The following is a 72,089-nucleotide window of genomic DNA, read 5'->3' as shown; positions in this document are numbered from 1 at the left end:
TTTCCTCTCGCAATGTAGGTCAGCTTCTCCAGTGCCAGGTTGTTAGACATTAGTTTGATCCACTGGTTTATCTTTGGTCTTTTTGTGTTCTTCCAGTTCAGAGCGATTACATGTTTAGCCTGCAATAAGCAGAAACTAACAAGATCCCTCTTTTTTGTAGTCCCTTTAGGAAAGATGTGCAGCAAGAAGAGTTTACCGTCCATTGGCATGTTGCATTCAGTCAAACGGGAAATAAATGTAGTAACCTCTATCTACACCACATTTTACACAAACATCATGAATATTAGAATTAAAATGGTGAAGTTTTACAGGAGTAATGTAGGTTCTAAATAACCATTTGTACTGCAGCAATCTAAACCTGGTGTTAATAGTTTGTGTCTGTGCCAGCAAGCAAGAATTTTTCCACTTATCGTCTGAAATTTCTGTTTGTAAATCAGTTTTCCAAGCTTGCAAATACGAAAGGCTACTTTCTTTTGAGGAAAGTAGTAAACTGTTGTAAAATTTGGAAAGCAGGCCTCTACTCTGATGGTGGTTAACGGCTGTGTTCTCTATAGTGGTAAGTGGGGGTTTCACAGTAGACTTTAGTTGGGTAGTGATGAAACTTCTAACCTGTAGGTAGGACTGCACAATTAATCAAATTTTAATCGAGATCACGATTTGGGCTTCCCACGATCAAATTTGAGTGATTGTGCGATTAAAATTAGTCATTCCGTTTATAGAACACTCCGTTCATTTTTTTGCAAAGCGAAATATCTATTCTTTAACGGTCTATGGCCGTTAAAAAAACTTAACAGATATAGCGTTATGACCGACTGCTATATTGATTAAAAAATTTCTAACGTAGTAGAGGGCGAGGCTGAGGGGCTTGTCCCGAGAATTGGATCGTCATCTATTGTTTGGAATCATTTCGGATTCAAGGCAAGTGACACAAAACAAGAACAGATCATATGCAAAGAGTGCCGTACAGTTGTGTTGGCGCCACAAAGCAACACAACGAACCTCTTTAACCATTTTAAAAAATACCATAAAGTTAAATACGATGAATGTGTGAGGGCCAAGAAATACGTTTCAAAGACTAATCATCCCACTCAGGTTCAGGCATCCATTGAAGCGAGCCTGTTGAGCGCATCACCGTACCCATCCGCTTCCCAAAGACACGGTGAAATAACGAATGCAATCGCATTTCATTTGGCCAAAGACATGTGCCCAATAAACACGGTGACAAATAAAGGCTTCAAATTCATGGTCAAAACTCTGGATAAACGATACGTGATCCCCTAGCGCAATTATTTTTCCAAGGTGGCACTACCTGTCATGTACAGAAAACGCATAGGGGAAATAGAGAATGATCTTGCCAACATAAAGCACTTTGCAACTACAACGGATCTGTGGTCAAGCAGGACAATGGATCCGTACATGAGTTTGTTGTGACAGTTCATTACATCGATGAGGATTTTGCAATGCAGAGTCGATGCTTGCAAACCTTTTTTCCCGCAAGATCACACGGGAGAGTCGATTTTCCAAGGCCTGAGGGAGGCGATGGCCTCTTGGAGCCTGCAGGAGGAGAGGCTTGTCTGCATGCTAATGTGGTGAAGGCAGCTTCTCTAAATAAGTGGACTAGGCTCCAGTGCTTTGGCCACAGACTCCATCTTGCAATAGGTGAGTAAATGTTATACTACAAAATTAATTAAAATAATTGTATATTAATTTAATAAATATATATATATATATATATATATATATATATATATATATACTATTATGCTTTTTGTAATAATTAATTGTAGTTGATGTGTGTGAATATATTACTGATAGTATACCCTAATATAACAACTGTTATTTCTGCTAGTGTTGAGAAACCAGATTGAACTAATATGTTAAATAATATGACTGTGGTTGTTGTTTATCAACTTTGTAGTTTTATTTAACATATGATTTGTTCATGTTCTTTTGTAGAGTATGCCAGGAGAGATCCTCGGATTGACAGAACAGTGGGTCTCTACAAAAAGCTAGTAAGCAGCTTCTCTTACAGCTGGCAACGTAAAAAACAGCTAACAAAGGCACAAAGAGAACTGAAGCTTCCAGAACATACACTGAAAACCAAGTGTCCCACAAGGTGGGGATCAAGGCAGGCAATGATTGCACGAGTCCTGGAGCAGCAGAGGGCGATTTCTTAGGTCTTGTCTGATGACAGAAAAGCCCGACACCTCATCCCTACCTGGCAGGACACAGACGTCCTCTAGGCCATCAACAAATCCCTCAACCCTCTCTCGGAATTTACTGATGCGCTTTCCAGTGAGAAATACGTCAGCGTTTCCTTTGGGAAACCAGTCCTTCACCTTTTCAGATCCTCCGTCTTGAAAGTGAACGATGATGAGACAGACCTAACCTGCTCCATCAAGACAAAAATCCTGAGCTATCTGGAGGAAAAATACAATGACCCTCTGATACAAGAATTGCTTGATATGGCTTCTGCACTTGATCCACGGTTCAAGCTGAACTACATCAGTGAGGACAATGTTGCACCAATTCATGCCAGACTGACTTCTGAAATGGCAAGGACTGCACCTGCTGCAGCCATGGCTGTAAGTAATTATATTTATGTTAGATAGATACACAGAATGTATGATAAATGATTTTAAGTGTATTAAAATGATATGAAACCCAGTGGTGTGTAATCTGGAGATGAGTCTTGAATACGTTTATATTTTAAGGCCTATTCATTATTCATATCTTATTTGCTACTGTCTTCAAGGACATGGGCCCAACTGACCCCTGTGGTGAGACTGCTGTGGATGCACCACATTCAAAAAAGAAAAAGACCTTGGGGAGTTTCTTCAAGGCTGCACAGGGAGCCACAGAAAGACTCAGCCCTCTCCAAGATCAACAAGCCATAGCTTCTGAGCTTCAGTCGTACCTACAATCAGGTAACCTAGACAGTGAGGAGGACCCGCTTGACTCCACGTCTCTCAAAACTGGCGAAGAAGTACTTATGTATCCCGGCTACAAGTTCTCCCTCTGAGAGGGTGTTCAGCACAGGGGGCAATGTGGTGACCTGCCTTCGGTCATCCCTCAAGCCAGAAAATCTTGACAGGCTAATGTTTCTTTCAAAAAACTTGTAAACTAGTCTTTTCTGCATAGTTCTGCCTTGAAATGTTCTCAATTTTAAGTTAATATTTTGTTTCCTAAAATTTATTTACTCAATAAAAAATAGTGCCCTGCTGATACATTTTCTTTATTGTAGTATTTATTTTTATTTATTCTTTAAGGAGATGCACTGGATTTTGGTGAATAAGAGGACCTATTTTATTTTGATGTACATTTGTGTACATTAGCAGGAATGTAGCACAATATGGATGTGAAAACAGTTATGATTATGTGTTAATAAAAGTAGTTTTGGTTAATCCCCTGAACTCTAAGGTAACTTTTACAGTTCATTGTCCGTCTGGATTTATTTTACAAAAAAGCTTGTAAAACATCAACCCTGTTGTCTACAGTCAAGATATGAACGTCATTTTTTTTCAGGACAAACTGGGTTATTAGAATATTTGGGCTGCAGTGAGGTCACTTGAATGTTAAAAATGGTTGTAGGGCCTTACAGAGTAACACGAGGAAATGCAGTCGGTTATACGTCGGTCTCGAGGTTTACTAGTTTACCAGTTATTGCATAATTTCGTCCCGACTGTTTTTCAGACGACAGGAGTGACCAGTGCTAGTCAGTGCTAGTAGCGTCTGTTAGCTGTTAGCTCCTCTAGGAAGCACCGGTGCTAACGTCCTCGCATCCGTTGCAATGCTGTTTATATGGATATGGTTTAATTTTGCGTTACGTGACCCATTTCGTCTGTAAAGCCGTGCCTGTGTTGGATCTCTCCTCGACTCCCTCTCCTCTTACTCTCCGCGCAGCCCCGCCACACAGCGCCGGTCTACACTAGGCTACTGACAGTTGTCTACAGTTTAAATTTTTTTATTAACACAGCTGTATATTGTTACATATGAGGGGCAAACTTGTATTTGGACCAGTGTTTCCGCGGTAACTCTGCTATCGCGGCCGCCACGGCGAAGAACACAGAAGAAGTCATTGAATGCAACTAACTTCAGTTGGTAGAGTAACAGCGTGAGACGGAGCTGCTGGATCTGGACCTGGGCCAGAGATGTGACCCATGGCCAGAATATCATAGTTAATAAAAATGCAGCGTAGTTAAGATACAGACGCCGTGTTTATCCGCCCTTCGACCCGTGCTGGACCCGTTCATAATGATCAGCCGTCTCTCTGTAAGGAGCGTCCATCACACTACCTCTCGCAGTTATTAATAGCCTATGTGACAATAAAGTTAGTTTTGGTTAAAATCAACAAATAATCGTGAGAATAATCGCGATCAAAATTTTGATCAAAATAATCGCGATTATAATTTTGGCCATAATCGTGCAGCCCTACCTGTAGGTACTTAAAAAAGTGTTTTTTGGGCAAACCATATTTATTTACCAATTACTCAAAAAACATCAACACTCCTTCACTAAATATGTCCCCGATTTTACTCAAGCCATTATTCAGCCAAATTCTAAACCCTGTCTGCTCTTCCTGGTTTAAATGTATAATTTCCCCAAATTGGCGACAAACATGAGAGCTTAGATACCTCCGATATTGTATTTTTGAGAAAAGGATTTTTCGTGTTTTTTACTAATTGTTTGATTTTGGCTGCATAAAGATAATTTGTCAAAGGTAGCTTCAATGTATTGTTCTCAGTGTATATCCAAGATGGTGTATCCGTGGTAGAAAAATAATAAGTAGCAGCGCATAATCGAGCTGCCCAATAGTACAACTTAACATTAGGCAACCTAAGCCCCCCTCGGTCATAGGGCAGATATAGAAGGGAGAGACGCAGCCTGGGGCGTGTACTGTTCCATATAAATTTGGTAAAGGTTTTATTCAAGGAGGAAAAGAAGGAGGTTGGAATGTGTAAGGGGATGGACTGAAAAAGATATAAGAATTTTGGGAGAATGGACATTTTAATAATATTAATGCGACCTATCATAAAGATTGGCATCCCATCCCATCTTTCTAAGGAATCTAATACATTTTTTACTAAGGGATCATGTGACAGGGCACGTGGCAACTGTCACCGTAGCGTGGCGCTACTTAAACCTTCGGACTGGAACATTGACTTTTTAAGACTCTTATTGTGATATGCTAGTGTATGTGACGTGTTTTTGTTTCCTTTTGTCGTAGTTAAATGCACCCATTAATCCATCCATTTCCATCGCCTTACAATAGTCACGTAGTTTACGAGTGCGCACATTTTAACATCTGAAAGCTACGGTAATATACATGTTTAGGCCAAATACATTACTGTCTTTCTGTCTAAAACCTTATATTTCATTAACATTCCTTAGTTACAATAACCACACAACAATCCGTTCTTGGTCAATTTAACATCTGTTGTCATGATGATGATGTCAGACGTAATGATGTCAGACGTAAGTCTGTAGGGATAGTTTTTTTTTTATATTTCTGTATTTTGTATTTTGCCGTGTGGCCTTGCTTTGGGATAAATAAAAATTATCCCATCTTCATCATAACTGCATCCCTGACTCCTCATTCCTGGTACTCATCCTTGCTGCAACCAACTGGCAACATCTACCCACAACATTTGGTGGCAGTGGTGGGATCTCCAGTGTCCGGGCAGCATGGTGTGAGACCAGATGGATGATCAGGATGGAGCTGCAGCAACCAGTGAAGGTTCGGTTTCGGGTGCCAAGCCAAAGTCGACAATGGCATCCCGTTTGCCCTCCCCTGGCAAGGATGAGACGACCGACCGACTTGAGGAAGTGGTGCGAACAATGGTGGAGTCACAGCGCCGTCAGCAGGACCAGATGGAAGCGGAGGCACTCAGGAGCAGAGATGGAAAGGAGTGGAGCACCACTTTAAGCAACTACAGCAGCTGGTGAGAGACGAGTCGACAGCAACGTCAGCTATGGGCTTGCCGCAGAGGGACACGCTCAATTACCACCCTTCAGCAGCCTCCGATCCACTCCATAACCTGCCCTTTTTAGATGTGCCTACTCCTCAGCCACAGCCGGGACCACACTCAGCTCCCGGCTTGCAGAACTCACTCAACTCCACAACTCTAGGCATGTCTGTTCCTCAACATCTCCAGCAGGGTTGGAAACCCCCAAGGATGTCCCCCTATGAAGAGGACGAAGATATAGAGAACTATTTGACCACTTTTGAAAGACTCGCAGCAGCAAGTCAGTGTCCCCCTGAGACGTGGGCACTGTACCTCGTGCCTTTGTTACGAGGTAAAGCCAGAACTGCCTACGTAGCCATGAGTTTTACAGACAGTCAAAATTACATGAAAGTGAAGCAAGCCATTCTTGACAAGTTTAACATCAGTACAGAGACCTACCGCCAACGTTTCCGGTCCAAGACCATCATGGAGGGAGAGACGGCAAAAGAATTACAAGTCCGGTTGAAGGACTTGATGGGGAAGTGGCTAGATCCAGAGTTGCTGACCAAGGAGGAGGTGTGTGACCGAATCGTGTTGGAACAGTTCCTGGGCATGCTGCACCCCGAGCTTCAGGTGTGGGTGAAAGAGCGCACCCCTGCCACGTCGGCGCAAGCTGCAAATCTGGTGGAGACCTTCATGGCCGCCAGGCAAACCGGCAGAGGCTATCGTCTTGGCCTTCAACAGCAGGACGTGAGAAAGACTGACTCAGCACTCCAGCGAGATCCGGAGAAGACATCCACTGGTAAGTCTGCAGGTGGTAGTGGTCGTGTGTTTAAGCCCTCCTATGTCCCCAGAACACCCACTGTTCACCCTTCCACAGAATTAGTACCCAGGGTAATAATATGTCATGGTTGTGGCCAGCCAGGTCACATTAGGCCCAATTGCCCAGTGAAGCAAATGTCAAATGCAAGAATATGTTATATTCCTGGCCATAGTAAGTACCTATCTGTAACCTCTGATGTTACCGTCCCTGTAAAGATACAAGGAAAGACAGTGCAGGTTTTAGTAGACTCAGGCAGTAGTCAGTCTTTTGTTCGTAAGTCTTGTTTGAAGTCTTTTCAGCCAGTGGGGAAAGTGGTAGTCCGCTGTATACATGGTGATGAGTCTGAACACCAGACCAGCGAGGTTCTAGTGGAGATTAAGGGCCAAAAGTACTTGTTAACTGTAGGGATTTTAGATAAATGCCCGTATCCAGTTATTTTAGGCCAAGATGTCCCCATACTTGCAGAGCTTTTACAAAGTGTTAACACAGTTGACGCTTTTGTGACTACTAGAGCACAGGCTAAAAATGCTGCAGACTCTGTTTGGCCTGAGTTGCCATTTGAGAGTTGCCCTGGCGGTAAACCCAGAAAAACTAGAGCGGAAAAGCGTAGAGCTAAGGTGACGGGTACTGTGATAGAGGAAGATCTATCCTCCCCACATTTGGAGGACACTGACATTCTTTGTGTTGACTCCCTGAAACTTCAGCAGACAGACCCCACTCTTGGCACTTGCTTTTCCTCTGCCAAGACTCCTGATGAGGCTAGTGAAGTCCTGAGGGAGGGAGATACATGCTTTATTGTCAACAATGAGAAACTGTACAGAGTGAGCACAGATACTGAGCAGTTAGTTGTTCCTGAGGCTCTCAGGGCCAAGGTGTTGCACTTAGGTCATAGTATTCCATGGTCAGGTCACCTGGGAAGGGAGAAGACAAAGCAGAGAATCCTGCGAAGATTCTATTGGCCAGGTTTCAGCAAAGACATAGCAGAGTACAGTAGGTCTTGCCCAGAGTGTCAATTATCTGCTCGCTCCAAGAGAGGCTTGAAAGCTCCCCTCATTAGTCTCCCTATTATGGATACACCTTTTAGTCGCATTGCGATGGATGTAGTTGGGCCCTTAGAGAGGAGCAGGACCGGGCACCGCTACATTTTAGTAATTTGTGATTATGCAACACGTTACCCAGAGGTTTTCCCCCTCAGAAACACTAAGGCTAGACAGATAGCTAATAGCTTGCTACAGCTGTTTTCTCGTGTAGGGGTCCCCAAAGAAGTTTTAACCGATCAGGGAACTAACTTCGTCGGTAAAACGATGAAGCAGGTGTACTCCTTGTTAGGGATTCGGGGCATTAAAACCACACCCTACCATCCGCAGACCGATGGCATGGTTGAAAGATTCAACCAGACCTTGAAGTCCATGCTGCGGAAATTTGTGTCAGAGTCAGGTGCTGACTGGGACGAGTGGCTTCCTTACCTGATGTTTGCTTATCGAGAAGTCCCGCCATCCACTGGGTTCTCTCCTTTCAAACTCTTGTTTGGACGAGAGGTGAGAGGCCCACTTGACATCCTTTGCGACAGTTGGGAGGGGGACCTCATCAACCAACTAACATCGTGAGTTATGTCCTGAAGATGCGGGAGAAGCTGGACCAGTTGAGCTCCAAGGCTCGCCAACACCTGACCCAGTCACAGGAGAGACAAAAGACGTGGTATGATCGGACAGCACGCAGGCGTACCTTTGTGTCCGGACAGGACGTGCTGCTGTTGTTGCCGTCATCTGAGAGCAGTCTGCTGGCGAAGTGGCAAGGCCCCTTTAAGGTTCTTCGCAAGGTCAGAGAGGTCACCTATGAGATTGCAACGCCGGGTCGACGCCGCTCCAAGCAGATCTTCCACGTGAACCTCCTAAAACAATGGCATGAAGACATTCTTCTATCAAAGACCAGATGTGGGCACAGATTGTGGAGGAGGAAGAGGAACCGTCGGAGCAGTACTTCCCTACTGCGGGCGGCAAATCAACCTACCCCTCTGTTGACCACTTGACGAGTGAACAGCAGAAGGATCTGCTGTGTATCATCCCCAGAGGCCTGTTCAGGGATCAGCCAGGGCGTACGGACATCATCACCCACGACATTCGGCTGACTTCTCCAGGTCCTGTCCGGCAGACCTCTATCAGAGTACCGGCGCGACTGATCCCCGCGCTGAAACAAGAGGTGGCGGCGATGCTGAAGATGGGGGTGATTGTGAGTTCGTGCAGCGAGTGGTGCAGTCCAGTGGTCTTGGTGCCGAAGGACGGTGGGCTCCGCTTCTGTGTTGACTTCTCAAGGCTGAATTCCATATCGGCTTTTGATCCTTATCCCATGCCACGAGTGGATGAACTGGTGGAGCGCCTAGGGAAGGCAAAGTTCCTCAGCACCTTGGATTTGTGTAAAGGGTACTGGCAGGTACCGCTTTCGCCCCAAGCCCAGGAGCTGACTGCCTTCAAAGCACCCTCCGGTTTGTACCAGTTCAGGGTTATGCCCTTCGGTCTGCATGGCGCCGCAGCAACTTTCCAGCGTCTCATGGACAAAGTGTTGAGAGGCGCTGAGGACTACGCCGCGGCATATATTGATGACGTCATCATCTACAGTTCATCGTGGGACGAACATCTTCGTCACCTGAGTGATATCTTCCGCCGGATTCATCGTGCCGGGTTGGTGGTGAACTCCAGCAAATGCCAGCTTGCCCGGTCTGAAGTGTGCTACCTGGGATATGTCCTAGGAGGTGGCACCATTCGTCCTCAGGTCGGCAAGGTGGACGCCATCCGCTGTTCCCAGCCTCCCTCAACCAAGAAGGGTGTGAGATCACTTCTGGGGTTGGTCGGCTGGTATCGACGCTTTATCCCAGACTTTTCCAGCCGTGCAGTTCCCCTGTCCAACCTCACCCGCAAGACCAGTCCCAACAAGGTGGTCTGGACTGCAGCCTGTGAGGAAGCCTTTCATGACCTCAAGGAGAGCTTGTGTCATGATCCTGTGTTGCAGAGTCCTGAATTCGCCTTGCCTTTCGTTGTGCAAACTGACGCTTCCGGCATTGGCCTGGGAGCAGTGTTGTTGCAGGGAGAGGGTGAGGACAGAACGCCCATACAGTTTGTGAGTCGCAAACTGTTTCCCCGCGAGACGCGGTACTCCACCATTGAGAAGGAGTGCCTTGCCATCAAGTGGGCGTTGGACACTCTGAAGTATTACCTTATTGGCAAAGAGTTTGTCTTGGAGACAGCCCACAGGCCATTGCAGTGGCTACATCGGATGCGTGATACCAATTCCAGAATCACGCGCTGGCACCTCTCCTTACAGCCGTATCGTTTTACGGTGAGGTACAGGGCTGGCAAGGACAATGTTGTTGCTGACTTTCTCTCGCGTCCTGTGATGGACCGGGACGCTCTCTCTTAAGGAGGGGGGTGTGTGACAGGGCGCGTGGCAACCGTCACCATAGCGTGGCGCTACTTAAACCTTCGGACTGGAACATTGACTTTTTAAGACTCTTATTGTGATATGCTAGTGTATGTGACGTGTTTTTGTTACCTTTTGTCGTAGTTAAATGCACCCATTAATCCATCCATTTCCATCGCCTTACAATAGTCACGTAGTTTACGAGTGCGCACATTTTAACATCTGAAAGCTACGGTGATATACATGTTTAGGCCAAATACATTACTGTCTTTCTGTCTAAAACCTTATATTTCATTAACATTCCTTAGTTACAATAACCACACAACAATCCGTTCTTGGTCAATTTAACATCTGTTTATATAACTTAAAGGTAATTACAGTCATTAACTAGCGTTATGTGTCTTCTTACCGGCGTCTTCGGATGCGAGTGTTAAAGGGTGTTTGTTGTGTACACCGGGGATTTTAAAGGCGGGCGGACTTCCGGGGTTAACGGAAGCGACCCAGAATTAATTAATATATTATAAATGTTGTACACTGTGTTAAAACTGTAGTGAGGTTAAGCGGGTTTTGTGCCATTTATATTTCTGTATGTTCAATTACGTAGACTAATGTCTTGGCTGTTTTTAAAAGCCTTTTGGATGATTCCCGCCGGAGCCCCCCTCTAGAATGTGAGTAAATGGTTTGATCCAGTTCAGGGGTAACGCTATTTAAGGGGGATATTTCAGTTGCTCGAGAGACCTGCATGATGTCAGACGTAAGTCTGTAGGAATCCTTTGACGTTGTCAATAACAGTCAATTTATATACAGCTGTATTTTTGTATTCAGTTTGTTATTGTACCTTTTTGACTCTTGAGTCTATTTCTTTTCTGTTTGGAAAGTCTTTGATTTTCATTAGTTTTTTTTTTATATTTCTGTATTATGTATTTTGCCGTGTGGCCTTGCTTTGGGATAAATAAAAATTATCCCATCTTCATCATAACTGCATCCCTGACTCCTCATTCCTAGTACTCATCCTTGCTGCAACCAACTGGCAACATCTACCCACAACAGATCATAATTAATTGAAACAATTTCAGGATTTATTTTAATTCCCAGGTAAGTGAAGCCTTCATAGGTACATGTAAATTGCGTCTGTATTGTAGGATTATTTTTGTTCAGCATTAACAGGGAGCTTTTCTTTTGGTTAATTTTATACCCTGAGAATTAACCAAACCTCTTCAGAATTTGGCCAACAGCCTGGACAGACCTCTCTATATCAGTTAAGAACAAAACGACGTCATCTGCAAAAAGAGACAAGCAATGTTCTGTTCCCCTAATTTGAATACCAGTAATATCAGGGGAATTACGTATTGCCATAGCGAGTGGCTCGATTGCAAACAAGAAAAGAAGGGGCAGTAATGGGCATCCTTGCCGTGTCGATCTACATATGCTAAAAGGACTTGATAACTGGCTGTTTGTTACAACTTTGGCTATGGGCTCTGTACCCAGGCCAAATCTTTTGAGTGTCCTGTGGGAAAATAATACAATGACTGAGGTGGTGATGAACAGGGCACTCAGGAACGGCCACGTAAAAGCTGGCTTAAAGTATATACTGAATTAACCAAAGACTAAATAAGAGTGTGTGTATGTGTGACATATTATACATTATGCTTTGCAGCTGGGTTACAGCTAGGAGGGAGAGAACAGACAGGGCTATCTTAGTCAGATAAGCTACAGTGAGCACGGGAAGAGGAGATGGTGAGGCCAAGGACACTGAAGTTCGAGGACGGTCTGATAACTCAGAGAACAGGACGTACAAAACCAAGAAGGGAGTGAACATAGCTGTCTTGTGAAGTAAATGATAACTGAAAATAATAGACAGGCAAGAAGAAAGAGGGAAGAGAAAGAGCAGGGAGTGTAACCCAGCAACAGTATAGCTGACCAATCAGGCCCCACAAGGGGAACCAATATAACCCTGAGCACACTATTGTTTAAGTGCCTTTTTGGGAACCTCTGTACTAGACAAGTTTCCATCAGGTCCGTGCACGTAAAACTGCTCGGAAACGCATTTCATCTGTTGACCACAAGAATAAACGCTGTGTTAATTCATCATGGAGTCAGTTGTCAGTTTATAGAAGGATTTCTCCAACAAATTTGGTGACCCCCGACGTGATAACGTAATTGGACAGGAGAATCCAACTGGACCTTGGCATTGTGTCCACGGTCCGGTTCAGCTCAGCCACCGGACTGACATCCCGCAGCCCGTGAAGGGGACTGAGCGGCGATACTGCGATTCGTTGGTGTGATCACTGAGAGCTCTCAACAAAAAAGGTAAGCAGAAGCCTGTTTAAAATCAAAATTCTGTTATTGGCTGAAAACTAAATTGATGTGATCACATTTCAACTGTCGTAAGTGTTGTTTTAAGCGAAATGTATTGATTGAATGTGCTGTAATTAAAGGGATATAAACAGATGAAATGTTGGGGCATGTGATGTGATTAAACAGAGAAAAACAACTAGAGAGTTGTAAGAGAATTGTTGAATAATACGGGTGGCGGTAGGAGAGGAAAAGGGACAAATAGTCAGAGGAAAATACGTCCAGATGGTTGACGAGGTAGGAGACTGCTAAGGACAGATAGTTCAGATGAGTGATTGTGAATTGCCACCCTTGGTTCTGTGTGAACATCCTGAAAAAGAGTTGCAGTTAACAGATTGTCATTGTAATATTACGAGTCCACCGCGAGTGTATTTGTGCGAAGGAGTGAGAGGTCACTTTTTAAGTTGTAAAGATTATAGAGATGTACATAAAAAGGCTCTAGATGGAGTCTTAATGAAAAAGTTGTTCGTTGTTGCATGTGTGATTTTTGTTGTGGTTTGGCTTGTTGGATTTTTTCTCACTGCTTATTTGTTGTAAAATGACGACCCCTTATGGTAAAGTGTTAGTAGGGGCAGTGAAAAAGTATGGCAGTAAAGGAGAGGAGAAAGTAGCAAAAGAGATTGTGAAAGAATGGGAGAGAGGAGGATGGATTGAGGGAGAAGGGGCGCCGTCCCCGGAGAAAGTGAATGAAATAGTGAAGTATGAAAAAAGTAAGTTGGAGTATGCGGAAAGGCAGGCAGAGGAGGAAAAGAAAAGAAAATGGTTTAAATTGACTAAACCAAAGCAGAAGGAGTATGAAGCGCAGAAAGAGAAATATGGGGTGGGGTTGAAAATGACAAATGCAATACAGAAACAATTGGGATTGACAAAACAAGATGACAAAAGTTCACCAAAAACTGAGACAGAAGCTGAACAGAATAAAACCGTTAGCGCAGAGAAAACCCCGCTGCCCGCTGAGGCGCCCCCGCCAACAAACCCTTTTTATCCAGATATAAGAAACCTAAGAATTTCCGCTCCACCGCCGCCGTATACAGGTCCAACGGCATCAAAACCCACAGTCCAAGCCCCAGTGGTAACTGCCCATTTACAGCCAAATGCATTACAAATAGACGTACCACAGGACCCATTGATACCGGCATTAGAGGGCCGCGTACAGGATTTAGAATGTTATCTAAATTTAATGGTACAGTCAGCGCCAGGGGGAGCAGCAGCGGCTCCACCACAACCAGCGGCTACAGTCCCAGCCGGCCCAAGCAAAGCTAGTACCCCATATTCAGCGTCTTTTTGCCAACAAAATCCAGAGCATTTTCACATGTCAGTAAAAGGACCCAGTCCACCTCACCATAGTACCCCACAAGACTCAGGAAGTAAGGAAGATAGCGAACAGTCAGACAGCAGCAGGGAAAGTGAGCAAACAGACAGAAGCTCCAGCTCTAGGGAAAGGACTAAAAAACGACATAAACGCAGGCCCAGATCTAGATCACAAAGTCCTCAAGACGTTTTTGTAGCAGGCACATTTAAAGGTAAATTTACCAACGAGGACCCTGACGAAGTTATGCTGCGAAGATCAACTAGAATAAGGGAAAAACTTAACAAAGAGTTCAGAGAGATAAAAAAGCAGCAAGAGCAGCTGCGTCTAACAGTAAATGAGCTCAGTGAGGGAGAGCAGACGCGCCACACACCAGAGGCGGGGCTACAATGCCCACTCCGCCCAGTAGGAGGAGGAGGAGGACTGTTGATGTACACCCCTTACAGTTTTGGTGACTTAGATTCTCTGTGTGCAAAACTCCCCTCCCTGACAGGAGGGGCTGAGCATTTCCTCACAGCTTTCAATAGTCTTACAGCAGGAGTGCAGCTGTGTTTGGGAGATCTCAGAGCAGTATTGGGTAGAGTAATGGGAGCAGATGAAGCTAGTGCTGCCCTCACCAGAGGGGGAGCTGGACCCACTGTTCCCGCATCAGTGCCTGCATCAGCAGTAACCCCTGGCATTTGGGCTGAGCTGCACCGCATGTATCCCACAGTTGGGGATCATGCAGCATGGCATGATTTAAAAAGACTAAGTGATGAAAATTTTGATGCCTATGCAGATAGAGCAAAAAAGATTTGGCAGCGTGCTATGAGGGAACCGTGGGACCAGTCCGCCGCCACAGTGGCGCTGTTCCGCCATGGGGTACTAGGGGGATTACCCACAGCAGTTCAGACACAGTTAGGAGGAGTAGTAGGCCTGCAAACAATGACCGATGCAACATGGGGCGAGAATGTGCGTCATTTCCTGTCAAAACACCAAAAAGGAGCAGAGCAACAAGAAGATGAATTAAAAAGACTACAAACTCAATTGTTAAAGAAACAACTGGAAGAATTAAACAAGCCCAAGCCCAGCAAAGCTAAACAAATGACAGTCTCACAGAACCCCCAACAGTCAGAAGCCCCTCACAGTTGCAGACATGCTGTCTTTTCTGGGCCTCACAGGATACAGCCGCTCACATATCCCTGACTATACCAACAGAACTCATCGCTGTCTCACCGCCCCCTCCTATGGACAACAGAGGCCGAGGCCGCCTTCTCTGACCTCAAAAGTGCCCTAGCAAGGGCAGAGACACTCACCTCCCCAGACTACTCACTCCCATTTCATATGGATGTTTCTGAAAACAATGGCTTTCTCAATGCCATTTTATTTCAGAAAAAAGGGGGAGACAGACATGTCAGTGGCAGCGGAGCGGCGCCACAAAAGACAAAGATGGGATATGGAGGTCTCATCAAGGAAAGATAGCAGCATCAGCCGAGATGTGCAGAATGTTGCTACCTGAGGCACACAGACCAACACATGAAGGAAGAAAACAGACTCTCCTGAATCTGTCTGAGCTGTGGTGGCACCCCAATTTGAGGGACATGGTGACACATTTTTGTCAGGAATGCAGGGTGTGTGGAGAGCATAATGTTCAGAAACCATACACCACACTAAAAGGAGCGTACCCAGTCCCCACAGCTTGTTTTCAAGATATCAGTATAGATTATACTGATATGGGCGCAGAAAATGTGGTAGGGGGAAAAAGGTATCTTCTGGTGATGGTAGACAGGTTCTCTAGGTGGGTAGAAGCCATTCCCACCAGAAAAGAGGACGCAAAAACAGTGGTGAAATGGCTCAAAACTGAACTCATCCCGAGGTATGGGGTCCCCAGGCAAATAAGGTCAGATAATGGCACACATTTTAACAACAAACTACTAAGAGAAGTAGAACAGGCCCTGGGAATCACTCATGCCTTCGGATCAGTTTATCATCCACAGTCACAGGGAATGGTGGAAAGAGCAAACCAGACATTGAAGGCTAAGATAGCCAAGGCATGTGCAGGAAGCAAGTTAACATGGGTAGAAGCGCTCCCATTGGCCCTCATGGCTATGAGGTCCTCAGAAGGACGAGAAACACATTTGACCCCACATGAAATAATGACAGGGAGAAAAATGCCAGGACCTCCACTAGATGGAGGCCACATGCCAATGTTAGATGTTCAGCAAATAGAAATGACAGACTATATGAAAAAGCTAACATCTCTGGTTTCAGCCCTTTCTACGCAGGTCCAGTTGGCGAACAGGAAACCGCAGGAGGAAGCAACACTACCTGTCAAGGTAGGCGACTGGGTCAGGGTCAAAGTTCACAAGAGGAAGTGGACTGACCCCAGGTGGTCCGGGCCTTACGAAGTAAGGGAGGTTACTTCACACTCGGTCCAGGTTAAAGGTAAAAAAGGAGCACCTTGGCACCACCTGACACATTGTGCCCCAGTCGCACCTCCTAGCCGCCCATTGGCAGAAATTAGAAAAGCAATCCAAAATGTATAGATGGAAGAGATGTTTTGGCGGGGAACAGCCCCCACATAGTACATCCATAACTTGGAAGGCAATGGGGTTTGGGAAAAAGACAACAGTTGTCCTAGCAGTAGTAGTAGTAGTGGGAGTTGCAGCATTAATTCTGGGGTTGGAACATGCGTATGGGGACCGAGACCACAAAGAACAATCACCCGGTAGTGTCCAACCACCTCTCAGTAACAAAGGAAATGAAACTAGACGAGAGAAAAGAAGAGCAGTTTGGGCAGTAGTGAAGCAACACACTAAGGGCCCATCCCCAAGGTGCGGTGCCAGATTGACTCTCCCCTATGTGAGAGACTCAACCACGTCATTTACCTTTGATTTGTGTCAGGCTATAGACTGCGGGGGGTATAATAGTTTCTACAAAAACACAGATGTGTACATCTGTGACGACTATCAAAAGGTAGAGGATTGTGAAAGGAGCGCTTCCGGACAGGTGAAAGGTAGTCTCTGTAACAGCTGGTATGACGCGGGTTGGACAACAGGAGGGTGGAAACCATGGGCGAGGTTGACAGACAAAAGAGATTGGTGGGTACAACAAGATGAATGGGAGATATTATCTATACAGCGGGACTATAGTTCAGACCCCACGAAAAATCCCATAACCCTGTCAGTAAATAGAGCAATTGGGAGCAGGAACGGTCAGGATGTGTGGATGTTAGCCATAGGTGTATGGATAGCAGGAAGTGACCAGATAACCCCCCTGCAGATAAATATTTTGGATCCCCTCACGCACACACAGAATGACACTGACATGGCAGAGACTACAGTAAAACCCCCTCTGAAGGAGGAAGACGTAATAGTGCAGGACTTCTCTAAAATGAGGGTGGAAGATGTGTTAGAGTTATCAGCAGGTGCAGGCCAGGACAATTTATGGATCAGGTGGCTAATACAGAATGCCAAAGAACAACACATGGAAGGGTGCGTGGCCTGTGCCACAGCTAGACCAGTCATGTTCACTAACCCGGCCCCGTTGTTTCCTAATGAGGACCCAGCAGGATATGCATGCATGTTGAACTTCACACACTCTAAGACAGCTTCCCGCAATTGTACTACCCTAGCATCCCTCTTTCCCCCAGGCTTTGAAAAACCAGGGTATTTTACCGCCATAAAGGGGGAGGGTGCAAGATATCACTGTTTCAATCTCACCGGATCAAGCAAGCCCACAATCAAACTAGGTGATATACCCCCAGACTGGTGTAATACAACTGTACAAAACAAAACAGCCCTAGGCCCAGTGGCTAGAATAGGACTATTCTACTATTGTGGTGGTCTTAGGCTGTACTCCCAGATAAAGTTCCCAAATCAAACGTCAGGAGTTTGTGCTATGGTTAGATTAGCTATGCCCATATCTTTGGTAGGGAGTAGAGTCCACTATACCCACCATAAGGCTGTGCAACTGACCGTAAAGAGAAGGCGCAGGGCCCGTAGTATGCAAGGCCCGGCTTTTGATCCATGGGCGGGAACCCCAACCTATATAGACAGCATAGGAGTTCCTAGGGGTGTCCCGAATGAATACAAATTGGCAGATCAAATAGCCGCAGGATTTGAGAATATACCACTGCTTTCAGCCATCTTCCCCGTCACTCCCAGCAAAAATGTAGATAGGATAAATTTTGTGCATTATAATGTTTTACGCTTGAGCAATGCAACTAGGGATGCCATCGAAGGCCTGGCCGAGCAGACGGCCCCAACGTCCCTCATGGCGCTCCAGAATAGGATGGCGCTGGACATGCTGTTGGCTGAAAAAGGAGGAGTCTGTTCCATGTTCGGAGAGATGTGCTGTACGGTCATCCCTAACAACACTGCCCCGGATGGGAAGGTCACCAGGGCTTTGAACCAACTTCGAGCCCTTTCCCAGGAGATGCATGACGCCTCAGGTGTATCAAATCCATTGGAGGGGTGGATGACAACCTTTTTTGGCAAATGGAAGAATCTTATCACTGCTTGTTTGACATCTATTGCTGTTTTTCTCGCTATTCTAGTTACCTGTGGGTGTTGCTGTGTGCCCTGCCTGCGGACCATGACATCCCGGCTCATCACCACTGCCTTGTCCAAAGAAAAAGCGCCGCCTCCCTATTCCGCTGGGATGCTGCCATTACTCACCATGCCAGAGGACGGGGAGGACGTTGAGGCACTGCAGTTAGTGTAAAAGGTGTTCGCACCTAGTAGGTGCGAAAAGGGGGAATTTGTGGGAAAATAATACAATGACTGAGGTGGTGATGAACAGGGCACTCAGGAACGGCCACGTAAAAGCTGGCTTAAAGTATATACTGAATTAACCAAAGACTAAATAAGAGTGTGTGTATGTGTGACATATTATACATTATGCTTTGCAGCTGGGTTACAGCTAGGAGGGAGAGAACAGACAGGGCTATCTTAGTCAGATAAGCTACAGTGAGCACGGGAAGAGGAGATGGTGAGGCCAAGGACACTGAAGTTCGAGGACGGTCTGATAACTCAGAGAACAGGACGTACAAAACCAAGAAGGGAGTGAACATAGCTGTCTTGTGAAGTAAATGATAACTGAAAATAATAGACAGGCAAGAAGAAAGAGGGAAGAGAAAGAGCAGGGAGTGTAACCCAGCAACAGTATAGCTGACCAATCAGGCCCCACAAGGGGAACCAATATAACCCTGAGCACACTATTGTTTAAGTGCCTTTTTGGGAACCTCTGTACTAGACAAGTTTCCATCAGGTCCGTGCACGTAAAACTGCTCGGAAACGCATTTCATCTGTTGACCACAAGAATAAACGCTGTGTTAATTCATCATGGAGTCAGTTGTCAGTTTATAGAAGGATTTCTCCAACAGTCCCAAAAAGAAAACACCATTTGATCCTGTCAAATGCCTTTTCGGCATCTAATGACAGAAAAGCATGATCCATGGCAAACTGTTTTTCGTATAATATATTCAATAATCGGCGGGTATTGTGAAAAGCTTGGCGCCCAAGAACAAATCCATTTTGGTCATTTGAAATTAAGTTAGGAATATGTGATTTGATCCTCCGAGCTAGAGCTTTGCATAGTATTTGGATGTCACATGACATCAAGGATATACAGGTAAAAGCCAGTAAATTAGAATATTTTGAAAAACTTGATTTATTTCAGTAATTGCATTCAAAAGGTGTAACTTGTACATTATATTTATTCATTGCACACAGAGTGATGCATTCAAATGTTTATTTCATTTAATTTTGATGATTTGAAGTGGCAACAAATGAAAATCCAAAATTCTGTGTGTCACAAAATTAGAATATTGTGTAAGGGTTAAATTTTGAAGACACCTGGTGCCACAAACTAATCAGCTGATTAACTCAAAACACCTGCAAAGGGCTTTAAATGGTCTCTCAGTCCAGTTCTGAAGCCTACACAAACATGGGGAAGACTTCAGATTTGACAGCTGTCCAAAAGGCGACCATCGACACATTGCACAAGGAGGGAAAGACACAAAAGGTTATTGCTGAAGAGGCTGGCTGTTCTCAGAGCTCTGTGTCCAAACACATTAATAGAGAGGCAAAGGGAAAGAAAAACTGTGGTCAGAAAAAGTGTACAAGCGATAGGGATCACCGCGCCCTGGTCAAGATTGTGAAAAAAAAAACCATTCAAAAATGTGGGGGAGATTCACAAGGAGTGGACAGCTGCTGGAGTCAGTGCTTCAAGATCCACCACCAAGAGACGCTTGAAAGACATGGGTTTCAACTGCCGCATACCTCGTGTCAAGCCACTGTTGACCAAGAAACAGCGCGAAAAGCATCTCACCTGGGCTAAGGAAAAAAAGAGCTGGACTGCTGCTGAGTGGTCCAAAGTCATGTTTTCTGACGAAAGCAAATTTTGCATTTCCTTTGGAAATCGAGGTCCCAGAGTCTGGAGGAAGACAGGAGAGGCACAGGATCCACGTTGCCTGAAGTCTAGTGTAAAGTTTCCACCATCAGTGATGGTTTGGGGTGCCATGTCATCTGCTGGTGTCGGTCCACTCTGTTTCCTGAGATCCAGGGTCAACGCAGCCGTCTACCAGCAAGTTTTAGAGCACTTCATGCTTCCTGCTGCTGACCTGCTCTATGGAGATGGAGATTTCAGGTTCCAACAGGACTTGGTGCCTGCACACAGCGCAAAAATCTACCCGTGCCTGGTTTACGGACCATGGTATTTCTGTTCTAAATTGGCCAGCCAACTCCCCTGACCTTAGCCCCATAGAAAATCTGTGGGGTATGTGAAAAGGAAGATGCAGAATGCCAGACCCAAAAACGCAGAAGAGTTGAAGGCCACCATCAGAGCAACCTGGGCTCTCATAACACCTGAGCAGTGCCAGAAACTCATCGACTCCATGCCACGCCGCATTAATGCAGTAATTGAGGCAAAAGGAGCTCCAACCAAGTATTGAGTATTGTACATGCTCATATTTTTCATTTTCATACTTTTCAGTTGGCCAACATTTCTAAAAACTCCCTTTTTTGTATTAGCCTTAAGTAATATTCTAATTTTGTGACACAGAATTTTGGATTTTCATTTGTTGCCACTTCAAATCATCAAAATTAAATGAAATAAACATTTGAATGCATCAGTCTGTGTGCAATGAATAAATATAATGTACAAGTTACACCTTTTGAATGCAATTACTGAAATAAATCAAGTTTTTCAAAATATTCTAATTTACTGGCTTTTACCTGTAGGCCTATATGAGCCCATGTCTGTCGGAGCTTTACCTGGTTTTAACAGAAGTGAAATAGCTGCCAATCTTAAGGATGGAGGTAGGATGCCCTTCTCTCAGGACTCAATATACATTTCAAGTAGATGAGGTAATAATTTATCTGAAAATCTCTTATGAAGCTCAATAGGCAGGCCATCAGGGCCAGAGGCTTTACCTGCATTCATATGGGCAAGTGCCTCCTTAAGTTCCTGAATGCTCAGGTTTCCATCTAAATCATTTTTAGCTTCCTCAGACAAGGTTGGGAATTGGAGTTGGTCCAGAAACTGATCCTGTTTATCCGTCTGGATATTGGGATGTACAGTATATACATTTTTATAATATTCTGCAAAAGCGTCATTTATACATTTTGGATCCACTACCTACTCTCCATTTTCAAGTACAATCAAATTAATAGCCCTACTTGTCTGTATTTTTTTAAGCCTCCAAGCCAGGAGTTTCCCTGCCTTCTCACCCTGATCATAGTACGACTGTTTCAACCACAGTAAACTAGTTGCTATTTTATTGGTAGTGAGTTCATTATATTCAGATTTTAATAGGAGACGCTTTTTATACTTTTCAGTGTCATCACGCTAATACAGCTGGTCCAGCAGTTCCTTTATTTGCTTGTCAATATCTTTCAGTTTATTTAGATGTATTTTAGATTTATGCCGAGTGTAGCTCATTATTTCCCCCCTTATATAGGCTTTAAATGCTTCCCATTTTATTGATGCACTGGTCTGGTCTTTATTAAAATTAAAATATTCCGTTATTTTTTCTTCAAGAAATTCCTCAAATTCTGCGGACTTCAGCCATTTAGCTTGAAACCGAAATGGAAGTTGAGATGAATAAAAATTGGGAAACTTAATTGATGAGATAATTGGGGCGTGGTCTGAGAGTAGTATAGTCTCATACCAGCAATTCTGATATCAGACCAGAAGAAATCAAAAAGAAATCTATCCGAGAATATGTTTTATAGGTAGCAGAGAAACATGAATACTCAATCTTACTCGGATAAAGTTGTCTCCAAATCTCCACTAAACAGTAAACAAACCACTAAGATCTTTCATAAATTTTCCAATCATTTCCAGGCTTGTTGGTGGGATGTGTTGGAGCTATTTGAACGGTCTACTACAGGATGTCTCACACAATTAAAATCTCCTCCGATGATGAACTGGCCCCTATAACCCGACACAGTTAAAAAGAAATGTTGATAAAAGGCATGATCATCCCCATTGGGGGCGTATAGACATACCAAGTTGACTAATGTAGAGATTATACTTCCACTAAGTATAATAAATCTCCCAGATGGATCCAGATATTTAGATCAAAAGGAACTGATTTATGGATCAATATTATGACCCCTCTTGCATGAGTCGTAAAACTAGAAGAGAATACCTGACCAGGCCACCTTGATTTAACCTATTCACATCTTTATCCACCAAGTGTGTCTCTTGTAAGAAACACACTGTGCTCTTCATTTGTTTAATTCTGCCCAGTACCTGTTTAAGCTTGACAATTTTGTTTAGACCTCTTACATTCCAACTGGACACATTTATAATTAAGGAATCAAACATAAATCATGTAATTGAAAATATCTCAGGCCGTGTAAAATCATCAAACACAAAATAATCTGGAGTGAGCCCCTTATTACAAAACCCCACACATTTCCCCAAACGAAAAGTGATGTTAAACCCTTTAAAACTAGGAACTTGGGGGTTTTTAAAAATTATATCCCTAGTGGGTAACGGTAAATTTTCACACATAACATTTCCCAAAAATGACTAGCGTAGTAGAAAGTTTGGACCATAATAAAAATTTTTGCACTAAACGGGGCAACCCCCTGCCCCCGATAAATCAAAAAGGGTTCAAAAATTCAAAAAAATTCCCTTTACACAATCGGGGCCAGTAAAAATTTTAACAAAAAAAGGGAACTTACTAAATTATCCGTTGATTTTGTTTTTTTGGCCATTTCTCGTCAGTCCCCCATTTCAAGAGGAACGAAAAAAAAAGTGTTTAAATTTCGGGGGTCTTCCCCCAAACCCGCGAGCTTATTTCCTGAAAGTTTCTTCCGCCTCAACAACCCCATTTTTTAAAAAACCTGGTTTGTCCTTGGCGTGATGATTTAGGGGAGCTGGGTACGCCTTTTCCCTACCGAAAATTCAGTTTACGAAAGGGGGGTTTTACACCGTTGAAGCGCTTTTTGCAGTTTAAAGTGGCCCCGCGGGAATTTAGGAAAAAGGCGGGTCGTTGTTTTTAGGGGTACCCCCGTCATTTTTTCCCGGCTTTTCAGGGTTGCCCTTCCCCCCCCGGGATTCGGAACTTTATTAATATCCCCCCGTTTGGGGATGGGGAGATTTAGGGTTAAAGGGGGAAAGGGGAAACCTTTAACCCCAGTGTATCCGGGCCCCCTTCTCCCGAAAACCACCAATCTGAGCCTTCCGATTTTTCGGGTTTTGCCCCAACCCGGCTAAGTTAGAGCGTTTTGCTTCGTCTTTTTGCTCTGGGAATTCTGTCGCCAAAAGGGGCTCCCCATTTTTTTCCAGAGTTCTAGAGTCTCCGAAGGGTCCCCTTTATTGGCCCTCATTGGGAATGTCCAGGTGGTTTTTTTTCTAGCATTTTCCGTGTCCACATTTGCCCCGTTGGGCCCTTTTGAAGCCTTTTTACCGGTTTTTGGCCATTTTAGGTTTTTTTTTGGGGGCAATTGTCCCCCCTAGAAACGCGTGTGTCCCAAAAACAAGTTTGAATTATTTTTTATTGGGCCTAGTTAAGAATGTTTCCCAAATAGGGCTGCACTTAATCGAATTTTAATTGCGATCAGGGTTTTTTACCCCCACATCAAATTTTGGGGGATTTAGCGTTATTTTTTTTTAAAACGTCATTTCATTAAAACCCCCGGGTTTTTTGGGATACCCATCTGCCGTACTACGTCCCGATCATAGGGCCCGTCAGTTTCCTGCCCCCGTTTCCCAAATTAGTTTTAAAGTAGACAGTCCCGAGGACCGAGTAGCGGGAGGAAAAATAAAAAAGGCATCGGTTATACGTCGGCCCAAAGCAACATTTTGTCTCGTTTGTGTTTTTCAGACAACAGCGGTGACCAGTGCTAGTCGGTGCTAGTTAGGTCTGTTAGCTGTTAGCTAATAGCGTCTGTTAGCTGTTAGCTCCTCTAGGACGCACCGGAGCTAATGTCCTCCCATCCGCTGCAATGCTGTTTATGGATATGGTTTAATTTTGCGTTACGTGACCCGTTTCGTCTGTAAAGCCGTGCCTGTGTGGGATCTCCTCTACTCTCTCTCATCTACTCTCCACGCAGCCCCGCCACACAGCGCTGGTCCAAACTTCTGACATTTGTTCTACAGTTTAAATTTTTTACTAACACAGCTGTATATGTTAAGTATGAGGGGCAAACCTGTATTTGTACCAGTGTTTCCGCTGGTAACTCTGGTATCGCGGCCGCCACGGCGAAGAACACAGAAGAAGTTACTGAATGCAACTAACTTCAGTTGATAGAGTAACAGCGTGTGAGACGGAGCTGCTGGACCTGGGCCAGAGATGTGACCCATTGGGAGAATATCATAGTTCATAAAAATGCAGCGCAGTGAAGATACAGACGTTTCATACACACACCGTGTGTATCCGCCATTCGACCCGTGCGGGACCCGTACATAATGATCAGCCGTCTCTCTGGGAGTAGCGTCCATCACACTCCCTCTCGCAGTTATAAATAGCCTATGTGACAATACAATTTGTTTTGGTTAAAATCAACAAATAATCGTGAGAATAATTGTGATCAAAATTTTGATCAAAATAATCGTGATTATCATTTTGGCCATAATCGTGCAGCCCTAGTTTCAAGGGATTTAACAGCGAGCCTCACGCACATGCAGCCTACCACTAAGACGCCATAGCCGGAAGTCCACATTTCTGGTTGAAGTGTGTGACATACAGTACTAAATCTCCATAGTTTATAAATCACACTCCCTCCATAGCTGCATTCCCACATTACAACGTCTGGACATTAACTGGTCGATATGTATGTGTCCTGTATGATGTCCTGTTGTGTGCTACATGCGTCCAAGTAAACTCTGGGCCATGTTTGCAGAGGTGGGTAGAGTAGCCAAAAATTTTACTCAAGTAAAAGTAGGGGAGAGCCGGGACAGTTGAAACACTTTTTGATTAAACGTAATTTACAAAGCGGTCGTATCACACTGAAAGCTGATATTTTGTCACTAGCAACCTACACGTGTCATCTGTCTGATACAGCTGCATTTTCAGCTTTGGACAAACCCGTTCAGGAGTTATTACAACAAGAGTGAGACGAATGAAACATACAGTTTAAGCCACATAAACTTCCCACAACTTTAATATTTTACTGTATATCATGGATGGTACTTCCAAAAGGTGTTATTATAGATAGATTGTTTTAGGACTATGCGTCTTTGTGAATGTCTGTTAACAACTATTGCCGTCATCCTGATATGAAGCGGTTATTGAAATATCATGCACTGTGGATGATTGTGCTATTTTTATAGCTAGAACCGTAGGTTTTTCCATTAATATCATGTTTCTATTGTGGAATATGTCGTTTAACTAGGTTTTCAAATGGGTTATACCACTGGACATCCAAATAACGCGCCCCAACCCGTCCGTCTCCATAGGATAACATGGGAAACCTCCCCTACCTGGTGGGCTCAAATATATTTTCATCTTTCTAAAACTGCTTTTCCATGTCTCACCTCCATAAATAATTGTATGAACACAGATATTTGTGCCTTTATTAAAATCTATGGAGTTTCAGCCAGGTCGGGGACGGTTGAAACAGCTGTTTCAACCGTCCCGACGTAGACATATGTCCTTACAGCCTGTTTTTTCTTCTCGTGTAAACAAGCATGAAATATGAAAGTCTGGGATTGTGGACATCACTAACTGGTCTACCGATTAAGCATGTAGTCAAAACCCTTTTAAAAGAAAAAACCTTGTTAAAAATCAAAAAAATGTGACGCTAATGAAGTTTACTTTTGACCATCAAATCCCGTTTATCGGCTGTAACTCCACGATAAAAGAAAATAACAGGGAGATATTTGGCTGATAGAAGGAGGTTAACACGCTCTATGTTCAGACCTAACGAAGTCTGTCTATCATCATTGCACTCGGAGAAAACTGGAATGTTTCATCCGTCCCGCGTTTCAATTGTCCCGGCTTTCCCCTACTGTTACTTCAGAATAATATGACTCAAGTAAAAGTAAAAGTAGTCATCCAAATAATTACTTGAGTAAGAGTAAAAAAGTACTTGATGAAAAAACTAAAACCACCGCTATGTTTCCTCAGGTTAGATGTTGAGTTGTTGAACGCTCACATGTCCGTTTGTTTTGGTCGACACAGAAGACGCCGCATGATGTAGCTGCTGTTTCGCACTTTTCCTAAAAGGTAACCATGCTTTCACTATGAGGCCGGGGGGTTCCTCCACATCTGTGTTGCCTTGGCGACATTCTTTGTTTTGCTACGACTGTAAGCTAACACGTCCCGCCCATAGATATATACAGTCTATGGTCCCGCCACTGAGAACCAGTATGGTCACGTGACTGCACAACGCCGTTTGATTGGTGGAACACAGTCACGTGGTAGAGCCTTAAGCGGAAGACTCTCTCTCTCTGTCAAAATAAAACATTAAAATGAGACGTACGCGGGGGTAAAAACAATGACGCGTAGAATACCAAACAGGTAAAAAGAAAAGTAACGAGCTCCTTGTAGCCTAATGTAGTGGAGTAAGAGTACAGTTTCTTCTTCACTAATATACTCAAGTAAAAGTAAAAGTATAGTGATTTAAAACTACTCCTAGAAGTACAATTTTTTCAAAAACGTACTCAAGTAAATGTAACGGAGTAAATGTAACGTTACTACCCACCTCTGCATGTTTGTACTGGATTTCCAGGACATTGAGTTCATATGAAAATGGCTCATGTTAGCAAATGGAAGATGGGTCAAACATCAAAGTACACCTAAAAGAACATCAGTCATATAATTTCTCTCAAAGATGGTTTCTGTCATTTTGAATGCTACAGAAAGGGAGTTTCACCTTATAACAGCTGAGGGCTGCTAGTGATTGAGTTGGTCAGGTATATTGGCAAGACCTTGGTACTACAGCTCAACCCTGATCTGCGCAGGCTCTGGCTCCATATAACATCAGCGGCTGTGTTTGGGATATTGTGGCTTCCTTTATATGCAGATGGTTGCAGGTAGAGGCAAAATTTCTCCTGATGTTGCTACTGACTGCACAAAGGCCTAAAGAGCAGAAGTAACAATGCATTGCAATTATATTAACAAGTCTTCTACCTACGATGCATTTGTAGGGAATGGTAGATGGTGTTTTCTGCATTCTGAAAAATGACAAAGAAAATAAAGCAATATATGAGGTTTGTATTAGACTTGATTAATTTTAGGTCAGTGATCCTACCCATATGTCAAAACTATAGCAACAGTGTAGCAAGCTTACATTGACATATCAAATGATGTTTTAAGTTACTAATCAACACAAATGTTTTTTTCCAAACTGCACTTGATGTTAAGGTTCCCCCACTTTAACCTCTGATAACAAGTAAGACTCTGGTCACCTCATCTTTTTGCACATTGTTTTATATTAATTTATTTACTATAGCTAATACAACCTTTCATTTTAAGTTTAATAGCTTGTTGTTGTCTAGTGGCACCTGCTCCTGGCTGCAAAAAGGAAGATGACTAATAAACAGATGTGTGGGGAGAAGGCTGAGATGAGGCAGACGAGAGAGCAGGAGGCTGAAAGAAGGCAGATAAAGAGCAGGAAGCTGAGAGGAGGCAGAAGAGAGAGCGGGAAGCTGAGAAGGGTGAGAAGGTGGCACGGCACCAGATGAAGAACATATTCTCCATCTGCATCTGGTCCTGCTGACTCCTCCTCTGGAACAACTGGGATAGGTGCAGTCGTGGAGCCCTCGACGTCTTCAGGAGCAAATAATTCTGCAAGTGTTAAATGTTAAATATTGATTAAACTGGGTAGAATATTAGTAAACACAAAATAAAAAAAATCGGAAGAAATATAGGAGACGCCAAAAACGAACTCTGCAGCATGCATGCCGGTGCGGCCGCATGATCGCAGCGGGTGTGGCCGGACTGACTGGATGACATTGGATAATAATGGGTCCCAAACTGAAAATAGCTCCACTGCACAGTGCTTAGTGGCCACAATTTGAAGTGTGTTTCTGCCGTTAGTGTTTACATTTCTTTAGTGAGCTTTTGTCCTTGGCCCCTTAATATTTATCTTTTCCCAACATATCACTGTATTTGGGATTTACTAGTTTACTCATCCCCAAACAGCATGATAACATAGTTGCAGTAGTTTATACAGTTGCAGTAGGCTAGTTTAGAACAGTTTGAGCAAGATAATACAATCAACAATATGTTAGCTTTAGTGTTTGTATCATTTTTTCATTCCACAGTAAATACAAATTCACTTCTCTCAAATCACTTCCTTCAGAATTAAAATCAGCTTTATTTGCCAGGTATGAGGAGACACACGAGGAATTATTCTTTGGAACATCGTTGCACACAATGCGCTTACACACACAAAACAATATATACACACTAATATATACATACTCTAAACAGAAACAATATATAGAGGCAATAGTGCAATAAAGAGTGCAATATAAATTATTTAAATGTGGAGCACAGTGCAAAGGATGATGGGATAAATAGTATCATGTTACTAGATTACAATATCAACAGAATGAACAGTATGAACAGCTCTGGAATAGGGAATGAGAATGATGAATGAATAAATAATAAGTGAGAATGAGAATGATGAGTGAATAGTAAATAATAAAGAATACGTGACATGAGAATAAGAATGATGAATAAATACTAAATAAGTTGAATAATAAGTGGAACCAGTGAACAGGTGCTGTTTAGAGACAGTGGTACTGGGTTATTGACCAGAATTGAACCTCACACTGTGGGTAAGAAGTCAGCTGTTCATCAGTGATGGCTTGTGGGAAGAAACTGCCAAGGATAGCGTTCCGTCTACTTGGGTGGCACAGCTATCCCCATAGGAAAACAAGAAATATGGTTATACCGCAGCGGGGTTACACCAAATAATGGCAAGTGCAAAAACCTTATTTATAGTGAGAACGTGTTGCAGCACTGAGGATGTCTCCACCCACAGGACGGGACGTGCAGGTATATTAATAGACTATAAAACTTGTCTGTCAACAATGTTTTTCCCCTTTGAGCTTGTTCTTTTTTTCACCAGTCATAAGCTGTATATGTACATGTAATACATTGTTCATAACAAATATAATGTAGTTGTCAACAGATAACTATTTTGTGAGCACAAAATGTCAAATTTCTCGGGTTAACATTAGATGGAAAGAAGCTGGAAATCACATATAAATATATAAATACAGCCCATATGAAACATAAACATCCCAGGTGTTAGCAAGCATAGCAAGGCTAAACAGTTTCTAGATCATAAATCACTCCACATTCTCTCCTGGTTTCACCTTATTTGTGCAGAGGCTTTAATAATTACAAAAGTACATTACATTCACTATTCATTTTCCACATTTGAGCAACACTGATTGTTTTACAAGGCTTACTTTACTTTACTTTATTAGAAGAAGAAGAAGTTAGAAGTAAAGCTGGCAGACCTTTTTAAATTTCAACAGCACAATTAATGTTTTTTTGTGATCAAATGTTTTTTTGTTTTTTTCATTCTACAAATAAAGAAAAATCACAAACAAACCACAGGCAAAACACTGGAACATAAAATTGTGTACCACTGCCAAAACATACAGGGAGGAAAGTTTTGGGGGGGGGCACAAAAAGAACGCAACAGAGAGTGTCTCCCACAGCTTACAAATAATACATGCAGCACAATTAATGTTTAAAGCAAAAAATAATCAACTACAGATAGAAACCTGTTCACTCAAATAGATGGGAGTTAAAGTTTAAAGGGATGATTTAATTTCAAAAATGTAACGGTGCGTATGACCAGAGAAGAAGTTTCTTTCTGTGATCTATAATTATGGAACAGGAAGAACTCAAGCAATGTCAAAACATGAAACAGTTCAGAAAGACATATCTCCCCACTCCTTTCCAGACATGTCGAAAAATAAATAAATCTAGTGTTGTTCATGTATCTGGATATGGTTTCTATTAAGTGTCATGTTATTATTTTCTGTATGACCCTTTCTGTTTTTTTTACATGGTCGAAATTAATTTCAATCAAAAACTATTAGTGGAGGCTGGGGTATAAACAGATAAGGAATCATAGTCTCATAAAACAGAGTTGTAATAATATAGAAAATATCTTCATAGGAGAAGTTACACTTGTTAACAAAATACATTAACTAATGCTTATGACTACATGAGTGTCTTATAAACCCTTTATGATTAAATGTTTGTTCACTGCTTATTAATGTTAAAAAGGGGGACTTAAAGTAAACCTTAACACAAACATGTAAACATAGACAGTGTTACGGTGGTGGTGAGGTGAGGACCCAAACGCAGAGAAGAGGAGGCAGGCAGGAGCAGGTAAACAGGGCTTTATTATAAACGGTCCAAGGCAAACACAGGAAGCAAAAGAACGAGGCAACAGAGAAATACACAAATCCAAAAAAAGGTCCAGGAATCCAAAAAGGCACAGCGGGAGAGGGAAAACACCAAAACAGGGAAACTATGCTAGGGTGGGGGTGGGGAACTCATTAGGGAATCGGGCACAGGCAGGCTGACAAACAGGACTTCATGCAGCACAGGACAATACGATCTGGCCCTAGCTATGGGGACACAGAGGTAACGACACAGAGGTACGACACAGAGGTACGAGGTAACGGGTAACAGGTGAAACATCAGGTGAAACCCATTAGGGCGGGGCAAGACAATCAGACTGACAAAAGTAAAGCTTGGCAAGAAGAGACGGAACAGGAAACCAGACTATCAACATAAAACAGGAAGCAGAACAAACAGACACTTACTTAGGAATACAAGACAGGACAAACAGCACAAAACCAGGGAGAAAACTAACACGGACACAAGGAAGGCAAAAAGGGAAAACGCACCCAAAACCAAAACCCCAAACCACAACAGACAGATTTTGATTGCATCTGAACTCATATTTTTTGGCTTATGAGAAAGTAAAACACAAGCTCTACAGACATTCAAATATAACTTTTAATATTTCTCACACAATAGTTTTCACATTGAGTACCAGCAAGTTCAACTTCACTAATCTGAAACAGGTGCATACAGGAACTATTGCTACATTCATCTCATATAAACTGTAAGAATCAGAACAGTGGCCACATCAGCAGAGGGCTTGTCTGTATGAACCACGGGGATGAGAGTGAGCAGAAGAGATGATAATGGAGCTAACAGTCAGTAGTGGTTTACCCATAATGTGCCATAATAATAAACAGCTGGAAGACTCATTATGGGAAATCAGTCATAGTGATTACTTTAAGTTAAGTGCCACCACCTCTGAAGCGGATGTTCATTCCAACTTGTCACAATTTAGGGTTAAGATTATTTATCTGTTGCATTTAAAAAAAAAAAAGAAATTGGTGATCTGGGTTCAGTCAACAAGCAATGTTACAGGCCTGTTTGTATTGCACTATTGAGGCTTAGTAGGTGGGGTTGGGTGTCACCATAAAGGCCATTCTGCCTAAAGCTGTAATTCATATAACAAAAACAACTTTAACTTAAGGTTAATTAGCCTGTTCCAGGCTTTTAACCACATCTCATTGTCTTAAAGACAGAAGTTCCATACTACTTCACTGCCCGTGACGACAGCTCAGCTCTCTCCATCTGCTGATTAAGACTGTGAGATGCAGTTCAACGCTCCAAAAAAGCTATTATTAAGTTAATCTTCAGTAAATTCTTCCATCAAATTACTGATTGCCATCATGTATTAGGTAATGCTTGTAACTGCGGAAGAGATAGACCACTAACAGGTGCATCAGCTAAGCTGTTCAAAATTCCAAAATTATGTTGATACCTTTTTATATAAAAAATATTGTATATTTCATTTTGGCAGTCATCACTTTGAACTACATTCATACTAGTCTCAGAAGGAGGATGAATATTCAGTACAACTTTGGAAACATTGCTTTCAGTGTAGAATTTAACATTAATTCAGATGAAAACCCCTTCAATGTGTTCAATATTACATAAATAAATAAGACTAAGACTAACATTTTGAAATAAATCATCATATGAGTCTCTGAGTGCTGGTTAGCAGGAAGGACAGTGGCGGCTGCTGTCATTAGCTTTGCAGGTATTTGGTCATAAATCAAGTATTGGACAAAGTTAAGGGATCGCCCTAGTCATTGGGTGACCCGACTATGTTAACCAAATGTCATGTATGTCCATTCAATAATTTAGTCAAGTTAAGGCATTTTGATAAAAGCCAAAAACGTCAACCTACTAGTGGTGCTACTTGAAAAGTCAGGAGATCCCTAAAAATAATTAGGATTCATCCACTGGGCACCACGGATGTATGCTCAACATGTCGAGGCAATCCCTCTAGTAGTTAAAGTACATGAATATATTTCAGTGTGGACAAAAGTAGGGAGCTGAGCGACATTGCCATCTCTAAAGCCACACTGCTACTGAGATCATTTTTTACCTTTACTATACTCATTACTATTAAATGTTTTATCATTCTTATTTCTGTAGCACTACACCCTCTCCAGTGATACATTTCTAATTCAAAATGTTACTTTTCATGACGTAAAGATTTCTTTGGGGAGCAACGCCATTATTAAGTAAAAACAGACTTTTTAAAAAGGGCAGATTCTGTACAGAATACATCGTTAATATGAAAATAAGGATGAAATAACTTTTAATGACTTTTAGTAATTTATTAAATTATTTCAGAATTTATTGGTTTACTTACTCATTTAACTCTTTATTTTTATGATCATTTATTAATGCCTTATTATTTATTAAGTACTGAACACTTTGGGGTTCCATCATAACAGACCATGTGTTGAGTCTAAGAGGCTTGTAGTGTTGTCTTGTGCTGACAGACGGCCTTTCCTACTGCTTTCTAAACTACTTTGGCACTCTTCAGTTAATCCTTGAAGCTCCTAACACCACTATAAGCATCAACAAAATTTAGCATCAGTGTCTACAGCTCCTCTTACATCACCAGGGTAACAGAAACAACTTTAAGGCACTTAAATCAAACAAAATGATACGTACTATGACACTGTTTCAGGCTAATTCATAAGGAGATCACATTATCTAACGACGATGCTGCCGTGCAGGCACAAACTTAAACCATTGCATAGTAAATGGAGGCTGTGCTGTAACAAAGCTCTCAAAGTATGGCAAGTAGTTATTAACAAAGGCATACTTATACAGTGTGCTACAACTGTTGAAACAAACGGCTGAAGTATACAACAGTACACCATGAAGAATCTACAATCGCATACAATATTTTGTATGCATTTGAAAAGCCAAATACAATAGTTAGTTTATGCTTAGATAAAAAAGGCGAACAAAATTACAGACGTTATTCCAGTGTTTTGACATGACATGCATTTCATATAAAATCCAAAAGCAGTCTCCTTATACTCCTTGGCAATATAAATGTTCACATAATGGAGAAAAAAAAACATCCTGAATGTGAAATGTCACCTAAGTGGTGTAAAAACATTAACAATAATTTAGGAAATGGATGGACATTTATAAAAACTCAGCACTTGCATCAACACACGTCGGTATTACACTGTGTGTTATAATAGTTGCAGTATTATTCTGATCACTGCAGACAATACAATAAAATGTAACTGATTCATCTTGCATCAATCATCATCACCAAAGATTTAGAGAATTATGCAACAATCAGATGTTTCAAGTGAAATCAGATTCTTGTGCTTGTGTGGGGACTACAACAGGCCTTTTTGATTACAATTTTACTAGTTTTGAGACTGTATTCTGAAAAATGCAACTGGGTTTGGCAGTGAGGAATGTATATTGTTATGGTACACACTGCTGAGCAGTCAGAACTGGATGATTACAGGATGCAACAGGGTGCTGAAACTTGATTTTTCTCTTTTCTTTCTGGATTGTTGTGCTGCTTCTTGCTCATTGTGACACTGAGTAGAAGACTACAATTAGCCATTATCAATGGGGATTTTTTTTTTCTGAGTTAGGGTTTAGCTTCCTACATTTGATGTGCTTTTTATTATGTCAGTTATTTTAAAATAAGGCTCTTTTAAATGCCTTGTTAAAAATGTTGTTTTTTTTTTTTAAAAGAGAAATGCTTACATAAAGTCCTGTTTACATAGATACATAAATAAGATCAAATTTACAAATGATTATTTGTCAAAGAAGAAATTTCAACTGGAAGACTGACAAAGACTCAGCTAACAGCCAAAAAATGTGCATAGCAATACAACATTGATGTGAACACATCTTAATAAGGCATTGGCACATTCAAGTTCAATCTAAGACACAGGTGTAAAGCACTATAGTAATAAATAGATTTTATTCCTTCTATTATTGCTAGTGATTTAAAAAGCAGTGTTCAACTCAACACAAAAATCTACATTTCTGACCAGGATTCACAACTTCCCTAGATTCTTTGGAATCAATAGAAATAAACACAATTTAACCTCTATTCAAAGATAAATGCATTTTTTTTTTTAAATAAAAAAAACTTCTATGTTTGCAACTCATTGTCATCAAAGTATTGATTAAAGCAAACCTACTTCATAATCAGTCCTTGAAATCGAGGTTGAGGGTTTAAAAAGACCAAAGATACTGCATTAAAAACAAGCAAAAACACGGATGGAAACGATTCAATACATGTAAACACGGGTGGGGAAGGAAAAAAATACAACAACACAACAAACACATGACACAAAGAGAGAAAGGCCTGTCCAGCAGCTGGGAGTGTGTTAGCTACTGACGGGAACACTCGGAGCAGCATGGAGACGGTAGGGGATGCAGGCGAGCTGTCTTCCAGTAGGGGGTGCTAACAGGCCTGATCATTCTCATCCATGCTTACGCTGCTCTTGCGACTGCTGTCCTTTGAGGTGTCTGGGGAGACGGACGAGAGCAAAGGGTCTCCCCCTCTCACCGGTGATAAGGTGTCTTCCATGAGGATGTCGTTGAGTTTGGAGCCTGGCTTCCCGTGAATGCTGTAGTGACCCTCTGGCTCCAAGGTGCCGAGCGGTTCTGGAGTGCAGGATGTGTGGTGTTGGTGATGGGGGTGGAGCGTGTACAGGTCCTGGCGACAGTCCTCCAGAGCCGTCTCCTGCTTAATGGACCGGGCCGCAAGTTCAGCAGAGCAGAGTGCTGAAGACGTGATGACCAGACCGTGAGCCCGCGCCTGCATCTCCAGCTCCTGCAAACCCCAGAGAGACACACACAGACTAGTGTAATTAATTATTAAGTTTGAAATACTTTACTTTAGTATTTCCATTTTATGCTACTTTATACTTCTATATACTATATTTTGGAAGCCAATATTGTATTTTTTACTCCACTACATTTGTCTGACAGATTTAGTTACTTTGCAGATTTAGATTCAAAAATCTAAATAAACAAATAAATTATGATTATTATTATGATTAAATTATGTATTATAGATTACGCTACCCAGCAGTAAATAAAATAGTTGAAATGAGTTTCACCTTTACCAGCTGACACATTAATGCATCAGTAAATAAAAGTATATTCCAGAGATAGAAAGATTGATAGATAGATAGATAGATAGATAGATAGATAGATTGATAGAATATATTCTGAAATAAGCCATTCTGCATAATTGCTACTTATGGTACTATAAGTATATTGGGAAGCATATTTTAATTCTAATAATTATGTACATTTACTTAAGCAATTTTTTACTTGGGTATTTTTACACTCTGGTATTACTACTAATACTTAAGTAAACAATCTGAGTAATTCTTCCACTAAGGCACTACACTAATCCAAATTGGTTAGCGGAGGAGTTAATATAGGCTGAAATATGTGCCAACAGAAACCAAATTTGATTTGAATTTGATGGAATCATTGCACTGAAAAACTGAATCTGAATAGTATAGTTGAAATTTATTCGATTTCAGTTCCAAACAAATAAATTCAGAAAGATTCAGTTTTTCAGTGCCATGATTCAAGTTTAGCAATACAAATTCAAATATATAAATGACTCAAATTCAGTTTGTGTTGGCACATACTTCAGACCATAAGTTAAGTTGTGGTGACTTATTTGGTTTTAAAATCCCACCGGACTGTGACTGTTTACCTTCACTTTTACCACTTGAAGAAAAGCTTTGGTTTTTGCCCCTGTTAGTACTGCTCTAAATGATTGCAGCGACACACACACAGTGTGATCAATCAACCAATGCCCCTGAGCCGAATCCCAGAGATTGTGACGCCTGTTGTCTTGTGATCAATTAGTTACAAGGGTCTAAAATAAACCCCTCCCTCCTCTTTGTGGCCTTTGCTGTGCAAATATTTCCTGTGCTCGTTTTCCCTGAAGCTCGACTTATTGTATAAAAGTGTAGTCATTTCTTCCAACGTTAGCGGAAGCCCTCTGCGTTACTGACCATCCTGTCTCTCACAATTCAATCAATTCAACACTACTGTGACTCTACCTTCTAATCACTACACGTCATGAAACTTAGTTTACCTGTATCCTCAACATCAGGTGTCGATTGGCGTGCTCAAGCTTCTTCTGGCGAGTCTCCAGGTCCTTGGCCCTCTGCTGTTCCCGCTGTAGTTTCCTGATGTAGTCCACTGATGCCTTCAGGATGGTACCTTTGTTCCAGCGCATGTCCCTGAAAATCAAAGTAGGTGCCATTATTTGTACAGCCTTGTACTCTTAGATCCCTATAGTTATGATATCAGACAAGAAGCAACAAGCCATCTCTACTTGAGAAAAAAAAAAGATTTTAGGTTTTTATCAGAGTATAATAGACTACACAGTACCATTTTAGCTCTGATCAGTTGGGAAAACGAGACGGAAGAGAATACTGAGGAGGAGGGGGTCACATGGGTGACCAGCAGTTAAGTCTGAGTTATCTGCAAAACTGAATGCTGCATTGTAAATGTAGCCGGGGAGGTCACTGAGATCACAGGCAGTCGTAAGGATGACCCCAAGCTGCCTGATGAAATGGCTTCGGTGGAAGTTTTACTAGAACTAAACGGGACAAATCTGAAGCCTCGATGGCAGATACTGAGGTTTTTGTTCATGATTGTATTGATATATTCAAATTTAAAGTAATGAATGAACACAAGTATTAAAGATTTCCAATGCTAACAAGCACATGTGCTATTCATAATGTGTTTTCTATAATAAGAGCTATGTTAAGCCTGATCTGTTTATGAAAGGCAGTCTCCGAGTTTATGTGTACTTAGGTATGTGTGAGTGGAGCACCTCATGCATATACTGGGATCTTTCCAGAGCCCCAGGCAAGGTCAAAGGGCAAAGAAAATGAAGCGTGAGCGTTAAGTGGTACTTTTAACCCCATAATCTCACCAATCAAATGATGAAATGATGTGAAGCAGCTCTATGTAGCCAAATAGTTCCAGTGATTTAAGTAAAATAATATACTCTGATGCAATGCGTAGGAGATGGGGGATACAATCTCATCTGAGGATTAACAGTCTGTAACTTTCAGTGTTTTTGTTACAAAACTCCCTCTTTGTGTTTCCACAGTGTTTTCTTTATTAGCTGTGATGGAGGCAACACAAAGAGGGAATGTTGTACTTAGAGCACTGCAACTTTGGAAGATACTTATTGACTATACTGATGGACTTGATTTGTCTGCAGCTAAACTTTAGAATACATTTTTTCACAGAACTGGGTCTGTGTGTAACATTAAAATCCCATTAGGAAGGGATCTCTTTGTGGAGGAATGATTCCAGCGACTAGTAGTGAGTAGAATAAGTAACTTACGGGTCATTGGATTTAGGAATCAAAGTGCCCAATTCCTTAATTCGATCATTGATGTTGAACCGTCGTCTTCTCTCAACTGCAGAATAAAAAGGGAAGAGAAAGGAATCCATGATTAGCTGACGAAACACCATCATAAATAAAATGATAGAGTAACAAAGAAGATGACACTATGCCAACACTAACCACATCTACGTGTATTCAAACATTTACAGAGTTACATACAGTATAAATATATTTGAGAGCAATAAAAGTGCAATTAAAACTCACTCAAATTATGGTTATCCTTCTTCTGCCTTTCCTTTGCCATTGCTCTTACCTCTGCTTTTGAAAAACAAAGTTTTGATTAATGAATATAATCTCCAGTGCTGTGCAGGTATCAGAAATCTGCTTGAAGCTAATTAACCATACGTACCCACAGGGAACCCTTCAGGCCTTTGATAGTTGTCAAATTTGCCGCAGGAACCAGACTTATCCATCATATGCATGATGGCTGGGGATTGTGAAACTGTAATAAATAATGTTTTCAATATCCACATGTGCAGAATGGATACATTGAAAAACATGTCAATCAAGCACATTCAACATCAGACAACACACAGAGGAGGATTACAGAACTATTTATAAAACGCTACATTATGGGCTGCACAGAGAGGAGCGCTCCATAATATTGTCAGAGCCTTGATGTTTGAACGGATAGTTCAGGTTGTTTTCACAGGTCGCTAATCTGTAAACATTTGATACATTTTGATAACAGAAGCCATGTGTTTGAGTCTCTTGCTGTGACAGACTGCTGCTTACCAGAGTATTCCCTTTTGATGTTGGCAGGGCAGGAGTTGCTGATGGGTAGACCTTGCTGGGATATACTCTGATTACCATACATGTCCATGAGGTTAGCATTCAAGGGGATCTGAGGGGACACAGCAAAGACATCAAGCAAGGATCATCCCCCCGGCCCTGTACATGAGCATGATACGTAGGGTGGTGACGTGATACATGGCCATTATAAAGTGAGAAAGGTTAGACAAAAGGTTACAATACGCGAGATAAAGTGCTTTCATGCTAAGAGTTGGACAAGAAGATCGATACCACTGTCATGTAAGGCTCTAGCCAGTACTGTAGCTGCTTAGCTTGGCAACAAGACAGGAAACATGGAAATAATCTACATATCAGCCTTTATAAAGCTCACCTATTAACACGTGACACCTCATTTTTTTAATCCATACAAAAAAAGTGTGACTTAATGATTTCCTCGAGTCGCCACTGGTTGCCTGGCAACCTCACAGTGACGAGAAGACTCAAGGACGTATCTCCAAAATGTGTGACTATTTTTGTATATTTGGGCAGCACAGCTAGCGTTAACATTTAAAAAACTGTAACTACCTAGCTTTATTGGGAAAAGCACAAGATTTTAGAAGAATTTATTTGGATGTTTTAACCCCAAAACACTAAATAAGACTCAGTCATGTGTTGAAAGAGTGACACACATACACACAAACACACACACACACACACACACACACACCGTATTAGCCATCTGAAGTCCTGGGTCCATCAGGCTGAGGATATCATCATTGTAACTGGACTCCAGACTAATAATGTCATCAATGACATCATCCATCTAAAACAAGATGACATAAAGGGCAGAGGACATACAGATTAGTATGATTTAATGAGTAAAAGATCACAACAAGGCATATTTTGTGAGTTATTGTGACAAACACAAGTCACAAGCAGTCACCTCTTTCTCGCAGTTGGTGTTGAGGGTCAGTAAGGCCATAGGGCTGTTGGGGGCGCTGTTGCCCGGCCCTGGCGGCATGCCCCCGTGGTCAGAGGACTGGTTGTGGCAGGGAAAGCTCAACACCTGAGAGCCTAGCTTTCCCAGGTACTGCTTCACCTGCTGCTGCTGAGAGCGCTGGATGTGGTACTTGGTTGGGTTCTCCAGGTGAGTCTGGACCTATTGGTGGGAGGAGAGAAAGGGAAAAGGGCAAGCAAGCAGAGTAGGAAAAATGAAAAGACACAAACATAAAACACACGTATTAGTGACAGGATATTATATGTTGGATGTGTTGATGGTTACAGGTGCCACACAAGAAATGTTGCTTGTTAAGAAATAAATCATACGTTCAAATAATCCCCCTTTAAACTGCAACCATATTATTCTTGTAGTCACAATTTACATTTGGCAATCTAATAAATTTGGCATCTAATAAAAGACAACTTTATTAGATCAAAAAGGCTATCAAAATATGTTAAGATATATAAAGATTAAAGAGACTCTAAATATACCTCAAAGCCTGTCCCTAGTATTGCAGTACTAGAGTATTAAAATAAACTTGGCATGGAGTTCAAATCCTATGATGAGTTATGCATTATGCATTTTTCTTTTGAGACACTGTCATTTGTTGTGATCTCAAAGAGTCCCAGTAAAACTATTTCTACATATTTTTCTTTAACTACTCTGCTGTACATCCTGCTTTTCTACATTTATAATCCACATATTTAAAGTGTCAGAAATGACACACACACACACCCATCCTTGCACTGCATGGTTATGGATACATTTGATATCTGTGGAGCATAAATCCCCACGTTACATTAATGATTCAGAAAAGCTACTGCATGCACTTCAGAGACACTGTTCTTCAGGCTGTAACACATGATAAATCAAGCAGTGCTGCTGCATTCCAGCTCACATTTGTAGACTATATTTAAACCTTCTATTGGCTATTGCCTGCATTGTTTTTGACTGTTTTTGTTTTTTTATGAAATAACGACAAAATACATAGTTAATCACTAAATGTGGAAACGTACATAATACACGTATAAACATGCATCAGCACTGTATTTGCTGAAGTAAACAACACAACTGTATTGGCTTTAAGAGAGAATTTAGTCTCATACTGTCATGTTATTTTCCATGCATAATTTAAAAAACACCCCTTCTCCAAAAATAACTTTAATTTGAAACATACCTCATAAGGTTGGTATCCAAGTAGCTCAAGCATCATTTACAGTAAACTGATACGTCCAATTTAAAAAGTTAACTTCTATCTAAACTCAGAAGTGCTGTAGCAGCTTCCCCTTGCTTTCACCAAAAGACTAAGCCTGCTAAGGACACACACACATCCAGCTCATCTTTTAAAAGACAAGAACACAAGTAATTAGTTATGCATATCAGGGTAGTACAATAAGCTTTTTCAAATGTGTGTTATTTTATGTAAAATCGGAAATTTTTATCACTTTATGTCAGGATGTGCTGCTAACAGTTAGTGCCTTTGTTTTGAAAGACCACCTCTTTTACTGAAACGAGCCTGGGGCTTGTGCTTTGCCGCATCCACTTAGTTAACCCTGTGGATGCTAGGCTTGATTTCCCAGTTCAACACAGAATAAAGTCTGTTACATCCTTGTATGTATTATTTATTTATTAGTATGCCCGTGGCTTGCTGCTCCTCGTGTCTCTAAATGACATTCTTAATTGGCAACAACAAGAATTAACAAGAAATATCCTCGCTACTTTGTTTTATAAATGCACGTATTTGTTTTACCTAAACTCAGGGGATTTGGGTTCATTAACAGAGATCAAGAAGTCACAGGCTCCAGACAAATTCAAAGCTACCTTGGACATTTCCTTTGCTTCTGCGGAGAAAAAAAAATCCTGTAGCCTGCACGTTGCACTCGACAGTTGAGATGATAACACAGAGCATTAGAAATAGAATTTGTTTTGCTGAGCATGGAATTGTGGGTCTCTGAGTGTGGTCTAGAGCTACTCTATCTGTAAAGTGTCCTAAAAGAACTCCTGTTAAGATTTAACACTACAAATAAAATTAAAGTGAATTTGAAATGAATATCCATGGTAACTGGCGGCTAATAAGACAGAAGCAATGATTAAAATAACAAAGTCCACATGCACATTTGTAATCATGCATCTGTGTATCCTTTAGAGCAGAGATATCAAACAGGAGGTCCTCAGAGTTACTAGGGGGCCCGCCAAATTATCTTCATCTTAAAATCAAAGTGTAATTGGCCTATTTGTTTAACACATTGAAGATAAGCTTACTAAGTTAGCCACTATGGTAGCAATACAGTTAAGCTTAGGGATGTGCCTTCCACATGCATGTTTAACATTAAAAAATGATGCATTAATGATGTACAAGAATACCCATCATGGATGAACAAATCCAACAGCCAAGCATATTTTTTACCGGAAAAAATATTTAAAAAAAAAATAGTGTAGCATACACCACACAAATTTCTGGTTTAAGTTGCATGACCTACTCATTTATCCTCCATTTTGTTTTTTTTGGAAGGCTGGCTGACTCCTACCATAAAACTGTGAAATTCCAACATGAAGACAGCAGAGGAACAGAAGAAAGTAGCTGCAGCTTCACCAAACTGTAGACTGAAAACAGAACTATTTTGGTACAAACATTTACCTGCCATGTGGCAGATAGCCCTCTGAGATTTACTCTCCAAATGAAAAATGTACCTGCATTTGTGTGTTAATTCGGACCCTGCTTCTGAATATGCTTCTGAATATGCAAATATTAAAACCAGCCAGTTTACATCAAGGTATGTGACTTGACTGTCTTGCTGTAACTAAAGAAAAAACTAAAGAAGAGTAGAGTAACTAAAGAATTACATTTTTCCACTTCTCACCAGAACAGAGACTCTTTCTCCATACTCAGAGACAGCATCATTGTTCTGCAGGGGGATACTCATGTGAGGAGTACATTAACATGTATCACCAGGTATGACGTCATTACAGGGTTGTAAAGGTGACACCACTGAGGGGGACATACATATTGCTCAATTACTCATTGAAAAGACCCATGCCAGGCTTTGGGCTAAAGTGCAAAACAATGAGACTCTTCAAACTTGCTCACTACAATACTTTAGTCTTTACTTTGTCAGACTTTATCAGAGCATCAACAATAAATCTACTCTGCAAATCCACAGTCACCACCAGTGCACAGGCATTACTTGCTCTACACTTTACGGACCGCAGTGGTGTTGATCCTGAAAATAGACTGATGACGCATGTTATGGGCCGCCGAATGTTTAGAAACCTAATCCACATTAATAATACTTGAGCCATAAATGAGCACTCCAATTTTTTGCACTCACATGTGTAAACGATGGCTTAACAAACCCTGAAGGTTAGTTAACTTTACTATATTTATATATATTATCAACTTAACTGCCACAAAAGTTGGCTAAATGACCTGAGTCTAATAAAAACTTATTTTTGTGATCTCTTTCTTCACAATTTAATTTTGATTTCTCTCCTACTGTACATGTCTGTGTTTTAGGTCTGTTGATTTTTTTTCCGATTAATCCGTCAATTGTCTTTTTGATTAATCATTTGGTCCATAAAATGTCAGAAAATAGTAGCAGTTGACACATTCAAAGTGCCTGTTTGGTCTGACTGACAGTACAAACCCTATAGTTATTAAGTTTGATATCAAAGAAAATAAAGAAAAGCAGCAAATATGTATTTAATTATTGAAACAAAAGCACAGCCATGAACACACAATGCTATTTTTCCTTCTGTCAAAGAGGCTTGTTTTCATTTGCAGTCAGTCAGCTGCTGTTGTAATATTTTAAATTCACATTTAACTTACGTACATAAGAAAATAGTTGTCAGTTGGTTCTCGCCATCGTTCCAACACCTGAGGCGTTCTAAATGACCTCGAGGATTATTGCGTGTGCTGTTCTACTCCGTGGGAACAATCGCTGTTTTGTAGCGGCTGCTTTTGAGAAAAAGAAGGACCAGAGCTGCTTTAGCAACTGCAACATTGGTATCTCAGCCTGAAAACATTCATAAAAGAATTAGTCGTATTGTGTAGTATATACAAATTAATTAAATGTGAAAAAGTATGGGTTTAGCTGTTCTGTTGTTTCCTGGTGGTTTTATTTGTTTTTGCCATTGACTACTTAGAAGCTCACCTCATGTCCTGCCTCATAATAATCAGGTAAAGTATTTGATACATTACTAATCATAAATAACACGTGATATTTACAGATTAACAACACATAGTTGTTCTCAGTTATAACTCCTTGGTTCTTGTTTTTTTGGCAGTTCTCTTAAATACTGCAGCCAGCTCCCAGTCTCTGATAATACGATCTATACATATAATATAACAAAGTTTTACTTCTAAAGAATTTTAACTTCATTCATTTCTTTGCCCCACCCTGGCCTTTATTTAGTTTTTTGTCTACTTGTGACCACTTATGTGGGTACAGGTTGTGGCCAAATTTCTCTGTCTGTCTGTCTGTCTGTCTGTCTGTCTGTCTGTCTGTCTGTCTGTCTGTCTGTCTGTCTGTCTGTCTGTCTGTCTATCTATCTATCTATCTATCTATCTATCTATCTATCTATCTCATCTTATGACTCTGTTCGTGTCTTCTAGGTTCCCACATCCACTGGACCGATGCTGTTACTGTCTACAAACTGTACAAAGAATTACTGTAAGTATGAGGGGCCGTTAGGGACTTAATTCAGAATTACCTCTCACGAACACATGTGAAATGCTCTTACATACACTACTGAAACACTCTCACATAAACAAGTAGAGGATAATTCGCTCATACACACTACTGAAACGCTCTCATACACACTACTGAAACGCTCTCATATACACTACTGAAACGCTCTCACATACACTACTGAAACGCTCTCATATACACTACTGAAACGCTCTCATACACACTACTGAAACGCTCTCACATACACTACTGAAACGCTCTCATACACACTACTGAAACGCTCTCACATACACTACTGAAACGCTCTCACATACACTACTGAAACGCTCTCACACACACTACTGAAACGCTCTCACACACACTACTGAAACGCTCTCATATACACTACTGAAACGCTCTCATACACACTACTGAAACGCTCTCACATTACCTACTGAAACGCTCTCATATACACTACTGAAACCTCTTCATACACACTACTGAAACGCTCTCATATACACTACTGAAACGCTCTCATACACACTACTGAAACGCTCTCATACACACTACTGAAACGCTCTCATATACACTACTGAAACGCTCTCATATACACTACTGAAACGCTCTCATATACACTACTGAAACACTCTCATACATACATGGAAAACGCTTTTATATGTACATTAAGATGATCAGTAGCCTAGTAAGCATGCACAAAAGATGCATTCTGCCTGTTACGTTACTCCACCCTTTGAGTTTGTTTTTATTTTTTAACTTTTATTTTCTTTTTGTTCGTTCTTATTTTTTCACTGTAACTCTCTGAAGTCCTGCCTTTTCTAACAATGTTGTTTAAGAGAGTTTTTGTGTTTTATTTAATGTTTTAATGCTGCTTCCACCGGGTCACTAGGGTGGCCACGATAAAAAAAGGAGGACACTTTGCATTCACAGGGACACGCTAACAGATATTTGTTTGGTATGATCCCGTTTTAAATTTTAATACGTTAAAATTCTTGTCATCAATGATAATAATGAATGAATATATTCATTCATTATTATTATTGATAACGAGAATTTTAATATGTAACTGTGCAATAATTATTGTGCAATACCATTCCATATTCACTGTGCAATCTATTGCCCATGTGCAGATGCTGCTGCTGCTACAATTTGTGTTATCTGTTGTTTGTGAATTCTTACTTTTTTTCCCTTGTACATAGCGTTTTAATATTTTTTATTATTTTCCTAGCTTACTGTTTTTTTCCTCTATCTTTTGCTGCTGTAACATTGGAAATTTCCCATTGTGAGACAAATAAAAGGAATATCACATCTTTCCTACCAGATTGAAAAAAGGTGCATACACATACCCCACAGATAATAATAAATGTACAAGATACAGCTCATGACAATGTGTCTTCCAATTTAGATTACATAGGTCTAATAAACATCATACAGAAACTGTCCTTAATGTTTGTATCTGGAAAGATAAAGGGTAAAAAATACAGCAAATTCGGTTTCAGATGTATAGGCTTTGCCTATACATATAATAAGTATGAGCATTTGCAGAATTTCAGCCCAACAACCAACGTTAACGTTATGTTCTCTGTTGCTGAGAGCTCGATTGCCAGCCTGGTGGGACAGCAGGGCTGTCCAGCCTAAAGTTGGAGGAATGGCCTCCCTATGGGACACATGTATGCATAATATATAATATAATATATATATATATATATATATATATATATATATAATATATTTAAATGTGCATGTATATATATATACATATATACATATATATATAATATGTAGGCTATATTATAATAAGTATATATGATATATATACTTATGTACTGTATGATATAATATTTCACTATAATGTATGAGAGCTTTTCACTATAATGTGTGAAAGGATTACTATAGTGTGTGAGAGGTTTATAAAACCGGAAGGATTTCAGTGAAAACGGAAGGTGTTTCAGTAAAAAAGGAAGGGCTTCCGTTCAACGAAATGCGCAATTCACAGGAATGCACAGCGCGATTCGCTTGTTGTTCGCCAGCCACGTGTTTGCAACACAAATGTTCCGCCCAACAGCCTGCAAGCAGCTTAACTGAGGCCGCAGCGTTATTCAGACTGTACTGGCGTCAACGGAGACCATCAGAACCGTCGAAATGCAACAGTCGGGCAACAACTGACCGTTTGCAACTTCAAGCCGCGACACACTGGACTGTCACATAGCGTCGCTTTCCCCCACCGGACAGCACAGCAGCGTCACACTGCCAGCTGTGGATCCAGTCCGGAGAGAGTCTGCTCCGCGTTACCAAGCGCAACTCTTGGACATCAGTCACAAGGAGGAAAAGGTAATTATAAATAGTTTTTTTTTCTTCTAAATTATTGTTTAATCCAACGTAACGCAACAAGGCAAGATAGTGAGTACAACAGTTGGCTGTTTGTGCCTCCACTACACCAAGAGTCTCAGATCTACTGCAAACTTGAAGTATGTCTTGCAGGGGGCCCAGATAGGTACACTGTTGAATTAGGTGCATGTAGGTGCCAGCTAACTTAGGATCGTTTGTAGCGTGGCTGCTACATACGGCAATGTGAGTCACGTGGTGGTGCATCAGCAGGTAGTGAAATCAGCTGTTTTTTACTTTAAAAATGTAACTGCTGTGTAAGAGCAGCTGCAGCTAAACAAGTTTTACCCATTGAAATGTAACTAAAGCTCACTTCTATTATGTTATGTAATTTCTGCACTGCTGTTGCACCAAACATAATCTACTGTTGTTATTTGGCCATATTGGTTGTTTACTTGAACTTCATCAGTATTTGCAGTTTTAAGTCAAGTACTTTAGAAAAAATACTGATTATACATAATATTTTTCATATATACACCTCAGTGGACAAATTATGATCTTCCATGCCCTGTCCACAGCCTACAGTAGCTAAGGTGTCTGGGCAGATATGTGGTTTTTCATGTAAGATTCATTGATCAGAGAGAAATCATGTAAATAAGTGCTATTAATTGACCGACAAGGTGTAAGACTAGCTTCACAACATCTATTGTTTGTATAAAACCAAGGGACCATTTGACAATGTACAATTGAATTATGGATTGTACAATTCTTCCATGTTGTTTTTACAGATTCTGTGAAGGACCGTAAACTCTTTGGGGTTCTGGACCAAATATGACGAGATCCAGACAGCTTCCGACCCTGTTCTGCTATGAGCCAAACACACTTACTGCTGACCGGGTGGAGGATTGTTTTAGCATTCATCTCACTCCAGAAAGGAGCAACAAGACTTTCTGTAGGAATTATCTCCAAGATGCAGAAGGTAATTGTTTAATGGTCAAATAAACTGCTGCATCTTTTTTTTGGTATCATATTTATTTTATTATCTTTGTAGTCTTAACATTATTACAAAGCAACCTGTGATTGTTGATAGATGAAAGACCTGTTATAAATCCATTGCAATAAGAGGCATTCAGATTTTAGACGCTTTGGTTTTGAGACGTGAAATACTCTTAGTGGACAATTTATTCAGTATCAGCTGATGTTAATTGCTTTAGAGATGATTCACATACACATTAATTGGACCAATTACCACTGATGATAATTTTGTTTTTACAGAAGAAGGGCCATCCAAACTAGAGAAGATATTGGCCTTCACAAGTGGAGCATCTGTGGTACCACCTATTGGCTTTTCCCCAACTCCTTCCATCCAATTCATTCACAAAGGATTTGATGACTTCACTACGTCAACGTTCCCTCTTGCCAACACGTTTTAACTGCATCAATTTGCAAACTACATGTGTCTTACCAACTGTTCAAGGAAAAGTTTGACTTCTGTCAAACACATTGTTGAAACACGTATGGGTTTGGCAGGGTGTGAACATGTCATGCTCTGAAAAAAAATTCTGTCTGTGTCTGCTTTCTCTGTTTGTGAAGTGAAGAAAAAACATCTATTCCATGATTCCCATCATTTTCAAGTGGATTCACTTGTTGAATAATGTCATTGTGGTCTCATTAATTTTTAATCTATGTCTGGAATTACAACATTTATTGGTTTTAAGTTCAGGTAATGGCCCTTCTTTATCAATGGCATAGCAGTATCTGCATCAAAATGCTGTATGGATTCCTTTCATTATTATTGACACTTGAATGCCACAGCTGGAGAGGTGTCTGCCCTCCTTGTGTGGAGAGGGCATGGTGTTCCATTGATTGATTGATTGATGAATTTTACTGTTCTTTCAATCCTAAAATAAACATAATGCAGACAAAATACATGTTGTTTATTCACTGATTCCAGTACACACTGTTCCTCTATGAAGTTAAAGAAATGTATAAAGTGTTTAGATGCACTATCTAATCTATTGAGTTCTGCCCATAGTCTCTCAATTCTTTGGTTGTATACTGATACACCTGTAATAACACTGTTCAATACGCTTCAGGAGCGTTTCACTTATATGTGTGAAAGCGTTTCAGTAGTGTATATGAGAGCGTTTCAGTAGTGTGTATGAGAGCGTTTCAGTAGTGTGTGTGAGAGCGTTTCAGTAGTGTATATGAGAGCGTTTCAGTAGTGTGTATGAGAGCGTTTCAGTAGTGTGTGTGAGAGCGTTTCAGTAGTGTATATGAGAGCGTTTCAGTAGTGTATGTGAGAGCGTTTCAGTAGTGTGTGTGAGAGCGTTTCAGTAGTATATATGAGAGCGTTTCAGTAGTATATATGAGAGCGTTTCAGTAGTGTATGTGAGAGCGTTTCAGTAGTGTGTATGAGAGCGTTTCAGTAGTGTGTATGAGAGCGTTTCAGTAGTGTGTATGAGAGCGTTCAGTAGTGTATGTGAGAGCGTTTCAGTAGTGTATGTGAGAGCGTTTTCAGTAGTGTATGTGAGAGCGTTTCAGTAGTGTATGTGAGAGCGTTTCAGTAGTGTGTATGAGAGCGTTTCAGTAGTGTATGTGAGAGCGTTTCAGTAGTATATATGAGAGCGTTTCAGTAGTGTGTATGAGAGCGTTTCAGTAGTGTATGTGAGAGCGTTTCAGTAGTGTATGTGAGAGCGTTTCAGTAGTGTATGTGAGAGCGTTTCAGTAGTGTGTATGAGAGCGTTTCAGTAGTGTATGTGAGAGCGTTTCAGTAGTGTGTATGAGAGCGTTTCAGTAGTGTGTATGAGCGAATTATCCTCTACTTGTTTATGTGAGAGTGTTTCAGTAGTGTATGTAAGAGCATTTCACATGTGTTCGTGAGAGGTAATTCTGAATTAAGTCCCTAACGGCCCCTCATATGTAGAGCCCCATCTCTCTCTCTCTCTCTCTCTCTCTCTCTCTCTCTCTCTCTCTCTCTCTCTAAATAACCACAGAGGTCATTGAGGGTAACAAAGTAAAGGGTGCCCCAATCAAAAATCCCAGAATGACTTGATAAACCTTGTATTTCAGTCTGTAAAATATTTACTTCTTCTCTTCATTATTTTTCTCATGTTTAAAATAGTCATTCAATCAATGGATTAGTCTAATGACAGAAAATTAATCTGCAGCTCTATTGATAATCAATTAAACATTTAAGTACAGACTAATGTTCTAAAATGTTGTAGACTAAGCAATGAGTAAACAACCAGCAGACTGACTCATGACAATTGTGGGTTACGGCCATATATATTGATTCATCGTTCAAGTTTTTTGATTAGGTATTTGCTGCTTTTCTTTGTCTCATGACAGTTAACTGACTCTCTTTGGGTTTTGGACTGTTGGCCTTGGGTTGTTGCACATGGAATGGTTTGCTATATGTTGACTCTATATATATATATACCAAAAGAGTAATCAATTAGTTGAGAAAATAAGCAGATCAATCATTTATGAACATATAAATAATTATTTGACGCAGCCCTAAAATCTGTATCTCATTGATACGGGTTATAGTAATACATTTCTTACATTAACTAAACCAGCTGAAGCAGTTAGTTTTATCTTTACATCCAAATGGGGCATTAGTGTTTTTGCCTGTTTTTGTCCTGAGGGACTCGCTAAATGATAACACATACACTGAGCAAAATTATAAATGCAACACTTTGTTTTTGCCCCAACAGAAAACCGTCAGTGTTTTGAGGGAGCATGCAATTGGCATGATGACTGCAGAAATGTCCACCAGAGCAGTTGCCCGTGAACTGAATGTTCATTTTCTCTACCATAAGCCATCTCCAAAGACGTTTTCAGAGAATTTGGCAGTACATCCAGCCAGCCTCACAACCGCTGACCACGTCTAACCACACCAGCCCAGGACCACACCAGCCCAGCACATCCAGCATTTTCACCTCCAGTATCATCTGAGACCAGACACCCGGACAGCTTGGTTTGCATGACCAAAGAATTTCTGCCCAAACTGTCAGAAACCGTCTCAGGTAAGCTGATCTGCATGCTCGTTGTCCTCATCGGGGTTTTGACCTGACTGCAGTTTGTCGATGTAACCAACTTAAGTGGCCAAAGGCTCACATTTGATGCCGTCTGGCACTTTGGAGATTTACACTTTACAGGGCAGACGGCAGACAGTGCGTATGGCGTTGTTTGGGTTAGCAGTTTGCTGATGTCAACTATCGGTCGGGCTTCTAAGGCACACCTGTGTAACAATCATGCTGTCTAATCAGCATCTTAATATGCCACACCTGTGAGGTGGATGGATTGTCTCAGCAATGGAGAAGTGCTCACTAACACAGATTTAGACCGATTTGTGAACAATTTTTGAGAGAAATAAGCCTTTTGTGTATGTAGAAAAAGTCTTAGATCTTTGAGTTACACTCATGAAAAATAGGGGCAAAAACAAAAGTGCTGCGTTTATTATTTTGTTCAGAATAATTAGAGGATCTCACTGCTCAGTTCATTGGAGCACCCGGAGGGGGTTGTGGGGCGGGGGACAGACCTTAGGGTGAAAACATTCTGGCCTTGCCAATACATACTGTAGCTTTTGTTAGGATGAACTGCTCCGAGGGTGAAAAAGTATCTGTTTTGAAGTGAAAAAAGAAGCTTTTCATGGTCTGTTTATAAAGTGGACACATCTGCACTGACTGGACTTGTACAGGGTCACTTTAAATAAAGTCTGTATAAGGAGTCTAAACAAGGTGGTGTGTGCGCTGGTAATATTATACTAATCATTCTGTTTGTCAGCTTGTGTAGGAGCCAATGAGCAGAACAATGGATTAGAGAGATATATTGCTGCCAGTCGGACTTGAATTTTACTTTGCCCAACTTCACTTAATGTGCTCTTTCCAAAAATACACAGTTTAGAAATGTGACATCAAATGCAAACTCACAGCATCTGCAACCACAGCAAGCAAGACCGCTTGTTGTTTATCAGCTCGCTTTTGGCCTTCAACAGCCCTGAGGACATTGGAAACATAACCCTCAAAGAGTCTGAAACACTCACTTTCCCAAAGCAGCCTGCTGCACTAAGAGGATGCATGGTGAGAGCTGACAAACACTGATCTGTATTTTTCTTTTTTACTTGCATGCTTTGGGCATTCTATGATGGCCCTACCTGGACACATTAATAAGAATGCCCCCAATTTCTATGGAGGCTAGAAGAATAGGCCACTTTGTCTCACAGTTAAGCTGCTAATGTGCTCTGTGGAACTTGCAGACAGCAACTGTGATGCTAATGTGAGCAGCTACATCAGAGCAACCTGCGGCCTTCTCCACCTCTGATGTTTTGTCATGCTATCATTCAAAAATGTAGCAAATTACCAACGGAACACAAGCCTTGTGTCCTTAAATGATAAATGTTATGTTAGAATTAGCATAAAATCTTAGAAAAAAGGTCTTAACTGTGTGGATTGCTGTTTTACACACCTATTAAGAACAGCTTTAATAATTAGAAAGCTAATAATAAATCACTAAATCTATTAAGCAATATTGGTGAATGCAATAAATGATAACACTGCAAAGTTAATACTTTTACACTAAGTATAGCATTTGTTTTAGATGAAAAACGACCAAATGTCCTGTTGCATTAACTCACACATAAACCAAAATGAGATATGTCTGTGGCATCTTTGTATTCTCCTGATATGTACTGGTCACAAGCTACACTGATTAATAATCCAAAAGAAATGTACATTTTGTACAAAGTTGAAGAGTACTTTGTTCTTTTCATGGCACCATAAACCCTTTGAAAAATAAATTGTTTAACCCTTTTAGGAAGTTATCCTACATACATTTCAAAGCAGTGTTTTTTTTTTCTCTCTTAAATATGCCATGGAATGAAGGCAACGGGGGCTAATTATGAGCATTCTTCACTGAATTAGCGTTCGGTGTGTGGTAAGGCTGTGCTCGCCTTTGTCTTGATCCCTAACTGATCCCTTACTTATTCCCCAGAAGGTCAGAGGCCACTTGGTTAATTAAGGGTCCAATCAGTCTTTAGATAAACTCATCTAAGCTTAATGTTTGCACTTTTTGAGGTCCAGCAGCTCTGCCTGGTACCCCTGAGCTTTGTGTGGACTCTGCTAATCTACCCACAGACAGGGGAGAGTAGGTTAACCCAGCTCAACAGCACCAAGCTGCAATGGCCTTTTCATTTGAGGACTTCAGTCAATGAAGAATGTCGGTAAGCTCTCGCCAAAGCAGGGAAATTACTCGAACTTGATGTATTGTACACAGGGACGAGGGATTGGGGGTGGGTGTGGGGGGGTGGGGTGGTGCACTGAATCTCTCAAAGAGCTGCAGATTATGGAGAGTAAGTAAGTAATAAGTAAGTAATGTTTATGCCGCATGAGAAAGGAAATGTTTTCAATGGACATACTGTATTTGTCCTTTGCTGCTGGCCCATGATGCCACACACATCCAGGGTGATGAAAGTGTGGCTGAGCAAGCAACCATGAAATCTTTGATGGCGTTGTGTGTATGGATTTAGATCAACAAAGATTACTCAATAGCCCGTAGTATATCAGTACTTTGACTGCAGTACTACACCTAGTGTGACGTCAAACGATTTAAAACTTTGATATATCCTCTAATTAAGTCTCCTCTTTTTCATCGAGGGGTCTAAACAACCGCTTAAGAGCTACAACACACAGTCTGTACAGCAGCTATATTACCTTTTTTAAATGCAGTATTTCATAACACCAACGTCTTAGATAATGTAGTTCCCATGAAAGCCATTATCAAGCGACTAGAACCTATTTGATGTTGTATAAAAGTTAGATAGTTTGGCAAGTATTTTAAATATGTTGATCATCACCTTGGAAAGTCAAATGAACAAACCTGATTACATATTTGTGCAGAGATTCCATAAAGTGGAATTGGCAAAACCAAAAAGCTGAATTTGTGTCTTTCTTAGAGATATGGAAAATCTAAAATACATGGAAAGGTAAATACATGCGCACAAGAATATACGGTATATTTGTCCTCATGCCAAAATCTGTAAACTTTTCTATCACCTTTTGTAATGATGTAAAAACCAAATACTCCAAAAATAGTACAAGCACAAAAAAAATGTAAGCGACTCACTTACGGGTTCTGTCATGATCAACTTCAAAAATATCCCTAAAATCTTTTTTATGCAAATCTTTCCAAATCACAATCACACACACCACGTTCTTTATACAGATACTCATTGAATTAAAGGAAAATGTAGTAGAAAGTAAGAATAGATGTGACCACAAAATGGAGATAACACACAAATTCTGATCCACATGTTCACTGCCACACAACACAGCCCAGCACAAATTCTATTGATATTTCATAAAGATGACTAATTCTATGGAAACACATGCAGAGGACAAATAGGAAAACTTACCAAACTGTTTGTTAAAATGATCCCTCAAAACAAAACGGTCTCTACTCGTACAGAAAATCTTAACAGTCTCCTGTCCCTCGGACTGCCAGGGAATCAAAGCTATGAAAAGATGTGAATCTAGCTGAGCAAATAGGATTAAAGATGGCTAAATCCAAATGGCTGGAAGCACAGCATGCATTAAAGAGGAATTCTCTCAGGAAAGATAATCCCCATATACGCATTTTAACACACTTCACTCACTCCTGTGCTTTTTTTTTTTTTTTTTTTACACAGTCATAGTAAAACCCCAATTGCCTGACTGTCCACACACACAGTCAATAAAATCTATAAATACAGCGCTGCCTGGACCATTCAGACTGCAACCATGACACATGCAACTTCTAATTCCAGAGGTGGAAACTTTATACATGTACTGTAATAACTCTGACAGCCTGCTAAGCACACATGATGCTGCCATATATCCCTCTTCTTCTCCCACCATCACGGACTAGAAGCACGGTTGTGTACCTTGAGCACCTCCATTGGCACCTGGGCAGCAGGCTGTAACGTGGCGGGGACGCTGACATTGATGGCGGGGGTCTGGGCCACCGTGGTTTGTGGGTACTGGGAGGCCTGTTGTCTCTGCTGCTCCCGCCTCTCCTGCTCCTGAAGCTGCTCCCGCATCAGCTGCTGCCGCAGCAGGATGCGTGATGTCATGGCCGAGGAGCTCAGCGGCGGCTTGGAGGAGCAGTGCTGCTCCGCCGGGCCGCTGCAGACCGGAGAGACATGGCAGATGAATGAGCAGAGGCAGAGGTGAAGATGGGGACGGGGAGTGTGGGGGGGGGAAGAGTCGAAGAAGGTGAGGTGAAAAGAGTTGAAGGAGACAGAGAGTGATAACAGAGCGAGGGTAGAGAGAGGCCAGACGAGCAAGGAGAGGTCAAGCAAAAGAGACAAGAGCGATAAGAGATTAGAAAAGGTAGAAGAAGATGAAGGGAAAGCAGATGGAAGAAAAGGTTAATATAAGGACGACTGAAGGAGCCGAGATCAAAAGGAACAACTGTTGAGCTGCAACAATTGGTTGATTAATTGACTTGACAAGATAATTGATCAGCAAGTGTTTCGATAATGTCTTGTAATGTTATTTTTGAAAGCATCAGTTTCAAAAAATTGTACTGTTCCAGCTTCTCAGTTGTAAGGATTTGTAGCATTACTTTGCCAATTATGAATGACATGACATGTCTGTGGGTTTTGGACTGTTTTTGGACAAAAAAAAGCAATTTAACAACGAGCTGGGTGTTGAAAATTATGATTCGTTTGACGTAATTTTTGAGAAAAAAATGTTTGAGAAAGTAAAATATTTGTTAGTTGCAGCTATAATTTACTGCTTTATGCTTTTATTTCTTATATAATGATACATAGATAAGATAAATACTACAAATAAAAGAACTTCAAGTGTCGTAAGCGTCAATTAAAAGGCACTTTCAAACAGCTGAACTATCTGGTCTGGGGATTTTGCAAAAAGCACCCAAGCTGCTCTCACAAAGCTTTTTAACTTTAACAGAAAAGAGGAACCTGTTTCAAAAAAGGTTGCTTCAGTTTTCCCACTCTTAAATTTAGACGGCTACTCCCCAGACAGAGCCCTGCAGTCCTAAAATAGAGAGACTCTGCTGAAGCAGAAGTTGTCGGGATGAAGCCTTCATCGAGTGAGTGATCCTTTTGACAAAACTCAGTAAAACGTCTGGCCAATCCAGCTGTGCAGTAATCGCACTAATTAGCCAGTGGAGTTAAACACAGCTTTGGTCTACAGCGTATTCAGTGGGCGTTGAGCCCTCAACATACCATAATTCTCCCCCAAGTACTGGATATAATCTCATTGTCTGATACCACACCCACTGGACCCTGCACAAGAACAAAAACATGCTAACGGCGTAACACAGAACCACATTTTCATTATCCACAGTCACTTAAAAGATTACACCCACTTTAACATGAACTGTCATTATTTCTGAAGACAATGCAGATGCAGATAAACTGATTATTGTTCCTGGACAAATCAATCAACAAGATTTATTGACTGAATTACAGCCGAACAAAGACTGTAGTTTGGTCGCTGAAAGTACTGCAGCAGTTCGGGTCCCTCTAATGTTGTAAAACTTTGTACTTCACCCAGTACATAGAATCAGGATTAGCGTTCATGCGTAATTCCGTTGTCCATGGGACTTTGGCCGATTGTGTTTCCTTTCACCCCCTAAATTTCAAACTAAAGTCACTGGATCTAATGTTAAAACTGCTTATGTTGTTCATTCCCACTGCCAGAGCGGAATCCTTTGCTTCTTTCTTACTACTTTAATTTCACTGTTTGAGTATTTGAAATCAAGACAACAATGGTTTCATTTGCTTTTCCTGTTCGTTTTCCGTCAGAATAAACTGTGCGAAGTTCTAGAAAAATCTAAAATCTTAAAATACGGATGGCATTACCATAAAAATATTTACATCAGCTTCATGATCTTTACCATATTACAAAGTACAGTTTTCAGATACTTGTATTTACCTGATTATTTCCATTCCATACTTTAAACTTCTACTCCACTACAATGCTGAGGCAAATAAAGTAGTTCTCACTGCACTACATTTATCTGACAGCAGTTTCTGATTATTAATACAAAATACAATCAAGTAATAAAAATGATGATATATTATTACAGCATAAAAACTAAGTGTACCCAGCAGTATATGAAATAGGTTAAATAGCCCCGCAGCAACATTAAAGTGAAGCTTACACATGAGTGCATCAATAATTACATAAATCCAACAACATAACATGTCTATATTACGCTGAAATAATGAGAACTTTTTTTGGTACTAGGAATATATTTTGATGGCAATAGTTATGTGGTGAGTAAAATAGGTTTAATGAGGAAGCAAATGCATTCAACATGGTTGTTTGAGTTTAAGGATATACAGTACGTACATAACATAGCTTTTGTTTGTTTCCAATGAAACGCCAAAGGGCGTCTAAAGTAAGTAGTGGCCGCTGCTAACAACCTCCTCAGCCTGCGTCGGTCCTCTGTTTGCATTTCAGGAGGTGGAGAAAGGTGTAGTAAAAGTTAGGGTTAGGGTTAGCTTCATCACACCCTCACAGGTACTCTGAGTGAAAACACCTTCGTCACTTCAGACACAAGCTAAAGGCCTAGCATTGCTTCCATGTGCAAACGAGGATACTGCAGTTTCTTTGGAAATTTTCTATAAGTTCTTAGCTATTGCTTTAAAATCAGACACTACTGATTTACAAACTACTTAACAAAATTACAAATACTGTATATATTAACATACAGAATGTGTTTCATCTAATGCATTTAAATTAAAGTTAAGAACACAAATCCAAGAAACTAGCTCTAGATCTTTAAGGCAAACAGTGATATTTACCATAATTAAAGTAACTTACTGTGACGTCACATTATAGCAGCAGTCATTAGACACAGCTGCATCAGTATGGTTGTGAGCTAAATGCTAACATCAGCATTCTCACAATGACAATGCTAACATGATTAGCAGTTATGTTTGACACGTGACACGGGACATTTTACAGGTAAAATCTTATTTTGGCTCTTCAAAAACCTATGGATGACGTCACGTCAACTATGGCTGCGTTCAGACTGCAAGCAAAAGTGGACCAAATTTGGGGTCAAGTGACCAGGTCAGACTTCTTCAGAAGTAGTGTGAACCCTCAAATCTAGCCCAGAATATTTTCAAACCAATTTTTTTTTTTTTTTTAATGCGGCCACAGTGTGAACAACCAAGGCGGATTTGATGCAACTTTTTTGATGCCACATTACAGTTTTTTAGCTATAGCTTTGAAAAATCCTTAGCCCCGCAAAAGGCCAAAATACCCAATTTGTCTCTCTTTCTCTTCATTCTTCTCCTCCTCAGCATCTGCTCATTAATGTTATGGCTGCCATTACACAAGCATTTTGAAATAAAAGTGACAGGCTTCGTCCATATCCTCCCTAACTTTGGTGCAACAGCTGTGCTGTGTCTGATGTCAATGTTATTGTTCTTTGTGCATGTGGGTCTGTTTGAAACCGCAAACAGTTCACACTGGAATCTGATATAGGCCATATTTTAAATGGTAATGTAAACAGCCCCCCCCAAAAAAATGGATCTGAGCAAAAAATCCAAATTGGGCATTAAGACTTGTGGTGTGAACGTGGCTTTAATCTATGCTACATACAGTCTTTGGTTAGAATGTCTGTTAGAATATAAACTTGCCAGCGCTCTCTGGTGGACAAAATATGGAACGGCAACACTGTTTCTAAATGACTTCAAACTAATCTGTTTATAGAAATAAACAGATTAGTTTGTACTGGAAATTCTTGCTGCCTATCAGACGACATATATATCAATATATCTGTGATGAGATAATAACGGCTAATAAAATCAGCCAAATTAATGTATCAAACCGGCTGTACTTGACATCAATTAAACATAACTGTTACAATATCAATAAGAGTTTAACTACGCTTTAATGATTACAGGAAGTTAATCCCAACATGTATCCAAATAGAGGATAGGGGTTTAAAGCAGAGATCTTGTAGAGAGAGAGCTGTAGCACCTCATGATTTTTTTTAATACATTCCTGATTTTCAGATTGACTTGTGGGTGTTTGTGTGTGAGTGACTGTGTGCATAACCAGAAACCTCTCTACAAAGCAAAGCTCCACTTCTCTCTCTCTCTCTTCTCTCTCTCTCTCTCTCTATCTTCTCTCTCTCTCTCTCTCTCTCTCCTTTTCTGACACACGTAGAAAGCTCTTTTGTCTTTTTTAACTGTGTGGTGTGTGTGTGTGTGGTGTGTGTGTGTGTGTGTGTGTGTGTAAACCTCCTCTCATGTTTGTGTGTATCTCAAAGGGGGAAAAAAACAATGGCTGTACAGTGCTGAAGAGCCCCACCCACCCAACTCATGATTCCTGATTCTGCTCACTACGCTACTCCATCATACTCCATTATTAGCCAAACAATCTGAGCTGAGTCCTTTGATGCAGGTTTTAATGACAGTGAATGAAATTAAGTAGCTTTGCATCCGGCGACAAGAGAAGGTGAGAGACCATGTTCAGTGCAGCGACAGAGGTCTGATCAGAGTCGAAACACTGAGCTGTTAAAGGAAAAATAATAAGCAGATTAGAACTGGCACACTGCACCACTAATACTACGGCTGGTAATAGACTGGAGCTCACAGCTCTGCCGAATGGACAATAATGGCATAACAACAACCTCATCTAAAAGCTATTTTACTCTTACCAACAACTCTTTATGTGAGTATCTATTCAAAACGGTGAGTGTTATTCATCAAAGTGGCACAAAATCATTATAGGAGTTCACTTCCTAATTAAAAAATCAATAACCAATTGCAATCAGGTCTATGCTTGTTTGAGAAAACTAAATATGATGTTGATTATTAACCAGAACCAGTTTGAGCCCAAACTATTTAACCCTTGTGTTGTCTTCCATGTAACGTTTAGTTTTTCTGGGTCAAAATTTTATTTAAACCCTCCTTAAGACACTTTCGTCACAGTTCCAAAGTTCTTTGTTCAATTTCTTTGGACATTTTTGTTGTTTCGACCAAGTTTTTGAAGCTTTCTCTGACATTTTTTGCTTTTTTCCTACATTTCTGTCACTTTTTTCAGTGTGTTTAATTCTTTTTTTTTTCTTTAAATGCTGAAAAATAAAAAAATAAAAACATCCAAATTTGATTTATTTCAATTTAGAAACATTTTGAAAATGGGTCAAATTTGACCCCGAGGACAACAGCAGGGTTAACACAAGTAAAAATCTGCTGAAGCTATGATTGTTTACTTCCCACACTGTCCTTAATGTGTACACACAGTGTTGTACACACACCAATAAACTCCAAAATCATGCCAGCATGCGGAGGCGCCATACTCACAAACAGTCAAATGAGCAGGGTATGTACACTTGCACTCCTATGGCCTCCATAATTGTTTGTTTTTTTTTCCCTGAAGGTGCACCACCCGCCCTTGGAGAGCAATGAAAGTCATGCTGGTGGTGCAGCGCTGAAAGTGTGTCAGAGGGGGGAGGCTCCAGGACCCGGCCTGGAATCTCCAATCGCCACACAGAGTGCCAGGCAGAGGCCTTGCCCCGTCCAGTGCAACAGCAGAGCAGAGGAGAGGGCAAGCACCCATCCCACACTGCCCATCAACACGCTGCTTTCAAACACCACAGATACTGTTTCACTTGGAGACGTGTGTCGTCACTGTTCAGTGGACAGGCTGGCCTGCAACGAACATTTTAGTCACTGCATGACTCTCCAAAATGTTCCACACTTCAGGACATAAAAACAGTGCTGCATTTCTCAGATAATATCATTTTAAAATAGTTTAAACTCCAGCTTCTCTCAAAAAGGGCTTTGGCTTATTGTTAATTCACTTTTGAGTCTGCCTGTGAAGAATGATGTTTGTGGAATTTGATATTAAAAGGCTGTTTACACTCATCTGCTAAAGAGGTTGAAGTTGCTATGTGCTCACCTTAAATCTGTGGACGTGTAATTTGTGTCAACTAGTTTGTAGCCAAGACCAGTATGCAAATTACAAGTGTTATTTGAAACTTGAAACCCACAGTGCCCATACACTTCAGTGAAGGGCTAGACCTCTTGTGTCCAGGAGAGCTGCAACAATTAGTCGATTAGAATGTCAACCGAATATCAATCGGCAAATATTTTGATAATTGATTAAAAAAAGCCGAATTTTTGCTTGTTCCAGTTTCTCAAATGTGAGGATTGAGCGTGAGTAGCACAGGAACTAAATACAATCACACACATGCTTACTTTTAGCATAATACATGGTGATATCAAACAAAGAATGCAAAGTATAAATATACTGGTATGAAAACAACTTGAACACCCTGTGTTCACACTGTCATTGATTCAAATATCTTCAAATTAAGTTGACAATCGTACCCCAAATTATATAAGCATCAACCACTGAAATCCAGACATGACACACAATTCAAGTTCTTAACCGTTCTCCCACCAGGGGGAGCTCTTCCATCACTTAGCTCAGTGAACTTCATCTGATATATAATTCTGTAACTGCATATGGTGAAAATAAAGTGTGAATACACAATGGCTTATGAAAATCACATAGCTATAAAGGGAGTGCAGTGCAAGAACATTGTGAAAGGACAAACTAGTGAGATCTCATGCTAGACTGTAGCCAAAAAACACCCCTCCAGCAACAAGCTGCTTGTGATGATCCCATCTCCTTTTGTTTGTCCCTACCAGACTGCAGGTGCCTCACAGAGTAGATCAGGCCCTCCTGGCAGACTGCACTGCCTCCCAGCTGGAACACAGCTCAGTGATTATGACCCTACATGACAGTACATTGATCCGCTCGCTCGCACTCCCCTGCTGATCACAACACCCCAGTGTTCTGCAGCTGGCATCACCCCCCCAGGAGATGGTTCCTAGCAAGCAAATCGGTGATAATAAGAAGCATCTGTATGCAAGTCTTAAGTCTGGATCATCCATTATGTTGGCTTTCCAACCAGGGGGCGGTGAGAGAGAGGCAGAGAGAAGAAAACAACTGTACAAACAACTATGACAAGGTCAATAGTGTAAACTACTCAGCATTTCCATAAGTAAGACTAGTTAAATACACAGTGGGTGCATATTACTATAAGATCATAAAAAACTGTCAAAATGAACATCAAACAGGACCAGCACATCATATTGTCAAAACATAAAACGTGCATCCTGCATTTGACAGGCCAAACCAACAATAAGCCTTGTACCTAGAACCAAGACACTTTATTGATTAATCAATTAGTTGACTGACAGATAATGAGTTGGCAACTATTTTAAATAAAACTAACTTATTAGATTTAAGTCATTTTTAAGCAAACACACCAAACATTCTGAAAGCAAATTTTATGATGGTAAATTGGAAAGAAGACATTTGGCAGACGTCCCCTTAGGCTTTGGGAAATGCTATTGCACTTTTTGTTTTTTTACAAAATGTCCAACATTTTAAATAATTATGCGAGAAGATAATCTGCAGATTTTCAATATGAAAGAAAACGAATATGAAATAATGACATGCATATTTGCATAACACTCTTTTAGTGCATTGCACTGTGCAGTACATATGTTATCAAACACATACAGACATATGGACATCTATATTTAGGTGTATTAACCAATAGAGTTTATTGTGAACTCAATTATGTATCACACAGCCAATTTCTGTATGCAGTGTAAAGGATGTCCAGTTTACAGATATGCAATTGAGAGGTTCACAACGAACACTGGTTAACCCATCTAAATGTGTGTGGTTTTCTGTTTGATGTGTACTGTGCTGTATATCACACTACACAAATGTGTGTGATTCAAGTATGGCAGCAGTAAATGATTACTTTTATAACTGATTATTCTGCCAAATAAATTCTTGAATAATAGTATAAAAATGTCAGAAAACCAAGACCAACTTAACTGGACAACTTTAAATGTTTTGTTTTCTCCCAAAAAGGGTCACAACATCAAAATACTTAAATATAGATATGTCCCACAGCATGAAATCAATTTGAAAACTTGTTAAACCCTCCTAGGGAAGCTGAACCTGCCCCTCTGGTAAACCAGCCAATTGCCACCTAAATCTACAGTGACTAACAATGCTGCTTGTCCATAAAGCTTGAATTGGTAATTACCGCTGCCAAGGAGGTTTTGTTTTGGGTTCTAGTTTGTCTGTCTGTTGGTTTGTCTGTCAGCAGGAACACAAAAAAACTACCGGCCTGATTTCCAACAATATTGTTGGAAGGTTGTAGCATTGGCCAAGCAAGAACCCATTACATGTTAGAGGCAGATACATTAATTATCTTCATTTCATGTGGTGTTGGAACATTTGGGAAAATGAGTTCCCGACTGGGAAAATTCCCACTGCAATCACATTGTGAAATAGGGCATGCCTTGGCTGAGGTCTACACTCTCCAAGTGCTCGTCTAGCTTTACTATGTTGTTCAACCACCAGAACAATCACCTTTTGATCAGACAATATTACATAAATGTCAAATATTACATAGTAGGTCCTAGGGCTGGGCAATATGTCAATATTTTATCGATATCGTGATATGAGACTAGATAACGTCTTGGATAGATTTGGATATCCTGATATTTTAATATGGTATAAGTGTTGTCTTTTTCTGGTTTTACAAGCTGCATTACAGTAAAGTGATGCCTGTTCTGAACTTACCAGACTGTTCTAAATTAAACCACATAGTCATTTCATCCGCATTACTGATGATTATTTATCACAAATCTCATTGTGTAAATAATTTGTAAAAGCATCAAATGTGAAGGGCCAAACAAAACAGGGTGAGCTGTAAGAGCATCCAAAGAGACTATTGCAGCGCCCATTTGAAGTGTGTACCTGTTTGGAAGGGGCCTAATCCTTGGTTCCCAGTATTATTTTTCATAACTTTATCTAAGTATAAGCGCGTGTTACATCTTTTCTGTTTCGGGATCCCAGACAGTGGACGAGAAACAGGGGGGACATTCCCTCCAAGGCTCATGCTATTTTGGCAGTTTTAACAACAGACGAAGCCACCGTGTCATTGTATTGTTCACTGTTAAACTCACTTACATACAGGGCAGGTTCATCTTACATTGTGTACGATTAATTTCATCATTTGCATGTAGGGTTGACAGCAATCCGTTTTAGTAGATGACCACTGTTTGGCATGACACCACTAGCTGGTGAACCGCAATCAATAAGCCTTCTAGGGATGTAGCAACTCCCCGTCCCCCGCTGCTGTACTGCGCATGTGGGAGACACACACTCACAGTGATTCCTCGATTTATGGTTAGATAATCAGGTTCTTTCCAGGCAGTTCTAGGACCAGTATGTAACAGTCAAGTAACTTGAACTTGCTGGGTCTCATTCTGTAATGATATTCTGTGACCTTCATAACTCCCATTTCAACAGAACGGCCTGCTCCAACTCCGAGCTCCCTCTGTGCTAGAACATGGAGAAAAAAGAGCATCCAATAACAGTCATACACTTTCCTTTGATAAGTGAAGTGAGCCGGTAAGGTATTCAGGTTCATGAAAATATGAGGACATTGTACATACACAAAACCTTCATCCTGAAACTCTTAGAGGCTAATTTGTCCTGGATTTTCCTAGAATGTAACAATGACAGACAACACATTGTAAAGGAACCCATTCATTGCTGCGAAAAAATGACTCGCAGCAACACACACGATTACCATGAAAAAAATGTGTGATTTTTCCAGAGCTGCATGTGAAATTCACCAAAGTGCATTTGAAAGGGTTTTATAGAGTTATATATGAGTTGTAAGCATCTCAAGGGTGAGGTGAAGCTTATATACCTTCACAGTGTGTGATATGCCAGGGGGATGCTTGGGATTTCCCTATTTCTGTTCTACATAGTATTCCTACTTCACCAAGAGACCATATCCATACATATACCAGGATACCCGCAGCACTTTGCAGTTAAGGCAGCCGCTTAAAGCAACACTAGGGAACTTTTCCGGCTTCGTTCCTCCTACAGGTTGGAAGTGGAATTGTCCCATTATGTCTCATTGGAACTACAGATCTTTTACCCGATATGGCAAACTTGCATAGTGCGGTTATAGCCAGTCGAGGGCCACAAAGCAAATGCAGAAGTGCCGAACATTATTTTAAGGTACAGTAAAGTTCTCTAGTGTTGCTTTAAGCAATTTAGTTTTCTCCCTTTCATTCCACAACACAGTTGACAACCTGCAGGTGGAGGCGGACTTAATATTTAGTGTTTTATAAATAATTGTTTGATGTAGTCTGTAGTCTATCGTACTACGAGACAAGTAAAGAAATGGCAGGGTGAGTTTAAATAACCGTGTTGCTACGTTTTGTTGGGGCTGAACGTAGCCCTGGTGAGGTGTCCTGCTGCTAATGGATCACAGGTGTAATGGGGTGTGGCCTGGGCAACAAATGGAAGACAACTGTTTGGTGTGGGGATGGAGGAAAATGTTTTTGGAAGTAAACAAACGAATTCTGAAAGAGCCTGGCTGTTTCGAAGGATAAATGGAAAATAGATTTAGCTCTTTTTTATGATGGTACCTAATCACGTGAAGAAGAAAATAATTCTGTGAAATGTAAGGATGTGGACATGAGATCAGTTTTAGGCCCGACTACTTGTTCCCAGTTCTACCGCCAGTGAGATTGATTACTATTGTTATGTTGCACTGCATTGCTGAACCTGGTTTATGTTTTTGCACTTTGAATGGAGAACATACTCCATTTGTGTTTTGGACATTTGTTTGGACATTTCACTTTTTTGAGTTTGGCTATCCTTTTTAAGACACCGGGGAGGGGGAGAGGTGGCCAATGACCAAGCAGGAGGGAGAATTTGGGTTGACGTGACACGTACGTCGCCAAATTAGTTTCCTTGTTTTTGCTATGAAGGTGAGACGTCTGTGACTCGAACATCTCACATTTACCAACAAAACGTACAGCGAAAGGTCGTGCAAAACATGTCAGACCGTCCTGCCGAACTGTATACATTTTAACATCACTGTACCCTGTAACGATTTTTTTTCACTCTAAAGTCGCTAAAGCGGCTGCTGTTTCAATCCTGTCAGCTCTCTGCAGCGGGCGGGGCTGCTGCTTGACTCTTACACACACACACACACACACACGCACGGCGGACGCAGGAAAAACCGGAGATGAGACGTACAGTAAGTAAGTACGTAGTAAGGCTACTAGGAACACTCAGCCCAGAGTAGTGTTATCCCCAAAATAAGTCTCCTTTTTATTTTAAGAACAATACAAAAAAAATCAATCACAACTTTTTTGCAGCTTTCTCTGTCTCTCACAACTTCGTTGCAACAAACAGAAAAACATCACAACTTTTATTACAATTTGGTTTACAAAAGCTCCTGCAAAATCAGGCATTTTGGGCCTCAACAATCTCAAAAATGGCCACAAACTCCGGGAGCCTCTGAACATTTAAGTAATTATCAAGCAAAAATTACAAAATCTAACTGGTCACAACGAAAGAATTTCCTCCTTCTCCTTGTCATATGTGAAAGTAAACCGTGTCTGTGAGGTTCTGAGAGGTTCTTGAGAAAGCATTATTCAGATCAGACTCACTGATTTAAATACTAGTTACTCTGTAGGAAGTGATGTTTTATAGTGTTGTTGCACTCCCTACTGGTCACCAACAGAGGTTGACAAAGATCATATATTGCTATTATTAATACTCATAAAGAAAAGCAAAGGAAATCTGAAGTATTTGAAGATTTTCCAAATGTAAGGCAGGCATGTTTTTTGTTTCTTTTTTTTAAGATTATTTTTTGGGGCCTGTATTTTCTCAGGACAGATGAAGAAAGAAAAGGGGAAATAAAGGAGGGAATGACATGCAGCAAAGGGCCGCAGGAGTAAACCTCAATATACGTGCGCCTGCTCTACCGACGGAGCTAACCCGGCCATGTGTAAGGCAGACATGTGCTTGAAAAAGCCTCAGAAGAGACTGAGACACAGTCAAGTGTCCACGACTGCAGAACAAGTCGGTCGAAACAACTTTTACAGCAGCCACAACACCTGTCTGTGTCATTAAGCTCGCCGGTCCGTCTTAGATCCCGGCATGGATGAAACCCTTCACCCTCAGGCATCATGTCTGGTATTCCCTACGGGAACAGGCTGTTACCAACACCACCTTGCATAACCCTCACACTCTGACTCAGCTTGACACAAGTTTATAGCCAATCTGGAACCTACTACAAGGGCATAATAACCATTTATTTGATATTTCAATATGTTCAGTATTTTAACATGATAAATCTGATGCCAAGCCATATTGAAATAAGAGTATTTAACCTCAATACTTTCTAAATACAGACCGATTTGCATCTGTTGCTTCATGTCAAGTATTGAAAGTTGTGATTGAATGTTTGATCACATTATCAGTGTTCTTTGTCTAATCTTTCAAATATCTCCTGATGTAAATACTCTGAAATCCCTGAATATTTTTTTAGGCAGAGCTCATGCACGAATACAGCATTTAACAATATTAAACTTTAAGTCTGGTTTGGATTAAATAAATAAAAAGTTGTTGTAGAAGGTTTACATTCAGCATTCAGTCTATTCTTAATGCTGATGCAAAAAAACTCCTCATCTTCATCCGTTCAATACCGGAGATCATATCTGGATTGATATGACACTTCTGAAGAATAGCCAGCTTATGTCACAATTTGCCCCATGCATTAGAAAGTCTTTCAGCCTCAATCTGACGTTGTATGCCAAGTAAGCCTTTAAATAACAATACCCCACCCCTTGAGTTTTAGATATAACACATACACAGCTAAATGTATTCAGCTTATTTACACTGCATTGAAGACTAGTTTCACCAGCTGTCTCACGTCTATGTTTGGCACAAAACGTCTGGCACATCATCTGCAGCAGTCTCTGTCGAGCTGACAAGGAGATAGCAAGGAAACGAGTGTCCATTCGAAAACGACAATTTGTCACACTTCATATTTTAAATTTAGAAACCGTGAGATTAGCCATGACAAGACATCATACACCTACAAAATCAATCAAACTAATTATATCCATTTTGCGCAACAAGTCTCATAACGCAGTCCCCGTGACTATTATTATGCTGGATCATCCTCATGTGATGGGAAGAGGAAGTAGGATACCTTCAATCGAAACAACTTTTCAGACAACTTCACATATTCCAAAGGAAATGGCATGACATGAAATAAACTGTGGTTATTCACTTATACTGAGACTGCCACTGCTGCTCGCCCAGCAACAACACAACACAGCTCAGATTCAGCCCTTGGATGTGTAACAGTATAATGACATTTCACTAATGAAGAAATTAGTTTAAAAAATGCCGAACTGGGTTAAAGGTTAGGTCTGTGCATGATGACAGTTATTTTTCTCCCCGAACTGGTGTTTTGGCTGAATTTAGAGAAAAGGAGATAAACTCCAATGTCCAGAGGGGGAATGAAATAACAGGAGTCTACCAAATGTCTGCAATAAGAGCTCTGTCTAAACACAGTGGTGTACTGTCCTCTCCATGTCTCACCCTGACAATGAAGCCATGTATTACTACTGCTGAACGACATAACAGAGAAGTGTAGACACAAAATACAGATAATGAGACACCCGTTCCGTTAATAGACATATTGTCATCGTCGTCATCATCATAGGGGCAAAGTGGTAAGTTTCACAACTTCCCAGTTGGATCACAGCTAAAAAGGTGTTGCATAATGTATTCAAAATCACACAAAAAAAGGGAGTCACGTTTTTTGTCATAACTAAAAATAAACCTGGTTTTGTTTGTTTTGGTTGCCAATAACTCAAAATATCCTGGTATATATCTATATTAAGCACACCTTTTTTTTTTAACTGATGTCAAAATGCTTCCATTAAAGGATGACATTATGGCAGGTCTCTCTGAGAAGAGCACTGAATGAGTTCATCCTCTTTTCCTTAAAGGAATAGTTTGACATTTTTGGAAATACTACTAGCCGAGAGTTGGATAAAAAGATTGTTACCACTCATGTCTGTCCATTAAAGATGAAGCCACAGCTGGTTAGCTTAGCTTAGTATAAATACTGGAAACAAAGGGAAACAGCTAGCCTCCTTCTGACACCCCCTAAAGCTAATTAATTAACATGTTAGATCTTGTCTGCTTAATTCGTGCAAAAAACTGAAGTGTAAAAATGACAAGTGGTAGTTTTTATTAGAGACTTGTCATCACTGTAAGGTGCTGGAAGGCGGATTGTTACCTTTTGTGCATAGCCAGGCTAGCTGTTTCCCTGTTTCCAGTCTTTATGCTAAGCTATGCTAATTGTCTTCTAGATCCAGCTTCAGTATCAATCTTTTTGTCTAACTCTCTGGAAGAAAGCAAATAAGTGTATTATTCAAGATGTCAAACTGTTCCTTTGATCATTTCCTAAGATCCGTGGACCGATTGTTCTTTGACTGCACAAATAGCCTCTGAATATGACATCGAACAGACACATCCGCCTTACTTTGTAGTACTTCCAGAAAAAGGATGAAAGGTCAAATCCGACCACATACACCTGACTCAGCTCAATGTTGACGACTGTTTGGAGAGGCCTGAAAATAACTTTCTGATAAGTTTGTGTTCATGTCCTGAGACACTATAGAAGCGATTAACGTGGTTTGTTTTGTCCAGATTTAGACCGCTTTCTCCAACAATAACATGCAGAATCAATTTGTCAGCTCTTGATTTAAATACACCGGCTAACACTTGATTCAAAAGCAGATTTTGTAGTTTTACACTACTATTAGAACCAGCTTTCAACTAGTGTCATATTATCTGTACACATTTGGCAGTGTGTGACAAGCATCACCACAAGATTACACTGTAGATGGATTTTAGGTAATGGACCTAAACATATTTAACTGAAAAAGTAAGACAATATAATAATGACTAACACAATCTAAAATTGACTAATCAAACCAGTCATTGTTATCATGCAGACTGCATTTTCCATGCACACTGTCACGCAGAGACATTCAGCCTAGAAAATATGTTTAAGGAGAATCCAAACCCCAACCCACCCATCAGCTTTAGCAGCACATCAACCATCAAAACATGGCTGGGCAGCATCTCATCTAGGTGACCTGTCTGCTCCTCTATAAGCTAATATTTGAAGTTGATATTGACAAGACAACACCCAAGTGTTGCATAACTTGACGCCAGCAGGATAACCATAAGGAGACTGTTATGGGAGGCAAGTTGGATCCAGTCCGGAGCTCAGCGTCCGGGACAAGCTCAAATATCCTGAGTAGAGAAACCCTCTGAAACATGCTCGGACCCCCGGACAACAACTCCGAAAGTCCTCCGCGTAATTATCACCTAAACACCAAAACCGCTCCAGCATGGGAAATAACTGTCTACAGCTAAAGAACTGACCTGTTTTTCAAGGGTTGACTCTTCAATTCGTAATACGTTTTAGGTTCTTCTTTGAACTCCTCTCCAACCTCGAAGTCAGGAACTATTCCCGATTCAGACTGCATACCTGCAGATATACACTTTTGGGAAGGTTAAAGCCCTAAAAGAAGCCCAGACGGACGGTGTTCTGTGCCGCCTTTACTTCGCTCAGTACCAGCCGCTGGCAACGCAAGCCACCTCTGTCCGCGACCCGGAGCTCTGTAGTCCCCCTCGGCAGCTAGCATAGCGCTGCTAACGCGCTGCACGCGACGAACGAAATACGAATACCAGGATGCACCTCGGCTGTCAATGTCAGCGTGGTTTTCATTGGTTGCAACATCTGAGGAGGATTTTACACAGCCCTTCTTTGCTCGCGCAGTGAAACTTGAGCGTTATTAATATCCTTAAATAACTGTTCATCAACGCGAACAGCTGGTTATCGTCGCAGTACGGCCAACGCCGATTTAGAGTTACACCGAGGTTGATAATCTGCGACCTGCAGCGGTGTTATGCTTTTATTACCTTTTAGAGACACAGCCTCCTAACCTTACATAACACCTGACTGTGGCCCATACTACTACATTCATAAATATAGCTTATATCTTTAAAATATTATTAGATTGAAAAGGTGTACAATCTGAATCCAATTATTCTCTATTATGTGCATATTTCACAAATGGAGGGAAAGTCCAGCTATTGTTACACGAGAGGAAAAAATCAAATGGTTTATTATTATTATTATTATTATTATTATTGTTATTATTGTTATTATTAATAATATTATTATTATTATAATCATCATGATATATTCAAGGGATCAAACTCCCTGTAGCCTATAATTAAAAACCTGCTTCGCGCTGAGAGGCTCAGCCACTGGTTGTGTCAAGTTCAATCATAAAAGTGGATTTTCTTTAGAATATATAGCTGTTTTACTCAATCCTCCGGCAGGTCGCTTCACCACTTCATCTACTTTGTGATTCAAAAAGACAAAAGTCCACAAAGACACAACACAAAATTGTGCACTCATTGCATTGTTGATCATGTATAGCCTAGGTTACATGTTGCATGGCTCTCATCCTCTTAGCAGTTCAATCATACAGGTATTGCAACCCAAATCAAAACAAACCTGGAGACTGTGTCGACCCTCATGTGTCACTCCGGTTCCTGTGCCGACAGACTGACCTGACTTTGCTGCTCTCTCATCGGCCCCTCACCCTCCTCTCTGCTCACCAAGTTTGGTCCTCTCGGTGCACTCCTATCTACCACATGGTGGCAGTACATGTCTAGAGACGCCAGCCTTGTAAACCCACTGGGGAGGAACTTTCTATTACAAAATGGAAATCCACGTTCAATATTTGCATTCGCCTTACTCTGCTGAACTGGTTTGAGTCTGCATTTCACTAATGCAAATATATCATGCAAATTTGCTTCTGCTGGAAAGCACAAAGTTAAAAAATAAAGAGAGACATGATGCAGGACCTGCAGGGCTTCACACTCAGTCAAAGAGGAGAGAAAGAACCAGACACACAATAGACTAGACAACACACATTATGCTGGGTGTTGTTGTGGGGTGAATAGCGGCCCGGATTACCCAGGGCCTCCAGCTGAGCGAGGCCCCCACAGTTTGAAAACTACAATACCCTTTGTAATTCCTCAAGTGGATATTGTGTATAAATATTTCATACTTCAGTTCAAAATGTTCTGACTTTGATGCATGATTTGGTTAAAACCTTTAAGAATATCCTGGCTCTCCAATGGGCTCTTTTGATCCAGTGCTTGTCTTATTGTCTAACTGTAAAAATAAAATATGCTTCCAACCTGTTATGATCTACTCTAGCTCTTTTTAAACTTACATAGCACTACTTGTTACAAAGTGTCAAT

The 72,089-nt window shown here is 40.8% G+C and overlaps 1 protein-coding gene and 1 long non-coding RNA gene across 4 annotated transcripts; one reads left to right on the top strand and one right to left on the bottom strand.

The window, feature by feature from the left end:
- Positions 1 to 31,265: 31,265 nt before the first annotated feature.
- On the bottom strand, positions 31,266 to 70,419 carry LOC116692710 (microphthalmia-associated transcription factor). 3 transcript variants are annotated; one of them, XM_032521195.1, is made up of 10 exons: positions 70,191 to 70,419; positions 54,755 to 54,995; positions 39,764 to 39,979; positions 39,548 to 39,643; positions 38,824 to 38,932; positions 38,438 to 38,530; positions 38,293 to 38,346; positions 38,026 to 38,101; positions 36,757 to 36,904; positions 31,266 to 35,466 (listed from the first exon to the last, which is right to left on the bottom strand). In XM_032521195.1, the coding sequence occupies exons 1-10, from the start codon at positions 70,292 to 70,294 to the stop codon at positions 35,095 to 35,097; spliced, it is 1,509 nt and encodes a 502-aa protein (XP_032377086.1). In that variant the 5' UTR covers positions 70,295 to 70,419; the 3' UTR covers positions 31,266 to 35,094. The 3 variants fall into 3 exon arrangements, with proteins under 3 accessions (XP_032377086.1, XP_032377087.1, XP_032377088.1); XM_032521196.1 differs by having other exon boundaries at positions 38,293 to 38,343; XM_032521197.1 differs by lacking the exons at positions 54,755 to 54,995; positions 70,191 to 70,419 and adding an exon at positions 40,998 to 41,191.
- LOC116692712 (uncharacterized) lies at positions 46,682 to 48,299 on the top strand. Its single transcript, XR_004332758.1, has 3 exons — positions 46,682 to 46,836; positions 47,619 to 47,809; positions 48,106 to 48,299. It is a non-coding gene; the product is annotated as an uncharacterized LOC116692712 (long non-coding RNA).
- Positions 70,420 to 72,089: the final 1,670 nt, after the last annotated feature.

Source organism: Etheostoma spectabile, chromosome 7, assembly GCF_008692095.1.
Source record: "Etheostoma spectabile isolate EspeVRDwgs_2016 chromosome 7, UIUC_Espe_1.0, whole genome shotgun sequence".
Classification (NCBI taxonomy): Eukaryota; Metazoa; Chordata; class Actinopteri; order Perciformes; family Percidae; genus Etheostoma; species Etheostoma spectabile.
This window is presented reverse-complemented; position numbering and strand designations above follow the sequence as displayed.

Coding starts and splice junctions, on each gene's coding strand:
- LOC116692710 (XM_032521195.1), bottom strand. CDS start 70,294: ATGCAGTCTGAATCGGGAATAGTTCCTGACTTCGAGGTTGGAGAGGAG. Junction 38,102..38,292: donor GAAGGATAACCATAATTTGA/GTGAGTTTTAAT, acceptor TTTATTCTGCAG/TTGAGAGAAGACGACGGTTC. Junction 36,905..38,025: donor ATTCCTAAATCCAATGACCC/GTAAGTTACTTA, acceptor TTTGATTTTCAG/GGACATGCGCTGGAACAAAG.